This window comes from Arachis hypogaea, chromosome 17, assembly GCF_003086295.3.
Source record: "Arachis hypogaea cultivar Tifrunner chromosome 17, arahy.Tifrunner.gnm2.J5K5, whole genome shotgun sequence".
Classification (NCBI taxonomy): domain Eukaryota; kingdom Viridiplantae; phylum Streptophyta; class Magnoliopsida; order Fabales; family Fabaceae; genus Arachis; species Arachis hypogaea.
Window position 1 is genome coordinate 132,593,119 of NC_092052.1, and position 70,664 is coordinate 132,663,782.

Genomic DNA, 70,664 nt, shown 5'->3' on the forward strand with positions numbered 1-70,664 from the left:
CGCACAAGTGACATTCTGCTCAAGAAATGCTTATCATCTCTTTCAATTTTAAAGTACTTTTGCCTTTAATGAGTGAGGTAAAAAATCAGATAAGACTATGTCACAGTAGTGATTCATAATTCCATTGACCATTCAATAAGTAAATGATGCAAAGGTGCAAAAGCAGACACATACTAGCACTCCAGAAGAGGCTAATTTTTTTTGTTATGGAAGTATAAGTGGTGATATATCTTAACATTATAATTTTTGGTGTTTTTTAAAACTGTGAAAAGTATAGAAATTGGAGGGTCCAATTTCTGTACTTCAAATTTTTAAATTTTTTTTAACACAAATCGGACCGTGCCACTGAAAGACTCTACTGAGACAAAAATGGGCTGTCAAGAACGTAGAGGAGGTAGGATGGGTAGTTGGTCAGATCTAGTAGGGATCGTACATGGACGGTAGTTGGAGTCGGCAGCTCTCCTAGGGTTTCCTCATCTGGAATCCTGGGGAAGAGGATCAAGTTGGCCCTTGCGAACAACTTGATGCACTATCTCCCTTCAACCCTTTGAACAAAATGCGGCAAAAGGAAAGAAAATCCATGGACCGACCCCATCGTCTCCACCCCGTAGGAACTACGAGATCACCCCAAGGACGCCTTCGGCATCCAGGGTCCGATTTGTGTACCTCTAATAAATCGGACGGTCCAATTTCTACTTCTCTAGTTACACGATTCCACATTTGAGTATAACACTCCAACAATCCACATTTTAAAAAAACACCACTACTACTCCAATATTAAAAATAAAAAGTTCTCCAGAAGATAGAGGGGGTTTATAGAAACCAAATTAGTGCATATAGTAACATAGTAATATTTATGGCCCCATCTACACAACCTGTTGTATACACCTTAAATGATGAAGAATCACATCACAAATCAATTTTGGAGAAAAACCCTTTACAGCTTCCATCATTAATAACAATGATTAAACCTTTCACTCTGAGTTTTCTTGTCCTGGATAATTACCTAATTGCTTCATCTCCCAGCTCTCATGAGGGGCAACATGCTCATGTGAAGGAGTATATTGCTGAAAAAGGAAAAAAAAAATAGGAGAGAGTTAGCAATATATATTGAACATTTCTAATGTCCTAATTTTTCTTTTCTTTTTTTTTAAAAAAAAAAACACTGAACTCATTTGGAGATTCTGAAAAACCCAAATGTCCAATAAGCCTATTATTCATGTTTGAAAGTGCCAACACAAGAGCATCAAAGTCCAAATTGACAACAAACACACGGCAAAGTGTTTGGGGAAGAAAAAGAAGCCATGTCCCAATCAACAAATATGGTACAGTCTTTTATTTTTTTTGACAATGCATGAGAATATATGCCAAGAGTCATATGTGAAAGCTTTATTTAGGCATTGAATGACAACACTTAAACAAAACAAAACCAAATTGACTGCAAATTATTATCATGTCCTAATATGATCTACCAAGCAACAAAGATGAGTCAGATTCATTTAAAAAATTTGAATGCAAATTTGCATGTATACATATCTAATGCATCCTTTGAAAATTGGCAAGTTGAAGTTACACCTCCATCTTCATCATAAGTTCTTTGGCTGATGGAGCAGAAACAACTATATTTCGCGCACCCGGCTTAATGAATCCTTCTTTAACACCATTGTCAAATAGTGCAAGCAAACAGTTATAGTAACCATCAACATTCAGTAGACCAACCTGTGAAGATATCAAGTTAAAAATTTGATTAATATACTAAGGATTTTTTATACTATACAATGAAAAACAATAAGCTAGCTGTGTACAAAAAATCAAGATAGCTCACCGGTTTTTTATGAATCCCAAGTTGGGCCCAAGTTATCATTTCCAACAGCTCTTCCATGGTTCCATATCCTCCTAAGTAGTTAGTAAGATAATCCAAAACACCAAAAATAAAGCAAGTTTAAGCATATTTAAGAACACCTCTAGTAGCATTCACAAACAATAATACATATAACCATCAATTATTTTTTAAAAGACTTGTAGAGGTTAAGGTAACTAGCTACCAGGGAGAGCAACAAATGCATCAGCTTCTTGAGACATTGCAGCTTTACGCTCATGCATATCAGAAACAATTCTTACTTCACCCACTGTTTCACCTGATATCTGTCAAATTAACCAACAACAACTTACAAAGAAACTAACAATTATCACAACCCACCAAATTTCACCAGTCCTGCCACAAAGCAAGAAGAGAAATTCCTAAACTAAGTCTTTGGAAAAGGCTTAGCTTTAATAAATGGCAATCAAATAATCACCATAAAAATCCCAATGAAATAAACAAGTATTAAACTTGATTAAGTAAATGTATATGGACAGAAAAAATAAAACAAATACCTCAAGAGGCATTAAAGCTTTTGGAATGATCCTGTGTATGAGACAATGTGAGAACATATCAGTGAAACTACACAGCTAAAGAAGCAATAACAAACACTACAAAAGGAAGTTCTTTTAGGCATACCCTAGAACATGGCATCCTCCATCATACACCCTCTGAGATATTAAGCCCATTAATCCAACACTGCCCCCACCATACACCAAGTCTATATTCCGCTTAACCTGTAATTAATTCACATCAATAAATGCATAAAAGTTTATACATACCACTGTTCCCGTGCAGAGCAATAAATGCATCTATAAAAAGTTGTTAGCTTATATAAAGAAAAACAGACATGTGACTACAAACCTACCCCAAAATAGCATAAAAGAAAAAAAGTGCTCTTTGCTGCATATCAGCATTGAAAGAATACAACGGTTTCTAAACGACAAACACATGGTATGCATTAAACGGAAAAGAATGGAAAACAGAGAACTTGCCACATTGGGGAATAGAATAAGAGAAAATGGTGTACCAGTTCATTGCCTAATTGAATCGCAGCGTCGCTGAAGACTTCACGGTTGCCGGAGTTGCTGCCGCAGAAGACACACACCCTCTTAAACTTGCTTGTGGGGTACCCTTCCTCCATTCAAAATCGATACTTTCTTCGTGGTTTTTTCAAATTCAAAGTTTGAAGCCCAAAACCATTGGAGGAACGAACGAAAAACGAAAATAAGGAGGAATATAAAAAACAGAATAAAAAAGTAGCCTTTATCACAGATTAAGATTATAATGGTTTAGTTTAATAACAAATTTAAGAGCAATCAAAATAAATGCGTTGATCCTATACGAGAAATCGATGATAGTGAGACACTCATCTTCTATTTCCTTCTAATCCTACGTCTTTTCTTTTTGTCGGCTCTATACATGCCCCATACCCATTTATAGCCCTCAAATATTCCAAATTTTTTGAATAAATTACATGAAAGGTACAAATGCTGATAAATGTATCCATATAAAAATAAAATGACAATTGTATCTACGAAAGATAGTTTTCATATGCCAAATTGTGTAACCAATATTTGGATACTCTTGGCACACGAAAGCCATCTTCCGTGATTATAATTGTCGTTTTATTTTTATATGGGTACATTTTGTCAGCATATGTATCTTTTATGGGTACAAATGATAATTTATGTAAATTTTTTTTGTTAAGAATTTATTTTTTTTTCAAAAATGTTATTGCACATAAAAATAATTACTAAATTAATTATTATATATTTATATATAAATATATATTATTTTATATATTTTTATTAAATATTTTATATTTTAATATATATTTTATACAAATAATAACTTTTAGTGCGTATATTATAATAAGAATATTATTTTTTGAGTTAATATTTAACTTAGTCTCTAAAGTATACTCATATTTGAGTCTCATTCATAAGGTTTTGATTTATTTAATTTAGTCTAAAATTTAACATTCTTAATTCACATTAGTCTTTCACCTTATTTTCATTATAAAATGATTAACGACGTGTTAAAATGAGCTGAGAGCCACCATATTAAACTCTTTAATAGCTATCTAATAATGTGTTAATTGAAATTTTTTATTTCAATTTATTTTTTAAGAAATCTTTAAAATTTTAATCCTAATTTCACTTAAGAGTTTTAAAAAGTTTTTAAGAAATAAATTAAATTAAAAAGTTTCAATTATCACAAAGAAAAAGTCCAGTGTAACTGTTATTTGAGACTAACGCGAGTCATACTAATGTCAAGTTAGAAAACCAAATTAAGTAAATTTAAACTTTGAGAATCATATTAAAGTACAAATATAATTTTAAAGACTAATTTAAATATTAGTTTTTATTTTTTAAAATAATATAATATAATTATTTATGTGCACAAACCAAATTAATTTTTTAACAGAACAAACTTTGATTTGCTTCCATGCAGAACAATGTCTTTGTTTCCTTAATGAAAATTTGAATATGTGTTTTCTACGTTTAGCTATTGCCCCATTTGTTTGAATTTATTTGGCTTAATCTATGCGACCCCGCCATTCAATAATCAATACATTAGCTTTATTCAATTACACTAACTTATAATATATTTCTTTATATTTCAAGTGGACGAACCAGACTTGCCCCCTTCTTCTCTGTGCATGAGTGCCTCACGCTCCCACAATGATTATTTACATTAAATTCTATTATTTGGGTTTTCAAAGAGTAAATTATCATTTTTATTTATAAAAGTTCAACAAAATTAATTTTATATTTATAAAAAATAAATATATTATTACTTTTACTTATAAAAATTTAGAATACTAATAAATTTATTTATTAAAAAAATTTAACATTTAAATATGCAAAAATGAAAGAATTAATTTACTCATATCTGAGAATATAAATTTATTGATACTTCTTATTTATTAAATTAACGGCAATGTGTTTCCTGCTGACTTAAAATCTATTGATACTTAACTAAAAGAAGTCAAATAAAAATTTTAATATTAAATTTTGATAATGATAAAAACTCTTACTATAATGCATGTTTCTATAAATTTAATGTTATCTTGTTTCAGCTAGTAGTGACGTTTTGTGGTTGTTGGTTGCATATTGTGAATAGAAAATATGTACGTGCTTTATTGTCTAATAATAAAATAAAGTTTACTTAAGCCAAACAGACAGTTCAAATGACATAATTTTTTTTGAATCTTGTTAAAAAGATAATGAACTATTTATATAATGTGTATAATGGGTTATTGAATTATAAAATGAATATTCTCCATACTATTTAGAATAATTATTTGAGTACTAAGGATAATAAACTTAAACTGATTTTTGGATTCACCACCAATGATCGAATTCTTGATCTTTCGGATCTAAAGCTCTAATACCATGTCATGATACCACTCATTCCAAATGTTTCAACTGATGAAAAAAATAATACTAATGATTATATCTTTAATACTCCTTAAACCTCCATTGTACATATTATATAAATATTTTATTAATTTTTCATATTTTTTTATATTCATTTAAAGATTGCATATTCGAATCTTAATACTAATTTTAAAAAAATAATAATAAATAAAGATTACGTAAAGAAGCAGGCGCCCAACCTGGGCATGGACATTGAAAGGGTATGGATCTTCCACCTATAAAAACTTTTGCGGGACATATGTGTAGTACGTGTCCAATTTAGGGATACGGATGCCGTAACCTGTTGTAGCTCAATAATTATTATTTATTATTAAAATCAATTTTTTTAATTAATAGCTTAATTTATATAGTATATATTTAAAGGTATTTTCTTTATTTAATTTAACTAGGATAAGTATTAAATTATTTGATATTTTATTTGATTATATTAATTATAATTAATTAATTATATTTATTATTTAATTTAATTGAAATAAATAAATAAATTTTAATTTAATTTATATTAATTTTTTGTTTTATATGCTTTTTCTTTTTCTCTCTTCACCTGCCATCAATTAAACATGTACAATCAAAGCCTTGTCAAAATCATAAGATTTGCATCATTTCATAAAAATAAAATAAATCTTGCATAAATCTCATCATAATGCATAAAATTAACAATGTTTGATTGAATCAAGATAATCATAAAATTCTTATTCAAACACTTACTTATTCAAACACTTCCATGTCGGTTCTGATGAACGGATCGCCTTCTAAACCGTTCAAGATGGAAAGAGGCTTGAGACAAGGTGACCCCCTTTCCCCCTTCTTGTTTGTTCTAGTTGTGGATGTACTGCATCGCATGATTGGGGAGGCTATTAGGAACGGACGGATATCGCCACTGCTAGTGGGCAGGGACAGTATAGAATTGTCACACTTCCAATTTGCAGATGATACTATTCTTTTCTGCCCACCAAAAGAGGAGTCTATTAGGAATTACAAGAGGATGCTGAGGTGCTTTGAGTTGATGTCAGGGCTTAGTATCAACTTCGATAAGTCCAGCTTGATTCCAATCAATTGCAATGAGCAGTGGGCCCAACGTATGTGCAACTTGTTGGAATGTAAGCGAGACACTCTTCCTGTCAAATACCTTGGAATCCCGTTAGGTGCAAATCCGAGGTTGGTGAAGACCTGGAAGCCTATCATTGATAAAGTGGAGGAGAAGCTCAGTATGTGGAAAGCTAAAGTGTTAAATAAAGCTGGAAAATTGGTGCTTATCAAATTCGTTTTAAACAGCTTGCCGGTGTATTACTTGAGTCTGTTCAAGATGCCGAAGGGAGTTGCTGAGAAGTTGATATCTTTGCAAAGAAGGTTCTTGTGGTGTAAGGAAGATGGTCGAAATGGTATGGCTCTGGTAAGATGGGAAGTGGTGCAGGCTCCTAAGAAGTTAGGTGGGTTGGGAGTGGGGGACGCTTTGATTCGGAACACTGCTCTGTTGTTTAAATGGTGGTGGCGCTTTGCTAAGGAAGATTGCCCACTATGGAAGAAGGTAGTGTGTTCGTGTCATAATCTGAACTCAAATGAACTCCTCTCAACTCAAGTATTACCTACACGAGGAGGTCCATGGAGGGATATATGCCAAGTAAGTTTCACGAATCAACAGCTTCGGGATAAGATGGTCACAGGTTTGTCAATGGAGGTGGGTGATGGGCAACGGACTCGGTTCTGGGAGGATGTGTGGCTTCTCGGTGGAACTCTAAAAGATCGATTCCCGAGGCTCTTCTCTGTTTCAAACCAGGAGGGATCTGTTATCGGGGTGTGTGGGTTTTGGGATGGATTAGAGTGGATTTGGAATTTCCATTGGAGGCGTGAGCTCTTCCAATGGGAATTGAAACTTCTAGACCAGTTGCATGAGGTTTTGAGACCGGTGAGGCTAGTACAAAACAGAGAGGATAGGGTGGTATGGAAATATGATAGGCAAGGTGTTTTTTCAACTAACTCATTTGTGCAGGTATGGCAGGAGGAAATACTACCACAGGCGATAACTAGTTTCAGCTTTACTAAGAGTATTTGGAAAGGTCTGGTGCCACCGAGAGTTGAGCTTTTTGCTTGGTTTGTGCTGATAGACCGAGTGAATACTAAGGAAAGGCTAAGCCGGTTTGGTATCATCACCCAGGAAGATAATGTCTGTGTATTATGTAATAATGATGTGGAACATGTACATCACTTGTTTCTAGGTTGTACCTTTGCGTGGCAGGTGTGGAATGCTTGGATATCAGCTTTTGGCAGACAATGGTCTTTTCCGGGGACGCTGAAAGAGCACTTTTTGAGCTGGACAGAGGAACCGCGGAGTAAGGAGAACCAAAGGCAGCGGTTGAGGTGCTTCTGTGCAATCCTTTGGAACATCTGGCTGGAAAGAAATAGGAGGATTTTTCAGAATACCAGCAAAGGCGTTGAAGAAGTTATCAACATGACGTTCCTTAGCGCTAATGAGTGGAGTTGTGTGGATCCTTTGTGTTGTTGATGGCTATGCCGGAGATGACTTGGGGATCGGCCTTGTGGAGTTGCTCTAGTTCCCAGCTGTCTAAATTTTAGTTTTATTTTTATTTTATTTGTCTTGTTGGATAACCATGTTTGCTCCACCTTACTGTGTTGAGCTTTGCATTCAAAAAAAAAAAAAAAACACTTACTTATTGCCTAAGAAATACATGAAAACTAAGTAAAAATGACTGAAAAGGCTTGTGAAACTAGCCTAAGATAACTTGTCATCAATGGGGTCTGTACCTCCCTGTTTGATATTTTTGACAAAACCCCGTTGAGCACTACTCAAAAATCTTTGGAGGACCTTCAAGGGAGGATTGTCATGTATCAGGAGGAGGAAAAAAGGCTGCAGGAGGATAATGATAGGCTAAAGGAAGAGTTGGCCTGGACCCGGGAGAGGGAGAAAAAATTGATGGGCCAGTGTGTGATGGTTGAGGGTTTGAAGGAGAAGGCCGAACAGAACTATGTTAGGATCTTTTCGGCCAATCTTGATTACAAAAAGGAGGTTGAGCAGCTTCGGAGGAGCCATCAGGACTTGGAGGACTCCATTTTTGAAGGTACCAAGGAGGTGTTTAGGGTGCTGAAGCAGCAAGTCGGAGTTATTGCTCTCGACTTGGACCTATCTCCTCTCCACCCCGACAAGGTAGTTGTTAATGGAGAAATAGTTTCTCCTCCTCGTCCTGAGACTGATTCCGAGTTGAAGACGGCGGGACAACGCATCATTGAATCTCCTCCTCGTGAGGCTGATATGTCGACTTCTTCCGCTGCTCCTCATGATGCCGAAGAGATCCCTCCGACCCCTCCAGCTTCTGCGGCCGAACCGACCTCTTCTCCTACCGACGACTCCAACCCCCTTTTTGGTCCCCAATGATTTGAAGCTAATTAGGGCCCGGCTTGTGGGTCTTTTTATGAACTCTTTATATTTATTTTTTTGTTATATTTGTGTTGATGGCTGGTGACATTTGATCCTTAATAGGATCATAAACAACAACTTTTGTTTATTTGGTCCTTTTTGGATAGGGCCTTTAACAAAACATGGTTACTTTATTATTTGCGTGGTGATGTTTTGTTTTACCTGAAACTTTAAATGGTTTAAGGCTTTTCGAAAAACCCTTTTCTATACCTTAGTTTCATAAAGCTTTTGAAAAACTTTTCTAAGATAGTTTGACTGTGACTTCTGAAAAACTTTTTGTTAAGTAATCTCGACTTTGATTAGATTCCTATGGAAATGTTGCCGTCCTTGACCTTTAATGGGATTTTATGTCTCTCGTTTTTCATTATTTTATTCGGCTACGTTTCAACTTTGCTGTGCTTATTGAACCGTTTTCGAGATTTAGGTTATTCTTGTGATGCATTTAGTTTTGCTCGGGCTCTCTGACTTATAAGTCATTAGCTATATTGTTTCCAAGTTGTCATGATCAACTTTTATAACCTCTTTACACCAACTTGTACCTCGTCGCTTTATCTTGCCGACCATATGGATTTTTGCGCTTTTTCGAGCTTAAGTCAGTGCGTATCGTAGTAATGAAAAAATGGAAAATTTCAAGAGAAATATTATTACTAAATGTAATATGGCTTTAAAAAGATGCTTTTGCTACTAAGGGGTTGGAATTTCTGCCCCTAGCCCTTGCTGTGATGCCTCGTTAAAACCCCCTCCAGAAAAACCCTTTTTTGGGAAAAAAAAATCATGAAGTTGGAAAAAAGAGTACATCAGGGAGCGAGGTTCGCTTCTAGCTGTAATATCTCTTCATATTGCAAGCGTGCCATAACCTAGGAAGCTCGGATCCACTTAGGTCGGACACCTTATAGTATCATTTTCCTAAGACCTCTACTATCTTGTAGGGTCCCTTCCAATTTGCAGTGAGCTTCCCTTCGCCCGACTTGTTTACACCGATGTCATTTCGGATTAGAACCAAGTCATATGGGCGAAGTTTCTTCGAATGACCTTTTTATTGTATCTATTCATCATCCTTTGTTTTAGCGCTGCTTCCCTTATTTGGGCTTGTTCTCAGACTTCTAGGAGCAACTCGAGTTCTTCTTTGTGAGCTTGAACATTACCGACCTCGTCATAAAATCTCAGCCTAAGACTTTGCTCGTTGACTTCAACAGGGATCATGGCTTCTACGCCATAAGTAAGTCGAAAGGGTGTCTCTCGAGTAGTAGAATGAGGTGTAGTTTGGTAGGCCCACAATACTCGAGGAAGCTCTTCAACCTAAGCTCCCTTTGCTTCTTGAAGTCTTTTCTTAAGCCTTGCCAGTATAACTTTGTTGGCTGCCTCAGCTTGTCCATTCGCCTGGGGATGCTAGACCGAGGTGAATTGATGTTTTATCTTCATACTGGCCACCAGGTTCCTGAATGTAGAGTCGGTAAACTGAGTACCATTATCCGTGGTGATGGAGTGGGGGACTCCAAACCTAGTAATGATATTCTTGTAAAGAAACTCCCGACTTCTCTGTGCTGTAATGGTGGCTAGAGGCTCTACTTCAATCCATTTTGTGAAATAATCTATCCCCATTATAAGGTATTTTACTTGTCCAGGCGCTTGAGGAAAAGGTCCGAGTAGGTTCAGTCTCCATTTTGCGAAAAGCCACGGAAAAGTTATACTAATTAGTTCTTCTGGGAGAGTGACATGGAAGTTTGCATGCATCTAGCATGGTTGATACTTCCTTACGAAGTCGGCAGTGCCTTTTTGTAAGGTCGGCAAGAAGAATCCAGCTCAGATAACCTTTCTGGCTAAAGATCTTGCTCCAAGATGGTTTCCACAGATGCCACTATGCACTTCTTCCAAAACTTCTTCCGTCTTAGAAGTCGGGATGCATTTCAACAATGGTGCAGATATCCTCCTTCTGTAAAGGACATTTTTCACCAAAGTGTAGTTCTGTGCTTCCCTCCGGATATTCTTGGCCTCTTTTTGTTCCTCCGGTAAGATATCGAATTTTAAGTATTCGACCAGGGGAGTCATCCATCCGAGGTCTAATCCGGAAACTTCTAAGACATCTGGCTTGGTTTCTGCCTTCATGACTGAGGGTTCTTGTAGGGTTTCTTGAATCAGGCTTCTATTGTTTTTCCTTTGTTTGGTACTTGCTAACTTGGAGAGGGCATCTGCTCTGCTGTTAAGTTCCCGAGTTGTGTGTCTTACCTCGGTTTCGGGGAATTGCCCAAGATACTCCATAGTTTTTTCTAAGTACCTTCTCATATTTGGGTCTTTAGCCTGATATTCTCCATTAATTTGAGAAATCACCACGTGAGAATCACTGAAGGCTACTATTTTGGTTGCGCCAACTTCTTTGGCTAGCTTTAGACTGGCAATCAGGGTTTCATATTCTGCCTGATTGTTGGAAGCCGAAAACTCAAATTTCAAGGAGACTTCTATTTGAGTTCCTTTCGGATTAACCAATATTATGCCAGCACCGCTTTCGACTTTGTTGGAGGAGCCGTCCACATACAACTCCCAGGTCGTGGAAGTCTTCTCTTGATCTCCTGCGTACTCGACCACGAAGTCGGTGAGGCATTGAGCTTTGATAGCTGTACCTCAAGTCAAACTCGGATAGCTCTATAGCCCATTGAACCATTCTGCCCGCAACATCTGTTTTCTGAAGGATTTGCTTCATGGGCTGATTCGTCCGAACTTTTATGGTGTGAGATTAAAAATAAAGTCGAAGCCTTCTAGATGCTAATATCAAGGCATATGCGAACTTTTCAAGTTTTTGAAATTTTAGTTCAGGGCCTTATAACATCTTGCTTGTAAAGTAGACGGGGTGTTGTCCGACCTCATCTTCCCGTATTAATGTTGACGCCACAACCTTCTCGGCGACAGCTAAGTATAATACCAGCTCTTCCCCTGCTTTTGGCCGGGAAAGGGTAGGATGTTGGCTCAGGTACTTTTTAAACTCTTGGAATGCCTCTTCGCATTTAAGAGTCCATTCGAACTGGCATCATTTTCTTAGTATGGAAAAAAGCGCTAGGAATCTTAATGCTGATCCTGCCAAGAATATGGATAGAGCTACAAGTCGGCCGTTCAACTGCTGAACTTCCTTTAAACAGGTCAAGCTCTTCATTTCTAAGATCGCTTTACACTTATCGGGGTTGGCTTCAATCCCCTTTGTGTTAGCATGAATCCTAGGAATTTTTCAGCCTCCAGTACAAAGGTGCATTTATCGGGATTTAATCTCATCCCATGCTTTCTTATGGTGTTGAAGACTTGCGAGAGATCATTCAGGAGGCAGGCATCATCCTTGGTCTTTACCAGCATGTCATCTACATATACCTCCATTAGTTCTCCTAAATGAGGTGCAAACACTTTATTCATCAGCCTTTGGTATGTGACCCTTGCATTTTTTAATCCAAATGGCATGACCACGTAGCAATAACTAGCTCTGGGCATGATGAATTATGTATTCTCTTGGTCTGGCTTGTACATCGGAATTTGGTTATATCCCGAGTAAGTGTCCATGAATGACAAGTATTGATACCCCGAGCTGGAATCTACTAGGGTATCAATATTTAGTAGAGGATATGGGTCCTTAGGGCATGCCTTGTTTAGGTCGGTGTAGTCGATGCACATCTTCCATTTTCCATTCTGTTTCTTGACCAACACCACGTTTGCCAGCCAGGCTGGGTATTTGACTTCTCTAACGAAGCCTGCTTCAAACAGGGCTTGTACTTGCTCTTCGACCACTTGAGCCCGTTCAGGTCCTAGCTTCCGTCTTCTTTGTTGGATAGGTTGGGATTTTGGATGTCAGCCAATCTATGTGACATGAACTCGGGATCTATCCCTGGCATGTTGGAAGCTTTCCAGCCGAAGAGATCGGAATTTCCTTGTAAGAGCTGTGTCAGCTTCTGCTTCAGATCTCCCGTTAGATTAGCTCCTATGTTGGTATTCTTTCCGACCTCTTGCCCGATCTGTACCTCTTCAGTCTTTCCTCAAGGCTGTGGTCGTAGTTCTTCCTTAACTCGGACTCCTCCGAGCTCAATGGTATTGACTTCCTTGCCTTTACCTCTTAGGTTAAGGCTTTCATTGTAACTTTTTCTCGCTAACTTCTGATCTCCTCTGATGGTGGTAATCCCTTCTGGTGTTGAGAACTTCATACAGAGATGGGGGGTAGAAACCACAACTCCGAGCCAATTTAGGGCTGTTCTGCCTATTAGGGCATTGTAGGCAGAAGCTACATCAACGACAATAAAGTCAATGCTTAATGTCTTGGATTTTATTCCCTTTCCAAAAGTTTTGTGTAGGGGAATGAAACCCATTAGCCTAATGGAAGTGTCTCCTAGTCCGAAGAGAGTGTCTGGGTAAGCTCTTAGCTCCTTTTCGTCCAATCCCAGCTTATTAAATGCTGGTTTGAACAAAATGTTAGCTGAGCTCCCTTGATCCACCAGAGTTCTATGTAGATGAGCGTTGGCGAGAATCATAGTGATTACTACTGGGTCGTCATGCCCAGGAACAATACCCTGTCCGTCCTCCTTGGTGAAAGAGATGGTGGGGAGGTCGGGCACTTTGTTCCCGACTTGATAGACTTCCTTCAAATGCCTTTTGCGAGATGATTTGGTCAACCCTCCTCCCGCAAATCCCCCGATGTCATATGAATATGTCGTTCTGGAGTTTGCGGGGGTGGACTTCTTTGTCCATGACCTTCATCATCTCTTTTTCTTTTTCCATGATTGTCCGACCTTTTCATGAGATATCTATCTAGCCGACCTTCTATGACCAGCTTTTCTATCATATTTTTTAGGTCGTAACAATCACTAGTAGAGTGTCCATACAATTTATGGTATTCACAGTCTTCATTACGACTTCCCCCTTTTTTGTTCTTGATGGGTCGTGGGGGAGGAAGCTTTTCAGTGTGACAAATTTTCCTATATACATCGACTAGGGAAACCCGCAGAGGAGTGTAAGAGTGATATATCCTAGGCCTTTCAGTTCTGACTTCTTCCTTTTTCTTGGGCTCCTTCTCTTTTTCTTTTGATTGGTGGGGGTGCCCTATCCGCCAACTCGGTTCTCGTAACCTGGAGTTTTTCTCCATGTTGATGTACTTCTCAGGTCGTTCTTGTACATCACTTAAAGAAGACGGGTGTCTCTTTGAGATGGAATGAGAGAAGGGTCTTTCTCGGAGTCCATTGACTAGGTCCATTATCACTGCTTCAGTGGGTAAGTCATGGATTTCCAAGCACGCTTTATTGAACATTTCCATGTAGTCTCTCAAGGGTTCTCCGACCTCCTGTTTCACTCCTAATAGGTTGGGTGCATGCTTGACTATGTCCTTCTGGATTGAGAAGCGTGCGAGAAACTTGCGCGAGAGGTCGTCGAAGCTGGTCACCAACCTGGGAGGAGGACATCAAATCACTTCATGGCCGCCTTTGTTAAAGTTGTCGGAAAAGCCTTACAACGAGTGGCGTCCAACGCATCGGCTAAGTACATCTGACTTTTGAAATTACTAAGGTGGTGCTTCGGGTCTGTTGTCCCATCATACAGGTCCATGTCGGGGCTTTTAAAGTTTCTGGGAACTTTAGCTCTCATGATATTCTCAATGAATGGGTCTTCTTCTTCTAATGGGGTGTCTTCTCGATCTCTGCGAGAATCCTTATTTCGGAGATTGGATTCCAGCCTTGAGAGCTTTTCTTCAAGCTCTCTTCGTCGCTCAATCTCTCTCCTTAAGCTTCGTTCTGCTTCACGCTATCGTTCCAACTCTTGTTCTAGTTGCTCGAGTCGACCTTGGTGACCATGTAATCCCATTAGGTCAGTAGAGTGAGGTTGTCCATCTTTTCCGGGCTAATGAACTTTGGAGGAGATCCTTTTTTATCCCTAGGTGTTGGAGGGACCTTCGCCATGATGTCCTTCCGTTCCTTGTAGGGATATTATTGCCCTGTCGTTATTGACCGTGTCTTGGTGTTCTTGCTCAGACTCTGATGCGGTGTGTCCGTCTTCGTATTGGTCATCCGCCATCGTTTGTTGATCTTCCAGGTCCCCGGCAACAGCGCCAATGTTCCGGGACTTACTTAGAACCGGATGATTGGGCTTGTTTGTGAGGCCCAAGTGTTCAAGAAAGGTGGTCTCCGACTTGTCCTGCGTCAGGGAGCCGCCGTCCGAGTTGTGTGTTTGAGAAGATTGGGAGGGGAGGGTGGTACTTGGAAGACACTCTGATGCCTAAGTCAGCAAAGGGTAAAGCAGGTTTAATTGTCTTGGAACTTAGTTTTACCTGAGAGTGCTAGTGTATTTATAGGTGATGAACCAATAACCACCGTTGAAGTAGTTCCACTTCTGATGATGGATAACTGTCCCTTTATCTTAGGGTTGTTAAGATATCTCTTCCCGAAGTGGGTAAGAGATTTAAGGAGGCAGTTACTTATTTGGATAAGTGTCATCTATCAGCTCATGTCGAGTTCAACTTCGTTGGAGAAGTTGGGTGAACGGTGAAAGCCAACTTTTTGGATTGGACCTGACCATTACATTAGGTCAGGGTATGAACATATAATTAAAATAATTAATATAAAATAAATGAAAATAAATAATTTATTTTTATTTAAAAAGCATACACAAAAAATAATATACACGTCATCTATCTTTTTTTTTAAATGCATTCATGTCGTCATTTGTCCAGAAAAAAAGAGATGTTCAGTCATCATGCGAATTTTTTTAACATTGGAGACTGTCTACACATTAAATCCAATGATTAGTAAAAAGATTCTCCAATTTAATATGTTTTTATTTTTATATATTCGATTCTTAGACTTTTGCAATCATTTATTTTAGTATTTATTTTTGGCAGGAAGTGCCTCCGCAATAAGCACTGTGCACACAAGTAAATTCATTTTTCAATATTCAATTGCTGCAAATCTAATTAGCACTTCAAAAATTTGAATTGGATACTTGATGAACAATTGAATTCTGAAATATCTAATTTGGAGGCTTATGATGATGTATAAGAAGGCAGGCAATTTTATGAGCAACTTTATCCGCTTATTTGTTTACATAAAACCAATCATAATACTCAAAAATTTTCTCATTTCTCATTCCTAAATTTGAAGTAAAGATGATACTTTTAATTTTTTTTTTATTATTTTTTTTTTTTGTAAAGTGACTCATTTCTAATTTTTCGAATGGCACATATGAAATTTGGTAACATCGGTAACAGATAGTTTTTTGTTTTCTTTTTCTTTGGGCTGAACCTGTTAATAAGCTCTTCACTGAGTTCAATCTATGACAAAATACTTGAAATATTTTTCTCTGTTGGAGAACAATTTAATTGGGAACCAAACTAACCAGCACTTGTCCATTCACATCTAAATAATTTCATTTTTGTAATAAATTAATTTCATTTTCACAACAAGTAGATATCGGCCTTGCTGAACTGGATTCAAAAATAATCTAAGTGGGCTGGGCTTGACTGGACAATAAAAATGATCAAAAGAAGACAATAACAATTTCTTAAATTACCGAAAACAGTGGACCCAAAAAGGCAATTACCAAAACCTCTTATGATATTTTTAGCATCTACAAGGTTTTCAGAAGATGAACAATAACTTGACCAAAAAAAAAAAAAAAGATGAACAATATTGTTTTTTAAAAAAGGTTAAATTACATAGTGGGTCACACTCTCAGTGAAATTGTAAATTGGTCTCTACATTTTTAAAATTTGTAATTGGATTCCTAAAGAGAATTAAAATTTACAATTTAGTCCCCGCTAATCAAAAAGTATTGATTTAACAGAATATTCTCAGAATATGCTGAGAATATTTTATTAAAATAAAGAATATACTGAGAATATTCTGTTAAATCAAACACTTTTTGAATGACGGGGACTAAATTACAAATTTTAATTATTTTTAGGGACCCAATTATAAATTTTTAAAATATAAGGACCAATTTGCAATTTCACTAAAAATGTAAGGACCAACTGTATAATTTAACCTTTAAAAAATGCTATGTAGATAAAAAACATTATTAAAATTAGCCATTATATATATATATATATATATATATATATATATATATATATATATATTTTGTTTAACCTATTTTTAATATATATTTATATATTTATACTAGTAGCCGATTTAATATACATCTGATATAATTGTTTTTTTTTTTTTCCAAAAAGGGAAAATGGAAAACATTTAATGATGGACGGCTTTCATAAGCTTTGACTATGTCTAAGTTTTCATGCCTTGCATCTCCTAAATCCAAGCATCTATTTGGGGTTAATTAATTCAAAGACACATAATGAAGATGAGAAAAACAGCTGGTACTTTGTTTTCAATTCCCAAGTTCTATTTTCCCATAGGACTTCCCAAAGCAATTAACCTCATAGAAAGAAAAAAAAGTCCATGAAACAAATCGAATTGATTTGATTTGTCATGGGAAGAAATGTCCCTAATGATAACCTCTCATCATTAATACACCATCCTTTTTTGTATTTTTCATTTGTTCTTGCAGGATTAGCAGCCACCATTGCAATAATCACATCTATGTGCAGCCTTGTTAGCTTTAGAAGAAAAAAACCAGACACACTATCTGCCTCTGTTCCCTTAGAAACACTTGATCCAACCTCAACAACCTTAAATCAGGATCTGAATGACCCATCTCAGATAACAGAAACAAAAGATTGTAAGATAGAAGTAGCAGAAGAAGAAGAAGAAATCAAGGAGCTTCCTCTTCCACCAGCATTGCAGCAACCAAATAAGGACCCACCATCATTTCCATCACCCAACAAATTCAAAAGGGCCACCTCAGAACGAAAGACTCACAGTTTGAGCATAAAAGTGAAGAGGACTTTGTCCGTGGCGAAAAATTGGGATCATCATCATCACAAAGAGGAGAAGGAGAAGGAGAAAGAGAAAGAGAAGGACAACATTAAAGGGAAGTTGAAGGCAGAGGATTCAATTTGGATGAAAACAATTATATTGGGTGAGAAGTGTAATACTGATGAAGTAGAGGATCCTATAATCTATGAGGGAAAAGGAAAGAGAATCGCTGCATACCATCCAAGGAATAAATCAACCATGTCTTCTCTTGATCTTGATACTGATGCATTCTGTATACCACAACCCAAAATAATCCAACAAGAAGATACAAAATCTTAATCATTGACCAATCAAACATTATATTCTTTTATTCTTTTCTTTCCTCATCTTATTATTATTATTATTATGGAAAAGTATAGAGTACCAACATATTATCTGTCAATTTATTGTCAACAATAATTAATTATTATATTTTAAACACATATATAAAGAGACACGTCCAGAAAATATATCTATAAAGACACTTCTATTAAACACAGACATAAAAAAGACATTTTTATTAGACACATTTACGAAGACACTTCCATTAAACACAATTATAAATAAGAGTTGGTAGAAGTTAGTAGAAATATTATTGGTAACGTAGCGGGACCGGATTATTATTATTATTATTATTATTATGAGGTAGATAGTCCAAGAATCGATTCTATTATTTTGTTAACGGGAACAAAAGGGATGGTATATCAAAATATACTCTCCAAAGATTTTGACCCTTATAAAAGTGTATTTAGAAAATATATAAACGTGTGTCTCACTTTCAAGCAGAAATTCATTTTTAAATAGTTTTTTAGTTGATGTAATTCACCAAAATTGATAGCTCGAACGATGATGAACAAGGATATTGGCTAATCTCCATGCGAAAAGCCGTAAAATAACTGTGTTATAAAAGAAGACGCATACTGGTTTTCGCATTCATAATTTTAGAAATCGTAAAAAATTTCTAAGCAGAGACACAATTTTTTGTATTTTGTTGGGTTATTGTTGTATATTGTCTATCAAATGCAGCAAAAAAATTTAATGGATACACACAACTGAAAAATGAAAGAAAAAATTTAGATAATTCAAATAAGGTGAAAACTCAGGTGTAGTTATTTTTGTTAAATTATTCAATAATTTTTTACTATCAACTTCACATAAAGTTAATTATGTATCGTTAAATAACAAGAAGTATGACTAACTTTGCTTTTTTAAACAAAGAATTCAACATATTAAAGTAGAACAAACAGAACCAGCCAAACACAATAAACTGAAAATTAAAGAAAGTAACATAATAGCACAAAGAAATATCTCCATGTCATCTCTAGCATAGCCATTAATAACAAAAAGAATCCACACTTCTTTACTCGTTGCAGCTAAGCAAGGTCATGTTGATAATATTTTCTACACCTTTGTTTTTGTTTTGAAATATCTTTCTATCCAAATATTCTAAATGACCACACAGAAGTACATCAACCACCGCTTTCGATCCTCATTTTTACTCAGTTCTTCTGTCCAACTTAAAAAATCGAACTAGAAAAGACCACTATCAACTAAATACACATATCCAAGCACTCCACACCTGTCAAATAAATTCACAGCCAAAAAACAAGTAATGGCTAACCTAATAAAAATATTAAATATTTGGCAACCTTCTCTTTCAGTGACATATTAACAGTACATGGAAACACATATTGTATGGATTTCAAGCTGACCAGACTAATGGGAGAACGAACTTTCTCGTTCCAAACTCATGGGATGGTGTTGACTTAAGAACTACCTTTTGCATCCTTGTCATGTGAGGGAAAATATAAAGTAAGTAAATAACGACAAACTAAGACCAGAAGCAGCAGATGGAAATTGATGGAAGAAAAAACAGATGTCACGATATGCTGAAATAATTTTTCGAAAAAGAAAAAATGTTTATTTGCTATGGTTGTGTAACAATCTTCTTGGAAAGTATATTTTTCTTTGTTGGAATCTTAGGACAAAATGTATGGAGAAGGAGAATAGTATTAACTATTAAGGGCGTGGAGTAGTAAACAGCTGAATTATTTTTTATTTTTTTTTTGAAAAAATAGTTTAAAGAATAAATAATTAAAATAGTTTGTAAATAAGTTATTTTGTATTTGGATTTTTAATTATAAAAGTGCTTATTTTATAAAAATATAATAAAAGGCTTGTTTGGATGAGATTCTAATAAAATATCTTTTTTTGAATTATCTTTTTTTAAAAGATCTTATAGAAAAGTAAAAGTAATTTTATGTTTGCTATCTCATGTAAAAAGATTTTTTTATCTATCAATTATGTTTGGGTATAATAATATAAAAGTATTTTTTTGTTTATTTATTACATAAAAAATATCTTTTTTTTAAGAAAAAAAGATCTTTTAAAAAAATATGTAAATTACAGTTTCTCAAAAAAGATATTTTTTTATTTTTCTAATATTTTACTTTTACTACTAGAAATTTGCCAAATACGCTAAAAAATAAAAAGACCTTTTTTATTGAAAAATGATTTTTTTATTAAAATAATAGTGCCTAAATAAGCACAAAAAGTAGTAGTATTATGATTTATAAGAGAAGTCATTTTTTTTTAATTTCTCTATAAGTTCCTAAATAGCTTCTTAGAAAGCCGCAATTTCGTTTTAAAAATTGTACCAGACATTAATACTACTACTTTTCATAAGTCAAAAATTAAAAAAAAATTACTTTTAAAACTTTCTAAATAGACCCTAAATATTGGAATTCTTACTTTTAATTAAATTCGTGAGTATAATTAAAAGAATGCGGTTCTTTTAGTTTTTGTGAGTTTTTAACTAAAATCTATTAAATTTTTGTGGTAAGCTAAATAGTAATCTTTTGATAGAACAAAAAATATAACTTGCAAAATAATTTTAGTTATTAAATCAGATATCATATATATAAATATATGTGTTTAATTTATTTTTTATTTTTATTTTAATATATATTTTATAATTAATTTTTTGTGTGAACTAACATAATTGAAAAAAAAAATAAAGTGTACCTTTTAATTATATGAATTTACATTTTAGGATTTTGATTTTTGTTAAGAAATATAAATAAAATTTTTTCTGAAATTCAAATTAAATATTAAATTTTAATTTTTTGATATATTTAAATATATTAAAAAATTTGAAACTTTTCTATATTGTCCTCAGTCCTCACACTCTTTATCTAAATCTTTAATTTTTAAATGAAAAAAATCATTGAACAAAATTTCTACATTTTTTCAGCGACAAGCTTAAGTTAAATTAATGAAAATAAATTATTTCAATATTTATAGTTGATAACAAATGATTGCATATTTTATTAATTAAAATTATTTATTTTAAAACTATTTTTAAAATTCTAAACAATAACAACGACAACTACCACCATCACATATACTAGCCAGTACTAATAATAAAAAAAAGTTAAAAATAATAGTAATAAATTATAACTCACTCTATTTTCACTTAAAAATTTTGGATTCAAGTCTTATTTCTAACTTTAATTAAAAAAAATAGTTGAATTAACGAATATAATTTTCCAATTAAAAACAAGCATTTTTGGAAAAAAAAAGTAGTAACTAAGTTAAATCTAAAAAGAATTAAATTATATATGGTGATGGATTTGAATAAAATTGATGTGGATTGCTAGTATTCGTATTCATAAATAATGATATTTAGATTTATTTATTAGGAATTATTTAGATAAAGATGTTTAAAATGTTTTTTTAAAGATATTTTTTAATAATTAAAATTTAATACATATAATTGATTAAATTATGTTATTTTTGTCAAAATTAGATAAGATAAATTGCTTTGACAAAAAATCAGTAAACTATTCCTTAAATTGATCTTAATTAATTTTTTTTTTATAAAAATGACTACAATATCTCTATTATAAAAAATGACTAAAATACTTTTATTATTATTATTATTATTATTATTATTATTATAATATAAATTTTAAAAATTCTAAATCCTATTTTTCTCTTCTCTTTATGTCGTCATAAAATTAGAATTTAAAATTTTTAAAATTTTAAAAAATATATATATAATTAAAGTATTTTAATTATTTTTTATAATATAATTATTATAATTATTTAAAAAAATATTAATTTTAACCAATTTAAAATTTAATTTATTAATTTTTTAATCAAATCTATTTATTTAATCTAATTTTAACAAAAAAATATAATTTAATCACTAAAAAATATCTTTAAAAAAATCACGTTTTAAACTCCCGAGTTGATGTTAACAAGACACGGGAGGTACTCTGAACTGAACATGATACGCCTAACCCGCCTGCCCCGTCAGTATCGCAAAAAAGATACGAATCCGATGCCATTCGCCATGACCATAACCACTTTAAATTTATTTATTTATCTTTAAATTTAAATATATATAACCGCTAACTACTATAAAAAAAGAAAGAAAGCGGAGCATTCGAAACAAACACAAAAATTCAAAGGAGAACAGGTATCTGAATTTCACATACCTGTTCTCTTTCCTTCCTTTCTCTTCTTCTAAACCAAAAATCATAATATCTTCTTTTCGTTTTTATCTGTTGTGATCGGGGGGTCCTGTTCTGTTCCTTCGCTATCCGTTGTTGAAGGGAATTCTACGCTTTTGAATATCCCCAAATCTCAGGTGGGTGACGTAATCACTGCGCCATTGTTGTTGCACACGCAATTATTCTCCTTCTCCAGAAGTAGATGGGATTAGGAGTTTTATGAGCTCCAGAGTGGCATTGATTAACAACAGATTTTGATTCTTTTTCCCTTGTTGTGGTATGGATTCTTCACAATCACAACAAGGGTCTAAGCTGGCTGGTTTGGTGGAGAATGCATCGATTCAGAGGGATGGATCTCGATTGGGTCATGGCGTCCCTATCTATGTTAAGGAGCTCATCGCCGGTGGCTTCGCCGGTGCGATTTCTAAGACCACCGTTGCACCCCTCGAACGGGTCAAGATTCTCTGGCAGGTCCTCATTCTTCTTTTCTCATGTTATTTATGATTGAGGATATGAACATCATAGCCTTTATATGTGTTGTGTTGATCAAGAATTATTGGGGAGTATTTTGTTGAGAAATCATGAAACAGAACTAAGAATAAAATTGAGAATGAACTATGAATTAAACCACTGACGTGAGAAGCTTTGTTGGATAAATGCAATAAGTGATTCTATTAATGGTTTTGAACTATGGTAAGTATGTGTGACTTAGAAGTTAGAATTTACCACTAAGAGCACAATGGAAGGGGAGAGAAGTAGGGGTGGCAATGGGTAGGGTAAGGTAGGGTTTGGAGCCAACCCTAATCCTACCCGCGGGTTGAGATTTTTTATATAAACTCAATTCTATTCTAATCCTACCCGCTCTTAACCCGCGGGTACCCGACTCTACCCGCAGGTTACAAAAAAGAAACAATATTATTATATAACTTGATGATATCTTTTTTAATTGACTAAGGTTTTTTGTATTTAATGAGAGGTCTTTGGTTCAACATCCACTTAAAACATATCCATATATAGAGTGCGGATTGGTCGGGTAGGATTGAGGTTCAACCCGCACCCTACCCGACCCGCACGAGAACCCTACCCGCATCCTACCTTACCCGCTGCGGATCGGGTTGGCAACCCTACCCGACCGGGTGGGGTCGGGTTGGTATCCGCTGGTAGGGTACATGTTGCCACCCTTAGAGAGAAGTAAAGTTTGTAAAGGAAAGATGTTTGTCATGGTGCTATGGCTTAACTATGTAACTGCACTTGTCTAGTGTCTCAGTTTGTTTTTGCCTCTCCATTGGTAATGGTGGCTCTTGCTGGATACTTAAAGTTCTTGATTTTTCATCCCTGTATGTAACTTACATTGCATCAAGTTTCTTTGAGAGGCTAATAGTTCCTTTTAATTTGTCAATGAGAGTTTTCTATTCTTATGCAAGCTCATTGTTTTGTAAATGGGTTTATGTATGTTCCTCTTTAACCATTTTTTTTTAATTATAATTTTGCATCTGTTTTTTTAATCTGCAGACAAGGACAGCAGGATTTCATACTCTGGGTGTGTATCAATCATTGAAAAGGTTATCAAAGCATGAAGGATTTCTAGGACTATATAAGTAAGACTCAGATTGCACAATATGAATTATTTTTGTTTCTTGTTCTCATTGTATGTCTTGTTAACTTACTGTTCTTATGTGGTGATCTTTAGAGGAAATGGAGCTAGCGTTATCCGGATTGTTCCATATGCAGCCTTGCATTTTATGACATATGAGCGATATAAAAGCTGGATCTTGAGCAATTATCCTATGTTAGGATCAGGTCCTATTGTTGATCTCTTAGCTGGTTCCGCAGCAGGAGGAACTTCAGTAATATGTACATATCCCTTAGATCTTGCCCGCACCAAACTCGCTTATCGGGTAGGGATCTTCTTGAACCATTGTTACATCACTCTGTCCAGATTTAATTGAATTCTATACAATGTTGTACAACTAGGTAAAAGCAATAAGAGCTTTATAGGTTCTACAGTTCTATTATTGTTCATTCTGTCTCATCATTGTTCTTCAATCTTATAGGTGGTAGAGAAAAAAGGCAGTTTCAAAGATGGTGTGAAAGGAGGTCATTCTCAAACTGGTCACAACAGCATTAAAAGTGTTCTTACAAGTGTCTACAGGGAAGGGGGAGTTCGTGGACTTTATAGAGGTGCAGGTATGTTTGGTTCCTGGTGAAGAATTTTGATGCATTTCTTGCTTGCCTTCCAAATGCAATTTGTTAAGGTCATTAGTTGAAATCCACAATTTTCCGTTTCCTTAGGACCAACTATTACTGGAATACTTCCATATGCTGGTTTAAAGTTCTACACGTATGAGACATTGAAATTGCATGTTCCTGAAGAACATCAAAAGTCCATTTTGATGCGCCTCTCTTGCGGAGCCTTAGCTGGGTTATTTGGCCAGACCTTAACATACCCTTTAGATGTTGTTAAGAGACAAATGCAGGTAGTTTACTATAACTTAATATCTCATATACCATTGCCATCCGTTTGTTGGAGACTTAAGACCTTGTTTTTTACTCATCTTGTCATTGTTTGTGCAGGTTGGTAACTTGGAAAATGCAGCTCATGAAAATGCCAGATACCGAAATACATTCCATGGACTAAGAACAATTGTTCAAAACCAAGGGTGGAGACAGTTGTTTGCAGGTGTAAGCATCAACTATATAAGGGTATGCGAGCTTTGACTTTGAGTATTACATTGCCTTTTTTCACATAGTATTATCTGGTATATTTGATCTGAAAGGGTCCATGCTGTGTTTCACAGATTGTTCCTTCAGCTGCAATAAGTTTCACCACATACGACATGATGAAGTCTTGGCTCGGCATACCACCCCAACAGAGGTCTCGATCAGTTTCCACTGGATGATTCATTCCATAATGCTCTATCCCTGACAGCAATGTTACGTTGCCATTTTCTGATTTCTTTACAGGAAACCCTTTTGATTAGTGCTCAAGTTTCCTTCACAATGATGATAGTTGATACACATTAATTCTTTGACCCCAAATGTATAGATTGGTCTGTAATTCACGATGCTATTCAATATAGTAGTAGTTATTACCTTGTGATTTTATATTCTTGGTTATTTTATATCACATATTCACATGCTAATGTGCTGCATGGACAATATTTAAAAAAAAAATAAAAACACATGCACACACATACACAAAATAGTGTTTCCCCATTGAACTTTTGGGTTGCAACAATTGCGGTGGAAAGGTTGGGTGGCACAGTCGGTGTTATTGGATGCCAAAGAAAAGAGAAAAAAGACAATTGAAATTTGAAAGTAAGAAATTAATCATTGACAATGTCTTTTGTAGTTTTGAATAGCGATATCTTTTTTATGGAAAGGTTGGGTGGCACAGTCGGTGTTATTTTTTTTTTCTTCTTTTTGTTTTTAACTTTTTATTTTTCAGGCCTTCAAACGTGAGTTTGCGCCAACTACTTTTTATTAAAAAAAATTATCAATATCTTTTTGTGTAGGATAGTTTAAAGGAATTGGATATTGTAATAATGTCATTTTCTATTAATCATATACTTACATAATTACTTAACATATTCATATAAAAGTTTTTGAAAAGTAAGAATGACAATTGACAAGATCTACTCTTCAATTTCAGTTCTGTATGAACGATATGGTGTATATTAGGTAAGCACAATTAATTCCATTTAAGGGTCTGCCGCTAGCTAATGAGTTGCTGCATGAATAAGGTGAGGTTCAAACTCCTGACACTTACTTAAGTAGACGAGTGAGCTGACCACTCAACCAACTCCAAATGAATATATGTATATGATTAAGTGATACTTCTAAAATAATCCATTAGCGGGATTTATGTTATCCATTTGGGCTGGGCCATTTAGTTTAACTATGATAAGCAAACTGCATTTTGTAATTTGTAGGCCTATAATAAGTTTGTGCAAAAACAAAACACATTCAAAATTGAATTAACAGGATGCAAGATGCGATACACAGCTGACTGAAATTGATATTTTCGATTTCATGCCGCCAATCAAATCATAGATACACTAAAAAATAAAGTCAATTTGGCATTTGATTTGAAGTTGTGTGTTTGTCTTTTGCATTATTATTAAAATAGAAAGGAATTGTCTTTGGATTCTTTGCTACTGAACAGTGTCCTGCCACTGCCATGCGGTTGCGGACATGAATGGCTACACTGTTCTCGAAAAGCATAGAGCATGGAAATTATTTACTAACCATTTTGAATTCCAAATCGCTTATAAAGTAGGAGCCAAATTGAACATTTTTCAGGTTTTTCGAAATATTTTATTTTATTTGTTGAAGTTCACGCTTCTCAGTATCAATAGGAATGCTTCTCATATGACCAAAAGAACAAGGACAAGTTTGTGGGTTATTATATACTAATAATAAACAAAAATATATTAATAGAGTGACGTGACCTCGACATTAGGAAGCTGAATGCCTGAATCTGAATCCACTCGCATCCATTAATGCACCCTCAAAAGGCAAAATTCAAACCGGGATCGTGTAGGTGCACCAGAAGCCACTTGAATTGTCTGAAACGAAACCAATTTTATTTTATCTTTGGATAATTATTAATAAAGACTACATAATTAATAAATATTATTATTTTAAAAATTAGCACTTAATTAATAATAATTTATATTTATGTTTATAAAAATTTATACACAAAATATATAATTTATATATATATATATAAATTAATAAAATTTATTTATTTAATAATTATGCTGACTAATTACTAACTAAATTTACTAACTCATATATCATTACTAATTTGTGTGACGAACTTGAATTGGATGGAGGGGGCCAATGGTGTGGGAAACCCGGAAAAGAAAGCTTTGGTAGCAGAGCAGCATATCTTAACTGCACTGACTCAGTGTTTGTGGCAATCACTTGTCCGTTACCATTTTCGCCAGCTTTCCCTCTTTTCTCTCTCTATTTGTTGGTACAATGGTACAACAACACAACAAAGGCCTCCTGCCTTTTTATGCCCTTTTTTATTTTTTCGTGAAACCTATAAGCATGTGAAACTACTAATTAAGAATTATTATATAATTTAATATATTTAATTAAATTATTATTTAATAAATTTTTATTATATATTAATTTCACATAAAAATAAAGGAAAAAAAACAGCAAAAGAAAGATTTGGTGAATATAAAGAAATAGGACCAAGAGATAAGGAGTTCTGGTGGTGAAATACGAGTGTACAAGAAAAGATAAAGATAAAAAGTGAGTGCTTTAAAGAGTGGTCTTTATGCCGCAATACAGATAATTGAAAAAAATATAAGGCGGCTAAGAAAGAGATAAAAGTGGCTGTAAGTGAAGCAAGAACAAGAGTATATGAGGGTCTCTACCAGTATTTGGGCACGAAAGAAGGAGAAAAATGTATATATAGAATCGCAAAGAGCCGTGAAAGAAGAACGAGAGATTTGGATCAGGTTAAGTGCATAAAGGATAAGGATGGAGAAGTGCTGGCTCAAGAGGAGAAGATTAATGAAAGGTGGAAGAGCTACTTCTACGAGTTATTTAATGAAGAACAGAAGACTCTTCCGAGCCTTGGTCGGTTGTGCACAAGGAAAGAAGATAAAAACTTTGACTACTATCGAAGGATTCGAGAATTCGAGATAAACGAGGCTCTAAAGCAGATGAAAAATGGCAGAGTAGTAGGACCTGATAATATCCCAATTGAGGTTTGGAAGGGCCTTGGAGGAAAAGGCATCAACTGGTTAACCAAGCTTTTTAATGAGATTTTAAGGTCAAAGAAGATGTCTGATGAGTGGAGAAAAAGCACCTTGATACCTATCTACAAGAATAAGGGGGATATACAAAGTTGCGAAAACTATAGAGGGATCAAACTAATGAGTCATACCATGGAGTTATGGGAAAGGGTGTTAGAACGGAGGTTGAGAAAAGAGACACAAGTAACAAAGAACCAATTTGGATTTATACCTGTTAAGAAGGATGATGGAGAGGTATCGTAGTAATAAAAGGGATCTACATATGGTGTTTGTTGATTTGGAAAAAGCGTACGATAGGGTGCCAAGGGAGGCCTTATAGAAAGTTTTAGAAAAGAGGAGAGTGAGAATCGCATATATTCGTGCAATTAAAGACATATATGATGGGGTCACAACTAGTGTGAAAACTTAAGGTGGTATGACAGAAGAATTTTCTATTGGTATATGATTACACCAGGGATCATCCTTAAGTCCATATCTTTTCACATTAGTCTTGGAAGTACTCACAGAGCACATCAAAGAGCTTGTGCCATGGTGCATGCTTTTTGCCGATGATATCGTCCTTATGGGAGAGTCAAGAGAAGACCTAAATAAGAAGTTAGACTTATGGAGAGAAGATCTAGAAGTGTATGATCTGCGCATAAGCCGTAGCAAGATGGAATATATGGAATGTAATTTCAGTCTGAGAAGGGAAAACCCTAATATAGAGGTGAAGATTGGAGAAAATATCCTACAAAAAGTTAAAAGTTTTAAGTATCTTAGGTGCATCATACAGGATAATGGAGAGATTCAGGATGTAAATCATAGGATCCAAGCAGGTGGTCAAAATGGCGGAGTGCATCTGGTTTTATATGCGACAAAAAAAGTGCCTTTGAAATATAAAGGTAAATTCTATCGTACTGCTATAAGATCGGCTATGCTTTATGGTACGGAGTGTTGGGTGGCCAAAGGGGAGCACGAACATAAGTTGAGTGTGGTAGAGATGAAGATATTGAGATGGATGAGTGGGTATACGCGATTGGATAAAATAAGGAACGAAGATATAAAGGAGAGAGTTGGAGTAGCACCCATTGTGGAAAAGATGGTTGAATCACGTCTCAGGTGGTTTAGACATGTGAGAAGAAGACCGACAGAACACCCAGTCAGGAGGGTGGATGAGATGGAAGATGGACAAGGGGTGAAAGGCAGAGGAAGACCTAAGAAGACCATTCATGAGGTGGTCAAACGAGATTTATATGTAAATGGTCTCTCTGTAAACATAATACATGACAAAGCACAATGACATCGTTTGATTCATGTAAGACAAAATTTTGTTGTTGTTGTTGTAATTTCACATAAAAATAACTACACATTTTTTCTATCTTTTCATTTTAATTTAACTATTGAATTTGTAGGAACCTAGGAATATGGTTAGATTAGGATATTACTAATTAGGTAAATGAAAATTGTTGAGATGATTTTATGTGAAAAATTGAAAATAATAAGTAAAATTATATTAATAATTTAATATATTTAATTAAACATTTGATATAATATAGAAAGAATTTAAAGAATCAATACTACTTTAGTTAATTAACTTAAAAATAGTCAATAATTAAAAAAATAAATATGAAGAAAATATCAAAAAGTAAAAAAAAAATCTAAAAAATATAAAACTAATTTAAAATATAAAAAAAATTGAGATTTAGAATTTAAAATTTAAAATAACCAATAGTAATAATGATAAATAAAATTATAGTATAAGCAAAAAGAAAAAGAAATAAAAACTTAAAAGACAATTTAAAAAAAATAATAAATGAATGAATTTATTTCAATAATTATTTATTGACTAAAATTAAAGAAAGTAATATTGTCATTCTTAAATTAATAACGTGGTTTTTTTAATTTTAGTTTTTAATTTTTTTTTTAATTATCACCAATTTTTATTTAGGGTAAAAAACGTATATGTGCCAAGGGGTTTAAAATTACCCAAATCAGCCAAACGAAATTCTGATACATCAATCCACCAAAGAACAAATATATGTAATTCGAATTAGTTTTCAACGTAATTCGAATTGATATAACTCGAATTATTTGAAAGAATTGGCAACATGTAATTCGAATCAATATGTAACGAATTATAAAAATTCGAATTAGTAGGGAATCATGCTTTTAAGGTAGTTCGAATTAAGTTGATTTGAATTACTCAATTTTGCAAAGTAGTAGTAATTCGAAACGAGTTCATTCGAATTACGTGGGAGTTGCTTATATAAGGAGTTCGAACCAAGGTCATTCGAATCACTTTTCCATTCTCAAACCCCACCAAATCCCAGAGAAAACGACCCAGAATCGGTCCGAGAAAGAGTGGAGCGGCAAAGTCAGGCAATGGGGGACGATCCGAGAAGGCTATATCGACTGGATGGAGTTGCTCATATCGCCGGGGTGATCAACGACGAGGTTAGTGGTTTTTGATAGTGATTTCTGATATTGGTTTATGTTAGTGGTTTATGATAGCGGTATTGATAGTGGTTTATGTTAGCTGATTTGCATGCAGTTTTATTGGCTGTTTATGTTAGTGGGTTGGGCTAGTGGTATTGCATGCGGTTTCTTCTAGTGGTCTTGTTTGCGGTTTTGATGGTGGTTTATGTAAGCGGTTTATGTTAGCGGTTTAGGGTGATTTATCTTAGCGGTTTATGTTAGCAGTTTAGGGTGGTGGTATTGATGGTGGTTAATTGAGTGGTTTTGCATGTGGTTTTCGTAAGTGGATTTGCGTGTGGATTATGTTAGTGATTTTTTGTACGCGGTTTTAGTATGTGGTTTTGCTAGTGGTTTACCACCATTATTTTGTGCATGTGTTAGCCAGAAAAGGTTTATGTTTGCGGTTTCGTAAGAAATTCTGTTAGTGGTTGACTATATCTGTTATTGCAAGTGGTATATTTTAGTTGTTTACGTTGTGAGTTTTATCTGTTAGTGGTATTGTAAATCGTTTCTAATTATGCGGTCCATGTATTGCGCAGCCCCGGCGTTGCATATCGAGCATGCGGCGACAGCAGGGGATGCGACTGGATGATAGGTACGTTCCGTACTTGCAGATGGCCGGATTATACCATCTTGCGAGACTGAACGACAGATGGTTTAGATTGGACGAGCCCCTTGTGAGTGCCTTTGTGGAGTAGTGGCGTCCGGAGACGCACATGTTCCACATGCCGTTCGGAGAGTGCACGATCACACTTCAGGACGTTGCGTACCAGTTGGGGTTGCCAGTAGATGGACGTTACGTCAATGGTTGCCTGACAGACTTCCATGTATACATAGATGGTGGCAGGCCAGCTTGGCAGTGGTTCCATGAGTTGCTAGGTGTGTTACCTCCCGCGAACCAGATACAGAAGTTTGCAGTGAACTGCACCTGGTTCCAGGAGACTTTTGGAGAGTGCCCCGAAGGGGCGGATGAGGAGACGGTGAGGCGCTTTGCCTGAGCCTATATCATGATGTTGTTGGGCACCCAGCTGTTTGCAGACAAGTCAGGCAATCGTATACACATCAGATGGTTACCGTTTGTGGCTAGGCTTGAGGAGATGGGTGGCTATAGCTGGGGGTCGGCGGCACTAGCATGGTTGTACCGTTTGCATGTGCTGAGTGGCCAACAGACATGTAGTGAAGTTAGCTGGGCCGTTACAGTTACTTCAGTTGTGGATCTTTTGGCGTTTTCCTGGTTTTAGGCCTGCTGGGTATGATGCGTTTAGCTGGCCCCTTGCCTCGAGGTACCACTATCGTATTGAACTATTTATCTTTAGTTTATTTATTGTCAATTTCTCATGCAATTTTATGCCTTTTAGAATCATTAATGACCACAGTACCATGTTTAATTTCCTACGCATGTGGTCAGGTTACAATCCTGGGATTAGCGAGAAGGGACCTCGGGTACAGATGGCTCGACTGAAGATCGACTTGTTACAGGCTCGGGATGTAAGTACGCTAATCTCATATGTATAGTTAATGCTTCTTTCAGTTTATACGGTTTAACGAGTTCGTCAAATGGATTTGATTTGCTTTTTTTAGTTTATATGGATGCCCTATAGCACACCCGACGTCCTCCAGGTTGTCCATCCGGAGGTCTTGGAGCCTCGGCATACGATGTTATGGCGGTGTGTGACCTCCCTGATATATTTTGCGGTGGTTGAGTGGCATCAGGTTGATAGAGTGTTACTGCAGTTCGGCGGGGTACAGCCTCCCCCGCATCCCGCCCTGAACATCGACTTCTTGATGTCGAAGGACGAGAGAGGTGGTGACCGTTGGTTCCCGTCCCATTTACAGCATTGGCACCTTCACTGGGAGACACGTGCGGACCACGTGTTACGGTTCGACGTTGTTGCTGACCCGGGACCCTCACATGAGTTCTTGGCCTGGTGGCATCAGCATGGAAAGAGGTTCTTGTTATCTGAGATGTACTTGGGAGATCCGAGAGGTATTCCTATTCCTGTTGAGGCGACACAGAGGGGTGCCGGCCGAGTTCCAGATATGGACCGAGTTGACGACGTTCCTGACAGGCGTCGAGTTGAGAGGAGAGCTCGAGTCGGGACACGTCGTAGCCAGCGTGAGTGGAGATGGCTGGACCAGGCTATGGAGGAGGGTGATGAGGCCGGTAGGGGCGGTGGTCGACGACGAGGGCATGGAGGCAGGAGGAGGGGGGCTGCTCCTAGACATGATATGCCTGGTCGTGGTGATCATGCCGATGGAGGAGGGGCTGCAGTGGGGGGTTTTAGGCCCGCTCATGGCGGACTTGGTGGAGAGTGGTATGGATCTGATATGGGAGATCCATCGAGCCATGCTGACACCGGGCTTGGAGAGGGGCCTCTCGGAGATTACTTCATTGGTGTTCCGACTGATGACCAGACACCTCAGGAGAATACTCCATGGGTGATTCCGGGATCCATGTTTTCAGAGTTTCTTGCCGGTGATGGGATTGACGTGGATTTTGGTGGATCGCATTTCCTAGATGAGATCACCACCATCATGTAGGAGGATGAGGCAGCCCGTCGACGGGGACAGACGTCGGGGACGCAGGCAGCGTTAGATGTCAATCTGAATGAGCCTCCCTCCGTGGGCCCTGTTCAGCATTTCGCCTTAGGTGGGACCCCACCATCCGCACATATTGCTGCGTCACATTTAGTCGCCGGACCATCATCGACCAGACCCACACATGTCCAGTCTAGGGCGCCTGCACAGCCACCCCCGGATGACGAGGAGGACGAGATCGAGGATGAGGAGCCCCTTATCCGGAGAGGTCATAGGGCACGAGTTCCACCCCGTTGTGGCATGGGATCGCACCTCTTTAGATGATTTGTGTATGGTCGTATATGCTATTTCGTGAACTATTTGTTGTATGTTATATCTTTTCGTTATCAGTGTTGTATTTTACTTTGTTAGTTCATCAGATCATGCAGCAGTGAGTTTAACATTGCGTTATTATGTATTAGTCACGGTGCAAACATTTGTATTTTCCAAATGTAATTTATTTCCATAATAGTTAACACATTTAACATACATGTCTTCTACGAGACGGATTTTTCTGCACTGAAAACCTACTAGTTAGCAAACCTAGTACATCTTTTTCTAAAAAAAAAGTACAGATGATAAAACTAATTCCAAGTGGAACACAAAACAAGACATTACTATTTATTTCACCCTGCATGGCTGGGTCCTCCGGTCTGTGGACAACTTCGACGAGTGTGTCCAGGTTGCCTACAGAGGCCACATCTCTTGGGCCGGTTCGGATCTGCCTCATCCATATTGGTTCTTATCCGAGTGGACCGCGAACGACCCTCCCTCGCACGCCTCATATTCGGGTCCGGTATAACGGTCGGCCCGTCATAAGGTGGCCAGAAACCCTCCGGGATTGGAGGTGTGAATCTCATCCGATATACACTGAAAACCGAACTTAGTCGATACACCTGGTGGAGGTATGGTTGCCAAGTAACACGTGAGTAGGCACAGCATGCCAATGCGTGCGGACATGGAAAATGAAGTGCCTGGAAGTAGCCACAATCACATGTCTGCGAAGCTAGTGAGACCCTGTAGCTACCCAGTGAGAACGAACCAGTCGGAGTCGTCTCTACCACTATGTACTCCGAGTTATCCCTGTCATATACAGTCACCGTGAAGCACCTAGCCGTCTTCAGATTGGCCTCGATACACTTTACCAAGTATTGACTGAATTGTTGTTCGGTTCCCAACTGGGCCTTGGCCTCCCTCCCCTTGCGGACAAATAGCTTAGCCAACCTGCCGTATGTGGCCTTCACCAGCGAGCACACAGGGAGGTTCCTAACACTCTTAAGGATTGAGTTCACACACTCAGAGATATTGGTCATCATGTGCCCGAATCTGCGACCCTCATCACAATACTGTGTCCACAATGAATACTCAATCCTGTTCGCCCAGTCGCACATGGCCGGATTCTCAAACCGCAGAATGTCAAACCAGTAATCGAACTCCACTTCGGTCTTTGCATCTGCGGCATTCACAAGAAGCCTCCGAGCGTCTTTGCCCTTGAAGGTGAGGGCGAAATTTGCTGCTACGTGTCGAATGCAGAATGCCCGGTATGCAGCCGGAGGTAGCCATCCCCCATCAGGAGCGTCAAGGGCGGCCTTGATGCCGTTATGCCTGTCCGAAATAACTAGAAGACCTGGCTGCGGTGTGATGTGCTGACGGAGGTGGGAGAGAAAGAAGAACCACGAATCAGCATTCTCACCCTCAACTAGTACAAATGCCACATGGAGTATGTTGGAGTTCCCGTCCTATGCAATTGCGACAAGCAACGTTCCCCCATACTTACCATATAGATGGGTGCCGTCGATACTCACCAACGGCTTGCAATGACAGAATGCCTCGATACAAGGTGTGAACATCCAGAACATCCTATGAAAATAAGCATGAGACTCGTCCAACTGTCCCCCAACTCGAACAGGGCATGTCCGAAGGACTGCTACTGAACCAGGCATGGTCAACTGGACTCCTAACACCCACATAGGGATCTCATTGTACGACTCATCCCAGTCACCCTAGATGACGACAATAGCCTTCTGCTTCGCCATCCAGACCCTCCTGTACGTCGGCTTGAATCCAAAGTGTGCGGCCGTGGCATTTAGGAGCACCTTGATGTTGACGGATGCATCAGCCCTCACCATTGGCATAATGAATGTCGCTATCACATGATAATCCAAACTCCTATGGTTGCTGGAGATAGAGGTGGCGAGACACGTATGCAGTCCGTTGTACTGTTTCACTTCCCAGACTCCCTTGCGCTGCCGGAGACTCAACCGAATCAACCACGTGCACCCATTCCCAAACTCAGAACACTTTTCCACATACCGGCGATAGTCAGACTCAACTACCTTGTACTGTACCCCTCGGTGGATGCTGTAAGTCTTCACACTCAACAAGGCCTCATCTTTATCCTGAAACTGCTGACCAACCTGGAACTCTGTCATACCAGCAGACCCGTCCACATCTCTAACGCCAAATCCAGCAGCCTGCCCAGAAAGCCCATCATGCCTCATGGCATCCAGGTCCAATGATGAAAAATGGGGTGGGTACTGCTGTGTCCCAGAACTAGATCCACCTGCAGCCCCTCTCGGGTCACTCGCTCCAAGATCATCGCCACTGTCGTCAGTAATCAGATCCGGCTCAACATCATCGTCATCTGGATCTTCAAACAATCCGTCTCCAACACCAGCTGGTGTAGAACAATGTACTGAGGTCGGAAGATGTTCCCCTGTACCAACCTCGTCGCCGACATTGCCGCTGAGGTCAACAGCGAACGAAGGGAAGGCGACAGGCTGGGTCGGTGGCTCATATGCAGGGACGGAGGAAGAAGCAACGGCAGGTCTCGAGCTAGAACCGGCCACCACGGCTAAAGTGTGCGTATTCCGGTTCGAACCCCCCGAGCTGGATACCACATCAACCAACTTTGCCAACAGCTCTGGTGTCCTCACCTCGGAAAACTGCCGGCGACAATGATACATGACCTGCAAGTCCTCATCACTCCCGATCGTGAAACGGTCATACTTCACGGTATCTTGGAGCACCGTCGTTGGAATGCGATAGAAAAACTTCTTAACCCTTTTCAGACCATCAAGACCAAGTTTCAGAAGTACAGAGCTAACAAGGTCATCATAGCTCGTCGTAGGCCTCACGATAATACAGAGAGGATCCTTATCGGTGAACTTCACACCGGATCGAGTTTTTCTCTTAATCGATCCTCTGTGGTGAACCAACACTAGAAAACTATCCTCACTAGCCATCTAACCCCTCTATTGAGAGCAACTCACGTACACATCATATATATAGATCTCTGCTTCATAGTAATTCGAATCAAGTGGAAGTAAAGAAATGGAGCCAACGTTAGTGACACTTAACATTATCACTAACGTTGGACCAAGATCATGAGTGGCCACGTTAGAGTCCACGTTAACTTAGTTAACGTGGCCTCTAATGTTAAGAAGAAAGGGGGGAAGCCAACGTTAGTGACACTCAACATTGTCACTAACGTTGGCCAAAGCACATTAAGCCACGTTAACTCCCACGTTAACCTAGTTAACGTGGAAGCTAACGTGAAGAAATAAAGTGGTCGACAACGTTAGTGACACCCAACATTGTCACTAACGTTGGAAGCACACAAGCCCCCAATAAGCCACGTTGACTCCCACGTTAACCTAGTTAACGTGGAAGCTAACGTGAAGAAGGAAGGTGATTGCCAACGTTAGTGACACCCAACATTGTCACTAACGTTGGAAGGAGCCACACATGCCACCATGAGCCACGTTAACTCCCACGTTAACTAAGTTAACGTGGAAGCTAACGTGGATAAGGGAATGATGAGCCAACGTTAGTGACACTCAACTTTGTCACTAACGTTGGAGATGGCTAGCAAGGCCACGTTAGAAGCCACGTTAACCTAGTTAACGTGGACTCTAACGTGGAAAATAGGGGCAATTTGAAACGTTAGTGATAATGGTAAGTGTCACTAACGTTCTCGAAGGATGGCAAGCCTACGTTAAAAGAGCCACGTTAACGAAGTTAACGTGGACTCTAACGTAGGGAAGGGGGAGGCTTCTCAACGTTATTGGGAAAGTTGAGTCCCAATAACGTGTGCGAAGGACATAGTAGAAACGTTAGTGGCAACGTTTGTGCCACTAACGTTGAGGTTAACGTGGCTTTTAACTTTGGTGAGGAACGTTAGTGAAAAAGGTGATTGTCACTAACGTTCTCGAACCCATATTTTCACTGAACGTTAACACCACTAACTTCCTGAGACAAAGTCCATACCCATTTCATACTTTCTCTCTGCAAGTAAAAGTTAAGCCCAATGAAGAAGAGAACTGCTTCAAACTCAAGATCCAAAGGCCCAAGACTCGAAGAATCAACTAGAAGGACAGAAGAGTAGTATATATAGGAGTAGCTTTGAATTATTTGGGAGTTGGAAAATATAGGGAGCCTCTTGGCATAGAACTACTCTCTGTATTTTACTTTCTCTGCACTTCTAGTTTTCATCATGTATTCTCCATCTTTGTTTTCATTTTCCAGAGCTATGAACAACTAAACCCCTTTCATTGGGTTAGGGAGTTCTGTTGTAATTTGATGGATCAATACTAGTTTTCATTATTCTTCTTCTATCTTTTCTCTTGATTTTACTTGAAAGCTTTCGATCTTCATCCAATTGGGTAGTTATCTTGGAAAAGAAGCTATTCATACTTGGATCTCTTCTGAACCTTGAAAGAGGAATGAAGAGATCAAGCTAGAAATGCTTTCTCATGCTGGACTGAATTGGGTTTGGATGGATATGTGACTATAATCCTCTCAACACTTGATTTGGGAAATGCATGTGGTATAATCAGTGACCATACTTCATCTCTTCTCATGAGCAATTGACCAAGGAATTAGCTATTGATCAAGATTTGAGAGATTGAATTACAAGAAATTGTCATTCAATCACTTAAGATTGCCAAGGAGATCAATGAGTGCATTGATTGAGGAAGAGATGAAAATGAGATTGATCCGAAGAATGCAACATCTCCTAAGCCCAATGAACTCCCCATTTCTGATCTTACCCATTCTCTTTAATTTCTGTCATTTACATTTATGAGCAATTTCCCCATTCCCATTTAAGATTCTGCAATTTACTTTTTGCTATTTACATTTCCACCATTTAATTTTCTGCAATTCTCAACTCAATTTCTGATTCGCTCAACTAGAACATTCCTCTAATTAAAGTTGCTTGATCAATCAATCCTTGTGGGATTCGACCTTACTCTATTGTGAGTTTTTACTTGACGACAAATTCGGTACACTTGCCGAAGAAAATTTGTTATGAGACAAGTTTTCCGTGCATCAAGTTTATGGTGCCGTTGCCGGAGATTGATTGTGCATCAACAATGATTAGATTGGAGGATAACTAGATTGAGCATTTTATTTTTGTTTGATTTAAATTTCTGTTTGAGTTATTTACTTCCTGTTTTAGTTAATTTCTTCCCTTCCCCCTACTTTTTCTTTGTTATTTACCATTCATCGCACTAACCCACTAACTGTTTGATATATTGCATCACTCACACTAAGTAATTCTGATAGATATACTTTCTGCACCTATTCTCTTTGCTTGTACTTGTTGGTTGTATGACAGGGAGAAGAAGCGGGGCTTCAACTTCCTTTGATTCTGAACCTGAGAGAACCTTCGTTAGACTAAGGAGGGAGGCAAAAGACAAACGTGTAGTTGGTGCTAAAGAAGAGGAGGAACACTTTGAGGAATACTTTGAACCAAACATGAAAGAAAACATGGGAAACCATCATGAAGAAGAGGCTCACAACCATGGCAGAGGAGGTCGAGCAAATCATGCTGGGGAGGATAGAAGAGTTTTAGGCTCTTACATCAATCCAAACCCAGGAAACTGTGAAAGTAGCATTCAAAAGCCGACCATCCATGCCAACAATTTTGAACTGAAGCCACAGCTCATCACCCTTGTATAGAACAACTGTTCGTTTGGTGGATTGATGTATCAGAATTTCGTTTGGCTGAATTGGGTAATTTTAAGCCCCCTTGGCACATTTACGTTTTTTACCCCTTTATTTATCATATTAACATTTTTAATATTTTTTGTTATATTTATAAAAATTATAAATACTTTAAAAAAATAAAAAATAACACTAAAAAAATAATGTTATCAACACAAGGGTGACATTATCATCTCCAAAATTAGCTACTTCTATTAAGAGAAAGTCTAAAGAATCAACTCTATATGTAGTCAAACAATGAATGTTTTAAAAATATTAATTTTTAAATTTCAAAAACTAATTTTATGTTGAAAAAAACGCGCGATACAGTTTTGGATCGCAATGTGTAGATTTAGTTTTTTCTCCGCTTTATTAGATTTCTTTTACAGTCTATATACTATATTATTTTAAAATTAATAAAATATTATTTATATATCCATTAAATGAATATTGTAACTTTATTATATAATGTTAAATTAAAATAAAATCAATCATTAAAATAACGAATTTTGCATTAAATTTTAAATTAAGTATGATATATAAGCTGATAAATACTTAAAACCATGCATTGCAAATTTGCAATTGCTTTTTTCTTTTTGGATAATTAGCAAAGTTGTTTTATTAACTCTCATGCGCTAAGAAAGATTATTATTACCAATAGTCACCATCTACGGTCTAAAAGACTTTGGGGGTGGGACCTAAATGGTGAAATTGGCAAAAGGCAAAAAGCGCCAAAGGTGATGGGGAAACGTGATGGTTCCAATGCAAAGGCAAAGGAAGGAATCATCCATTGATAGAGCAATAGCGGGGCCAACAGAGGTAACAACCTCAGTGGCTCCAACATCTAACACCCTTTGTCCGTTGCACGTTTTTTGAATTTCAAAATCTAGTAACCTCCCACTCCCACTACACCACACCACACCACACCACACTCCACTCTCCCCTTTCTCTCTCCAACATTATAGCATTTCAAGTGAAGTAACTTACTTGCTGTAACTCAACTGAACCCAATGGGTGCTTCAGGTAAATGGGTCAAAGCCTTTATCGGCCTCAAGAAGCCCTCCGACAAAGACGAACTACTTCCTGTATGTCCCTTCCCCTTCCTTCCTTCTCTGTTAACTACTTCGTTGATGGTGAAAACTCAGGTGCACTCGACTTCAAGTGAAGTTGATATACGAGAGTCGTCAGATAAATTTTCATCTAAGGACTAACTTCACATGAAGTCGACCACATTGAGTTTTCAACTTCGTTCATTCATCACCTTTCATGTTTCCTTTTCTTTCTTTCTTTCAGGGGAATAATAATAAGACCAAGAAGTGGAGACTATGGAGGACTTCCTCCGGGGACAAAGGCAGCACCCACAAACCAGCCTCCGAATGCTCCGATTCACCACCAGCATCTTCAAAAGCCTTCACGGCTGCCATGGCCGCCGTGGTTCGAGCTCCTCCGAAGGATTTCCGACTGGTCAGGGAAGAATGGGCCGCCATCAGAATCCAAACCGCTTTCCGCGGTTTCTTGGTAATAACATAACTGCATTCTCCAATCCAGATCTGTATGAAAGAAAGCTAAATGGTGTGAATTGAATGCAGGCAAGAAGAGCGTTGAGGGCGTTGAAGGGAGTGGTGAGGCTTCAGGCTCTTGTGAGGGGCAGGCAGGTGAGGAAGCAGGCCGCCGTAACACTGAGGTGCATGCAGGCGTTGGTGCGCGTGCAGGCCAGAGTCCGTGCCCGGCGCGTGAGAATGTCCGTTGAAGGACAAGCTGTTCAGGAAATGCTTAACCAGAGACGCAGCAAAGCTGATATTCTGAAGCAAGCAGAGGAAGGGTGGTGTGATAGCAGAGGAACATTGCAAGATGTTAAAGCCAAAATTCAAATGCGCCAACAAGGTGCATTCAAGAGGGAGAGAGCCATTGCATACTCTCTTGCTCAAAAGGTATCACCTTCTTCATTTTTTCTTCTATGAATAAATTACCATTTCTAGCCATGAAAGATATAGACGCTGACAAGTATATCTGTATAAGAATAAAACGACAATATGGCTTATGTGTGTCAAAAGTATCCTAACAGACTAATTGCTAACCAACGTCTGGGTACTTTTAGCACACGAAGGCCATCTTCCGTGGTTATAATTGTCGTTTTATTCTTATATGGGCACATTTGTCAGCGTCTAATTTATTCTTTCTTCTATTTACATCTTTTTGTTTGGTTAAGATTTAATGTCTCAAAGTTGGTTGTTGTTGGTGTTTTTAGCAATGGAGATCAACACCGAGTTCTAGTTCAAGAACAAACGCTTCCCTTAAGAATCTAGACATTGACAAATCTAACTGGGGTTGGAGTTGGTTGGAACGTTGGATGGCTGCTAAGCCATGGGAGAGTAGATTAATGGAGGAGTCTCAGGCTGAAATCTCGGATAAAACAACACAGCCTGCTAAGAAATTTGTGGACTCGTTTGGTGCAAATTCGAAACCATCAGAACCAAACATGGTGAAAGTCAAGAAGAACAATGTCACAACAAGGGTTTCTGCTAGGCCTCCCCAAATTATTGGACAAGCCACTCGTTCATCTTCAAGTCCAAGTTCTGAATTTCGGTATGACGAGAGTTCTGCATCATCTTCTATGTGCACATCCACAACACCAGTATCTGGTAACACTTGTGATAGAACAGAAGATAGCAGCAGCAGCAATAGGCCAAATTACATGAACTTGACAAAGTCAACAAAGGCAAAGCAAAGAAGTAGTAGCAATCAAGTGTATAATAGAGCTCAGAGGCAACAATCCATGGATGATTTTCAGTTCCTCAAAAGGGTAGGGATTTTGTCTAATTTGGATGCAAAGAGCACTGCTGGTTCTGACCATTCAATCAACTTTTCAAGGCCACTTAACTTGGACAAGAGCTCAGTGAAACCACGGTGAGAGGGAACAATGGAACATATAGCTAGCGTCTTTGTTTTGTACTTGATGGATGCAAACTCAACATCTCTCTGTATTTATCTTTTTTCATTTCTTTTCCAAGAAGTTCAACATCATGTTGTTCGATGCACTTTTAATTGAGTTAGCTAGGGGTAGAACTTGGAAGTAGCTTTTGTGCTTTCGCTACTACAGTTTATGTTAATTCAAGATTCTCTCCATTTGTCCTTGTATCATTGTTTAGTACTTTAGTTGTGTGTGGGTATTGATATCAGAAGCACTTCTTGTCCATCTTTCTGCATATAAAAAGTCTTAAAAATTGTAGTGAGCATCCATTTTCCAAGCCTTAGCAGAATAATGAGGGGAAAGTATTTTATAACAAAGTACTTGTGACCAATTATTTCACAGGTGGTTGGTTTACATAGTTGGTCTATAATATAAAATTGTATTGCATTTTGGTTCAGTTCATCCTCAATTCTCCTGTTTGGTCTCTAATCTTGAGAATTATTATGTATTATCAGATAACTAATCAATGTTTCGTTTTACAACTCGGACCTTGACACCATTCTTGAAATTGAGAACAAGACCATAGTCGAGTTCTAAGGGGATTTCCATGTCAGGTGAGTGGCGAAACACGTATCTGCGGTATAAATGAATCAATGTAAGCTTGACCTCTTGTTGAGCATATTGCTTGCCAATGCAAATCCGGGGACCAATTCCAAATGGAATAAAAGCATAGGGATGCCTTCTTTTCATTTCTTCACAATTTGGGTCAAACCTCTCTGGTTTGAACTTCTCTGGCTCCGGAAAGCTTTTTGGGTCTTTTGATAGAGCTCCGAGGGCTAACCACACCCAGGTCCCCTGCATAACCAGAAAAAAGTATGATTATATTCTATTAAGAACATGTCAAAACATGAAAGTATGATCAAGCAATGATATCTTGTGTTGTTACCTTGGGAAGAAGGTAACCTCCAATCTCTACATCAGTTGATGCTTCCCTTGCAATTAATGGGGATGCCATGTAATACCTCATTGACTCATTAATCACCTGCACAAAACATCCAAAAGGGTATATGATTTATTGAATATCATATCTTATTTGGTTGTCCCTTGCAACTTGAAGTTACATTTGTAGTTAAAGTGAGTTTGACCTGGTCAAGATAAGGAAACTTTTCCTTAAGATCCTGAGGAGTGGGAATCTTGTCCTTTGGACCGAAAGCATCAATCTCTTGAAGAAGCTTTTTCTCAACGTGAGGATGCCCAGCAACCAAGTATACAATGGAAGACATGGTAAAGGATGTGGTAGTTGACCCTGCAAGAAGCTGTTCATATGTAAGAGCGCTTATGTAGTCTGGTGTGAGGTAGTTCTGTTTTCTTTCTCTTCCACTCAGCACAATTGACAAGAAATCCTTTGAACTTCTTCCCTTCTCTTCCATTCTCTTCTCTATAATCCTATCTATACGGCCGCTTAGACTACGATTACCACGCTCAATTTTCCAGTCCATGGTGCCAGGTATCCTCTTGAGAATCTGCCTGCAGGGTTCCTGAAGAATTGGGAGAATCAGACCAATTATGATGGATAAGGAACCGGACAAGTCCATCTTGAGGTGTGTGGTGTTGAAGATATGTTGGTTGATGAATTGTGACACTTCATCTTCGCCATCTTCGGCATCATTCTTGGTGGAATGAGGCTTGGAGAGGCCGAAGTTGACACCAAAGGATGCTTGGCCAACAACATCGGTTGCTAATCTGAGAGAGAAGTTAGAGAAGTTGATGTCTTCTTGTGCTTCTGCATGGGAATCAAGAATCTGGGTTGCTGGTTCTATGAATGACTGCATTGTTGGCACCATACTTGATATGAATGACGTGTGGAAGAAGGAAGTTACAGTGCTTCTCATAGTAGACCATTGTTCACCCCTGAAAATAAATGAAGTGAAGTGAAGAAACAAATTAGAAAAGAATAGAAAGAGTCAAAGAGCAAGGAAGGTCATTAGAATATGCAAACAAACTTGGTGAAGAAGAGACCCCTTTGGTGAATAGGGGCAGCAGAAACAGGGGAGGGCATGCTTCTGTTTGGAATTTCTTTAGCCTTTCTTGTTCCAACCTCTCTACACAGCTCTGGATCTGCGATTATTATTAGTGGTTGTCTTCCCATATGAAATCTGCATCATAATAAAGACTCAGTTTCATTACTTATCTAGTTATATTGCAGTATATCTTTAGTTAATTCTTCTTTTTTTTGTTCCCCCTCTCTTCTAGTTTATGTTTTTTATGTTTATTTTATATTTATTATTCTTAAAAATTATACTCTCATATTTTTATATCTTTGGTTATAAAAATAATATTTCTTTACGGCACTAATATAAATATGATTATAAATAGAAATTTAGTATCTAGTATATTAAATTACTACTATATCAACACCCACTAATGAAAGCTGTGATTTGATGTTAAAAGTTGATGATCTCTTTTTAAGAAGAAAAAGATTGGCAAGTAGTAGCAAGTAGGGGTGAGCACGGATAGCGGGTATCCGATTATCCGTCTGAATTCGAACCGAACTAATTAAATTGGTTCTGAAATTAACGGTTAATCGGATCCAATCCGAATCAAACTGATGACTTTTGTTAATGATTGGTTCGGGTATCGATTTTGGGGGTGCGAAACCCGAACCTCATCATATATTAATTAAATAAAAAAATAAAAAAATATATATAACTTTTTTATTAGACAATGATTATTCATTATTAATATGTTTGGATTTTAATGAGTTTAGTTTTTAATGTATTTGGTGTTTAGCATGTTTGGATTATTTCTATTGATGTTACATGTTTATTGTACTTGTTGAATTTTTAAGATAAAAATTTGGGTTTTTTTTTTTTTTATGAATTTCAAAATCATCAAATACCCAATTACCCGAACCGAACCAATCCGTTTTTAATCAGTTTGGTTTGGTTCAGATACATGTACAAAAAAATGCAAATTCGAACCAAACCGAACTAATTATATTTTGATCGGTTCGATTTTAATTTTCCTATAAATCCGAATCAAATCGACCGTGCCCACCCTAATAGCAAGAGTAGAGAGGTACTGAAACCCTCGTTGACTAATATGATAATAGAGGTAATAAGAACATGAAAGACACCTAAAGTCCTATGTCTATCTTTGTTGACTTAGGCATAAATCATTTTAGCTGAAAGGACCGCTACATCACGCGCTGGGCCCTCTCTTCACTTGTGCTAAAGCTAATTGTGCTTTTGTGATTTGCATTCTACAATGATCAATTAATCACGTTTCTTAATTCATTCTAGCTAGTTCCTTCACACCCACCTATCAGATCCCAAGGTCAAACCTTAATTTGGATAACCCATATTATCATCATCATTGTTATTACAAGATTGATGATATCTCATCTTCTTCCTTCTTCAATCAAACACAAGATCATAAAAAGGGATATTACAATTTATTGAGTACGAGAGTAATTAAATTAAAGAAACCTGTAGATTGGGCCATATTGCTTGGCAAGGAGAGTGAACAAATCAGGACCATACTTAGCCATGAGATGAAGATGTCCTACCAGAGGCCATGTTGGTGGGCCTGGAACCTGCCTTACCTTCCAATATGGCCCATACAAATAGGCCAGCAACCCTCCCATGATCGCCACCACAGTGAATAATATTGCTGTTAATGAAGAAGAATTACTGTCTATTGGGAACAACCATTCCAAATCCATGGTTTCGTTAAGAGGGGTATGGTACTACTACTCTTTGTCTTAGCTTCGTTGGTAGTATGGTACTCTCCTCGTAGATTCAGTCTTGCTTATATAATAATAAGGGTCTTGGGAATATTGTGATTTGTGAATAGTGTACTTAATATATGCTCATGGGCCATGGTGTTTTTGTCCATACATAGAGAACGAATATATGGGATCGGATACCCCCACCTCTGTACCCAATTATCCATTTTGTTGTTTTTTCTTTTCCTTAAGTAAGATTTTGGTCAAAAGATATAAGTTGAAAATTTTTTTATTTCTATTTTTTTTTATATAAAATCATTCCTAAATATAACTTAGTTTTAAAATCTTTATTTTAGGAATCAAAATAGTACGGAGGTGGCAATGAAAGCAGAGACAAAGGTAGATCATAGACAATTATTTCTTCTGTCTTTTCTCTTTTTTCTTCTTTCCTTCTCCTTTTGGAAGAGAAGAAACACTCTCTTTTTTTTATTTTTATTTTTATTTTTTATTTTATAATTTTTTTGTTATGGGTATTTTGGTCCAAAATTTTAATATTTAAGTAAAAAGGACGATTTTAAAACTTGGATTTAGATTTTAGGGGCAATTTTATATGTAAAAAAAAGGTTGGAAATAAAAAAATTTTTGACATATGCCTTAAGAACCAAAATCGTACTTAACACTTTTTTTTTATTGTGAATCAAGTCAATTTATACGTATTAAAAAAAAGTTAAATTGAACCAAGTTAGGTTGGTCTAGCGGTTAGTGTAAGATTCTGAATTTTTTAAAATCAAATAATAAATTATTTGTAATTTATTATATTTATTTATTATTTTATTTTCCGAAAGTTATTTTTACCAAAAATAATTAATTCAAAGTTACGATACTTTGAGTTTAAAATTAATTAGGATTTATATACTTTCCATAATAATTGGGTATTTTTTTTATTTAAAATTTAAAATTTAAATAATAAAAAAATAATGAGAATTTTATATGGTTTAGTTTGAATATTGAGATTTTAAATTTTATTTTATGAATAAAAAATTAATTAGTTTATCTCTAATTTTAAATTAGAGTATTTATTTGAAAATAATTTGTAAGTTGATAAATAAATAGTATTCTCAAAAGTAATTATATTGAACTATATATTTGATTTTCAATTATTATTTTACATAACTCTTTGTGTCTAGTCAACGAACTATAACTCAAATGGCATAGTCTCCAAAAAAAATGGCATAGTCTCCCCATACTCACTTAGAGGTTGCGGGTTCGAGTCTCTCTATCTTTGATAAAAAAAATAAAAAAACTCTTTTTATCTAATTCTAAAAACCCTAACCCTAACCCTACCGTCAAAGGCAGTCATTGTCAGTTGAGAACGCCGCCTAAGAGCTCAAAAAGAGAGAGACAGAACGCGGCATAGGAGAGAAGAAGGGGGTGCTTTGTCGCCATTGGGTCCGCCGTGGAGGGAAATGAGATAGAAGAGGAGCCATTTGCAACTGTCGCTACTGTAGGTCACGTCGTCTTTATTTTGGTCACCGGGTATGGCGCTGTCGTCGTTGGAACCATTGCTGGAGCTACTGCTATTCTGTTCCATAATTCCTCCTTAGTTACAGTAAGTATTCTTATTTCGAAATCCTTGCCGTTAGTGTTCTATTATAAATTATTGAGTATTTTGTGATGGTAATATCTTAGGGTTGAGTTACCGTAGTTGCATGTTGCATTTGTGGTTGTCGTTGTTGCGGGGAGTCCTTGGAACTGCTAGAACTGCAACTATAAGCTGTGTTCGATGATGTTGCTGTCACAGAAACGGTCGAAATTGCTGCCGCTGCTACGAAATGAGAATAAAAGGGAGCTTGTCACGTAGTTGAGTCATGATTGAGGTAGGGGCTTTTCTTAAACCTATTTTTATTTTCAGGAATTGTTATAAATCAATATCGATATGAAAAATATATTTTTGTGATTATGTGAGTCTTATGGATTAAATGAAACTGTTTTGGATAAATGAAACTGGCTAAGTGATTTCAGATTTTTAAGCAATACAATTAAATGAGAAGTTGGATTGTTTATGGTTATGAACTGTGATTGGTTTTCTGATTGTTGGAAAATGATTTGTTGCTGGAATTCTTAATCATGTTTGATTGGTACATGTTGAGAAACTGTTTGATTTGGATGGAATTCTTGAAGGGTGAAAAAACCTGAGTTGTAGGGGAGATTTTACTAAAATTTCTATAGGAGTTTGAGTGAAACTGAATAATAAGAATAAAAACCGGTGTTATTTTCAAAAAAAAAAAAAAATAGAGACATTGTTTTAAAGTTTTATTTAGTTAATTTTGATTAAAGAATTGTGTTTTAAGAAGTTTTAGTGAATTTAAAGTATTTGAATCTCATTGGTGAAATAGAATGATTTTCGAGTCTTTTTGAAAAAAGTCTTAAACTTAAAAATAAAGTTAAAATTAGTTTTGTAAACTTGTTTTGAAATATAAATATTGTGGGAATGGTAGTTCGCCTCACCCATGGTAAAAATGATAATTTTATCTCACTCATGGTTCGAGGATAAAATCGAAGATAATTATTCTTAGGAAAAGTCTAGGAGGTCAGCAACTTTTGTGTTTTCTGGCCAACACTTAACCATCAAAACAAAAGTGAGTGATTTCTCATTATTAGATGTAATCTCACATCATTAAAAACACTATTGATGACTAATTAATGGTCACCAAACACTAAAATTACTGATGCCTAACATTCCTCTTAAAGGAATCTCTATTATTGGTTAAAAGAATACCATTCTGACATTTTTCCATTCCATTCTCCCTAGATAGTCCCAATGCAATGCATTGGGATCACTCTTCGTCTATATATAAGTATATAACAACTGAAAAATCAGAAGGTTTTTCTTAAGCTATTCCACAACAAAATAACAAATGGTTAATTATACTGTTAAATTATTTCTCAAATATAACGTGAGCCATTTATGCATATAGCACTATTCCCTGTTTTATCCCCTTGGACATTTGGTTTCTGAAGTCTATCCATAATGTAATTTACTTGGAAAATGACATCAAAATAGGATCGTGTTTCTTCTCCTTTCCAGACTCCAATATAATGATTCGCGACTTTTGTGATTTGATGTTGGTGGAAATAATATATACCTTTTCCAGTATAATTCCATTCAAGTTCCTTGTAGTAATTAGCTGTGGTTAAATTCTAGAAGTTATCATTAAGACATGAATCTTAAGTGAAATTTCTATTTTCGTTCTTCATGAATATAGCTGTTGATTTATATGTTTTGCCATGTATAATCATATTACCTGGAATTTTTTAAATAAACATTTTAATTTTTTTTTATATTTGAACACAATTTATATTTTTTATTCTATTATTTATTTCATTTACCATTATATTCTATCTATACTGAAAATAAGATGAGACACAAATTTTAAACAAATAAAATAGATACATCCGTAATACATGAGAGTTAGAACATCTTCAATGCATAGTTTTAATTTCATTTTATTTTGGTCCTACAAGATGTTACGTAAATATTTGTAAGACCATATATCATAAAATCTGATTTGAAACTCAATATGATATTTGTCTTCCAATGTTTAATCTCATTTCAATAACAACATTACAATAATATTACGATGTTTATTTAATAGATTATACAAGTGATAGCATTTTATTGATATTTCTTTAAAATAATACAGTATCTCCTTTTTAATATAATATCATTTTAAAGATGATATCTAATGCAAATTTTAATTTTAAATAATTTTAATTACTGTAAAAATCAAAACCAATACCTAAAATTAATCACACTGAAGTTGCTCTTAAGATACTCAAATATCTCGTTTACATAATTAATTCGTTTACACTGTAAACGAGATTTAATTGGCATAATTTGTTACAATTTAAATAGTATTTATTTAATTTTTATTTATCAATTTAATTAAATTTTATCCAAAAATATAATTTGTTATGATTTAGATCTATTTAATAAATAAAAAATTGATATTTATTACTGTTTAAATTAAATTATAATACTATAAATAAAAAATATTTATAATTAATTTATTTATATTATAAATGAGATAAATAATAAGACACGAAAATATAAATTATCTAAATTTTATTTATACTAAAAAATAAAATATTTATTTAAAAAATCCTCATATTACCTTTATGGGAATGGCAAGAATTAAAGGGTTATTTTAACACATGTGACACTAATATTATATAACTAATAAAATTTATTATTTTTAACTAACACTCGATTAATACTTTAAAAGTGATGTCTCTGGTGATAGTAAAAGTTGGATGGCTAAAGTGGCCAAACTAAAAAAAGTAGAGAACCAATAAGAGTTTGATAAGTTGCAGAAATTGACCAGGAAAAAGTATTATTTGACCCACTATTCAAGATAAGTCAGATAACAATAAAAGATAAATTTGTTAGAACATTAAACAAAAAGTATTAATTACTTAAGAGTAAAATATCATTTTTGTCCCAACGTTTGGGGTAAGTTCTATTTGTGTTCCTAACGTTTAAATTGTTCTATTTGTATCCCTAACGTTTATAAAAGTGATTCAATGTTATCCTACTATCAATTATACTAACAAATCAGATTATATTTTCAATTATTCTCATTTGAATGTATTCATTCTCAATTAGGTCTCACTTGGATGTGTTCGATTTTAATATTATACCCACTATTTGTATTTAGATTTAATTATGTCCCTAGAAAAGTGAATTATGTAAATGTTGTAGGAATTAGTTTCAACTTTTAATGAGCTATTTTTCGGAGTAGATTATCGATTCTATCCCAGATATTTGTATTCTAATTTCAAGAAGAAATTTTTAAAACTCAAACTAAAGTGTTCATGATGTGTAATTGACGGCAGGATAACATTGAATCACTTTTACAAACGTTAGGGATACAAATAGAACGATTTAAACGTTAGAGACACAAATAAAATTTACCCCAAACATTAAGGACAAAAACGATAGTTTACTCATTACTTAATTAAAATGGGATCATAGAGAAGAAATTGTAAAATCACAACCTTCTAACTCAATAAGATTGGACAAGTAGAAAGCATGCAAGTAATAGAAGAAGAAATGCAATATTGCAATACTTCAGAGAGAGAGACCCAAATAATAATGCAACAATCATTTTGGTGCAATTTTGAATATGGCCTTTTTTATGGTACCTAAATTTTATTTTAAAAATAAAAGAATAAGCTCTATTATTTCCTATTTTTATATTTAGATAATTTAGACAAAAAATTGTAGGCATTAAAGAATCTCTCTCTAATCAACTACCGCACTTTAATCACCCTCAGCTTTTTTTTTATAAGGAATCACCCTCAACTTTAACTTGGACACTGCCAGATTTAATTTTCTTGCACGTGTCAATGTTTTACTCTTAGCTCAAACTCATGCTATCTTTAGCCATAAAAATTAGGAGCACTCTACTATACAGATTGAAGTGGTATAGAAAAAGAATATAAATTCTTTTTATAGTTATTTTTTATTATTTTATTGTTATTCAAAATATAGATCATACCTTTATTAATCTCTCTTTCATCCTATTAAAGAAAAAATCTATAAACTTACATTTTTACCATATAATTCACCTAAAAATTAATGTCACTATAGAATTGGCCTAATCTAAACTCTAAATACTATTTAAATTTTAAAATTTATATTCTACTAATATAAAAATAAAGTATTGAGTAAGTATTAATTAATAAAATAAATAACCATTTATACCCATGAAAGATGAAAATGCTGACATATGTATTCACATTAAATCGAAACTAAACTTGTACTCACACAAGATGCCCTCCGTGTGACAAAAGTACCCTGTCTTTGGAGGGTTAGAGTGCCACGTAGGGTACTTTTGTCACACGGAAGGCATCTTGCATGGGTACAAGTTTAGTTTCAAACTAGTATGGATACATATATCAGTATTTTCATCTTTTATAGATACAAATGGTCATTTATTCTTAATTAATATCCATATAAATGGTTAATTTCTTAATATTTTTTTAGAGATATATATGGTCATTCATATACTTTGTTAGAAAGATAAGAGAGAGCATTAGTGAAAAGGTTCGTGCATATGCAAGTTGTATATTTAAATTGTGTAGAATAATTATAATATACAAGAATATTTATAGGTGTTAAGAGAATCAAAATAATAAAAATCTAATATCCCATAATAAATATCTAAATATACCAAATAATTCTAATAAATGTTAGTTGATTCTAATATATTTTAACATCTCCCTCAAACAAAATAAGAAAAAACTGCAAAAACTGATAGAACGGGAACAGACGGAACTGTTGAAAAGAAGCAAAGACAAAACTGTCGAAAGAAAATATAGATGGAATTGTCGGAAGAAAGTGCAGACAGAACTACAACAAAAATACAGACAGAATTGCAAGAAGAGTGACAAACTGTTGAAAAAAATGCCGAATAGGATGACGAATTATCGGAGCGAACTGTCTAAAGGATGATGAACTATTAGAAAGCTGGTGAACTGCCAAAAAGCACGGTGTAAACAGAAGAGAGCGGGCATGGAACTTCCAAATGAGACGGAGAGGAACAAGTGATCTTTGTGATGAGGTAGCATCAAAACAGTGACAACAAAAAAGGAAAAAGACATGGAGAAAAAGTGTGAAAAAGAAACAAACACGATGCTTTCTCACCGAAGGAAAATAACTTATCATCTTCAAAAAGGATATAATGACTCTGATACCATGTTAGAAATGTGAGAGAGAGCAGTAGAAAAAAGATTTGTATGTATGCAAGTTGCATATTTAAATTGTGTAGAATGATAAAATATACAAGGATATTTATAGGTGCTAAAAAAATTAAAATAATAAAAATTTAGTATCCTATAATAAATATTTGGGATAAGTACTATTTTGGTACCTAAAAATCGTTTCTAACCTTATTTTAAATTTAAAATCGTCCCCAATGTTTCATTTAGTATTAAAATCGTCCTATTGAATAAAATAAATTTTTAAAAGACAACAATACTCCTAACTGCACTACCGTTTGTTTTGTATTTCCCACCACCACCGTTCATTCTGCATTCTCCACTACCGCCACCCCCTTATTTTCACTATCAGTCATTTCTTTCCACAACAACAATAACAACAGAACATATATTCAAATTCAAGAATCTACTATCAACAATAACATAACATTCAAATCAACAATAACACAGCATTTAATATTCAAAAAATATTCAAATGACATAATGGTGGTGCTGCTGCCACCACTGTCAAAAGAAGAGAAAATGCAGAGGGGGAGAGAGAGAGTTCGAAATCGTCAATCAGAGAGAGAGAGAAAGAGAAAAAGAGACTTAGAGAGAAGGAAGCCTCGTCGCGCCTGGCCTTCGCTGTTGCGACTCATCGTCGCTCTTGCAGCGCTGCGATTTACTGTCGCCCTCGTAGCGCCGCGCCTGACCCTCACCCTCCTCATGTTCCTCGTCGTTGTCAGGGAGGTGATGGTGGTGGTGGTGGTCGTATTCCTCGCGTTTTCCAATTTCGGATCTCCCTTTTCTTGGTTTCAGATCTCCCTTTCGTCCCTTCTCTGGCAACCATTTCGAAAACCAACGACAGCAGTTACGACGCGAGCTCTCTCTCTTCTTTCAATGGTGGTGACAGTGGGATCGAGTGCCGCTGTCGCCGTTGAAGAATAGCAGTTTAAGAAGAAGAAGAAGAAAAAGAAGAAGAAGGTGTATTTGAGTAAAAGAGATGAAGATAAGTAAGAGAGATGATAGAATAGGATTAATGGGATGGAATAAGGGTAAAATGGTCAAAAAGATAATTTTAAAAATAATTTTATTTTTGGAGATGATTTTAAATCCAAAATAAAATTAAGAGCGATTTTAATTTTGACCCTAAATTTTAGGGACTAAAACAATACTTACTCCTAAATATTTAAATATACTAAATAAATCTAATTAATACTAATTAATTCTACCGTACCTTTTAAGACAAACTTTCGGTAATCCAAGTTCATCATAAATTTCATATTGAAGTAATTTCAGTTTTAGTTTATTTTGTGTCATATGAAAAATATGAACCATATTATATATATATATTAAAATAAGTTATTAAAATGAATTATTAATATAAAATACATATTAAAATATAAATACATATTAAAAATAAATTAAACTATATATATTTATATATAAATATATTACTGCTATTTTAATATATAAATAAAATTTTTAAAAAAATAATTAATTAACCTATCTCTCTTTTGAATAACTATTTTTTTGAGGGGAAAATAATTCTGTCATTTTTCTATTGACCTCTTTTTCTCATCAAAATAAGAAAAAAATACAACCGACGTTATCTTATACTATCACCTTAATTATTTGTTTATTTATATTTTATACAGGATCTGTAAAATTATATTTTTAATTTAAATACATAAAAAAAGAGAAAGTATAACAAAAGTTAACTTTTAGTTAATCAATGTTAACTAATTTTAATTTTCTAAATTACTCTATATAAAAAGAGTTATTCAAGATTATAATAAATAAATAATTGTGAAAGACTTACATCGATGATATAATTCAATCGACTGAATCAAATTAATTCATTCTCAGTTTCTTACTTAATCTAGTCAAATTTAATAAAGATTTTATATAAATATATGTAGATATAACAAATAATAAATAGCTGAAATTAAAAATTCATCGTCAATGAAAAAAAATTAACATTATATACACATATAGATTAACGAACTCCTTGCAATAGGAGTGAACATGATTCGATCCGACTTAAAGATTCGATTCAGATTCGAACACTCTAAAAATTAATTTGGTACAATTTTATTGAATTTAAGGTTGGATAAAAATTTAAAAAATAGACAAATTTGACTTCACCTTATTCCATGTACATTTTAAGAGAATTAGAAAAGTTATATATATATTTTAAATGAATTCCAATATTATGTTATATTAATTATAAGTTTATTGTTTTATTTTTAATTATATTTGTTGAACTAGAAAATAGATAAAAAAATATAAAATTAAAATTTATGGACATTCAAATTCAAATATAAATATCAATTTTTCAGTAATAAGTATGTTTTTTTTAATATATAAATAAATGTATAATAATTTTATGACATAAAATTGATCAAAATTCAGACTTTATCGGTCTAAATCCGATTTTAGCGTGATCCGAAAATAGAGTAATTTCACCGAACCTAAAATTAGATAAAAATCTTAAAAATAGACTCAATTATTATTTAAGATCGGATCTAAACTAAGACCAACTTGACTTCCCCCTCACTCTGTATACACCCCTACCTCGTAATGTAATATAATCAATGGTGAGTTCTATAGTTTAGAAAGAAAAAAATTTCTACACCTATAGATATGTGTTGGCTGATTGGAGAGCTTGACAAGTGTTTAGAGAAAAAGACAAAGTCTGTACTCCTTGCAAAAATGATATAAAAAACTCTTTTTTTGGCATAGAGTTTAGGTGAGTAATTATTTTCATTATGACTAATTATGTTGACATAATAATAGACTTCATCATAAATTGGATTTCTTTTTTATTATTGTTCGAAAAATAACGACTTAGTAGTTGTGATTTATTATACTAAAAAAAATCACAAATTGCTAAACCAATAAAAGAAACACATGTATCAAGTATTAACCATTTAATCCAATTTTATTTTTATTTACAAAATATATAGTAAATTAGTTTATATGGCAATATTGTTTAAAAATAAACGGTTGCATCATATATCTAATAAAAAAATATTTGTGTCTTAAGTTTTATATTATTAAATTGTCTTAGAAGTATGTTTACCGTCACAAAATTTATTGTATACAACGTACAATATAATAAGTGATATTTTTTATTGTTAACTATTAATTTAATTAAACGTATTTAGTGAATTTAAATGCTAGCAAAAATTAGTATAATTTATTTTATTTTAATAATAAAAAGATCATTCAGTATGCATTGCTCATAATATATAAAAAAAAAATTAATTACAAATGGATATTGTTAGTATGACAAATTATGTAATATGTGAGTCGTATTTGTGGAATACATTACAATTGTATTTTGGCTTACAATATAATATAATGAATATGTCTTTTATTTGAAGCTTATTTATTCTATTGGTTTCTATAGTTTTACGAAATTTTTAATTAAGTCTTTATATTTTTTTTAATTGAGTCTTTACTCCAAAATTTTTTTTAATTGAGTTCCTAACTTCCTATACTTTATTTTTCCTTTTATTGGATTCTTACACCAAATTTTTTTTTTAGTTGGGTCCCTATACAATTAAACCAATTACTGTTAAGAATGACCTAATTAAAAAAAAATTTAGTGTAGAGACCAAATTAAAATATATATATATAAAGACCTAATTAAAAATTTTGTAAAACTATAAAAACCAACAAAATAGTTAAACTTTTATTTGGATTTAACAAAATTTACTATAATAGTAATAACAATAATAAATATGGATTAAAAATAAAAATAATAAGTTAGTTTATTAAAAGATTAGGATGATTCAAAGTTCAAACAAAATAAAATATATAAACTGAAGCCTTTTTTTTGTAGTTGTTAAAGATCGATAAAAAAAATAATTTTGTGGTGAGGTTTATCATCATCTTACTAAATTTAATTTTAATTAGTATAATTAGTCAATCAAAATTTTGAACTAACCACTTTCAGAAAAAATAAGATCCTTGTACTTCTTCTGCAAAGAGTTCAGATTTTGTCTCCCTCTAAATACTTGTCAAACTCTCCAATAAACTAACTGATGTGCGGAAAACGATTCGACACAAAACTCACCGGCAAGTGCACCGAGTCGCATCAAGTAATAATAACTCACGGGAGTGAGGTCGATCCCACAGGGATTGAAGGATTGAGCAATTTTAGTTTAGTGGTTGATTTAGTCAAGCGAATCAAGATTTGGTTGAGAGATTTGTGATTTGCATAATTTAAATTGCATGAAATTAAAGAGAACTGAAATTTAAAGTGCTGAATCTTAAAGAGCAAGAAATTAAAGAGCAGAAGCTTAGAACGCAAGAAATGTAAATTGCAGAATCTTAGAGTGCAAGAAATGTAAATGGCTTGAATTGTAAAGGGAATTGGGAATTGGATTTGCAGAAATTAAACGAGGAAAAGTAAAATTCAACAAACAGAAGAGTAGAAGATAACTTGAATTGAATCGGATCTAAAACGAAATTGTAAATGGACTTGAAAAGCATTAAACAGAGAATCGAAAATGAGAAATCCAGATCTCAGGACTCAAGAGACTAGATAACCAAGTCTAGATCTCAATGCCTTCCTAGATCCCACAAGAGCAATTGCAAAGGAAATGTAAATTGCAGAGAAAGTAGAAGAAGAAGCAATTAACAGAAACTGAAATTCAATTGTGCAGTAAGTAAATAGAGAGATCTCAGGATGAGATTGAAACAGAATTCCTTCAATTCTCCAACCCAAGATCCAAGCAAGAAAAGTAAAGAGTATTCAAGCAAGAACAAGGAAGAAGAGAGATTAATTCTCCTCCCCAAATTCTCTTGAATTAAAACAACAATGCCAAAATGTAAAAGTGAGCTCTCTACAAACTACCAAATCCAAACCGAAAAGAAAAGCTCCCTTAGAAACTTAAATCCTAATCTATTTATACACTTTCTTCAAATGGTCTTCAAGCTTTGAATTAGGCCTTTGCTCTTGATGGAATTGGGTTGATAGAGGCCTTGGTTGATTGCTCTTGGAGTTGGAAAGAGAACCGAAGTGAACCGGGTTGGGAATTATGAAAGCTTGAGTAAAAGTTTGAGTAAAAGTTTGAGGCAAACTTTTACTCAAACTTTTTACATCAGCAACCCCATTCTTGCTGCTACCAACGTTTGAGCTAAAGTTTGGGGTCAAACTTTTGCTCAAACGTTGGCCCCCTTATGCACACTCATGGCGCCAACGTTTGCCAAAAAGTTTGAGGCAAACGTTGGCGCAAACTTTTTGTCTCCAGGGTGTGTTGTTGATGGCGCCAACGTTTGCCAAAAAGTTTGAGGCAAACGTTGGCGCAAAATTTTTCTCTCCAGGGTGTTGATTTGTGATGCCAACGTTTGCCAAAAAGTTTGAGGCAAACGTTGGCTCAAGCTTTTTGTTCCCTGGTGTGTTTTCACTTATCCGAAAGTTTGAGCTAAAGTTTGAGGCAAACTTTTACTCAAACTTTTTGTTTTCTTTTGCTCCTAGCCATTCCTTCTTGCTTCAACCTTTCTCCAAACTTTCTTCACCTATCATTAATCAACCAAACACATCAAAGCTATGCTCAAAATCATGAGTTTGTCATTCTTTCATAATATGTGGCAATTATAGCATAAATCCTCATGAAATTGCATTAATTCATCTATGGTTGATTGAATCAAAGGAAACATGGAAATCTACCCAATTGGCTTGCTTATGTCTCAAGAAAGTGCATAAATCAATTGAAAACAAAAGAAAAAGGCTAGTGAAACTAGGCTAAGATGACTTGTCATCACTAACACATATCTATAGGTGAAAGAAATTCTTTCTACACCATAGAACTCACCATAATCAATAGTAGAAGATAACTTAATTCTTTTGTTCTGTTATGATCGAATAATAGAATGTCTACTTGTACATGGTTATAGCAAGGAAGAAAAAATATCACACTACGTTACAACATATTCTTTGGGGAGAACAAATATCACACTATGTTACAACATTTGTTTGTGTAGATTTAAGAATTAAAGAGAATTAAATTTATCTTTACTTTTACCAAATTAAATATTGTATTCATTTTTGGCATATAATTTATTCTTTAAATTTAAATCTAATCATTTTTCTGAATTTATAAATATTGTTTGACAATTTTTATAAATAAAATCTTTTTTCTTTTGTTTAGAAGAAAACAAAAAAACTAAGTCTAACAATACCAATCATATCTGCAGATATCTAAATCTTTTAAATAGAGTTGATAACACGACTTGCTGCAAAATAGAAAGTAGAATAGGTTGAGTTGCGAATATAATAAAATTTTGGTTTATGACCAATTCTTTCTCATCTATTTGCACCCTTGATTTATTAGTGTATCTTGTTAAAAAATTATTATACATTTATTGACGGTAAAGGAGATGGAACACACATTCTCTCTTTGTCTCAACTCTTCAAGCTAATGAGAGAACCACTTTAATTCGTATTATATTATTATAACACTCTCTTATTGTTTTTAAATGCTACTTGATATAAACTAATATATAACAAATTACACTTTGACAAATTGATAATTATGTTTGTAATTTTAATATGGACTAGATTATGATTTTATTATTTTTAATTTTAATATAAAATTAATTTTTTTTATATTACTAATATATATATATATATATATATATATATATATATATATATATATATATATATTACCCAATCATTTTGGTAATCATATTCAACTAAATCAATAATAGTTTAAAAATTAAAAATTTAAATTTTAGTTAAAAAATAAAAATAAAATAATTTAATTATAAAATAACTTATTTGGAGGTTTGAAACTCTAAATCATAATGGATTAAATTTTAAGGAGATCTTAAATTTGTATATAGTATTAAAATAATATCTAAAGTCTATCGTACTCATTATTAATTGAATAATATTACACATCCAAATCTTTTTATGATTAAAATTTAACCAAATTAAATAATAAGACTTAAAATAATACTAAATATAACTAATTTTTGTTATGTTAGACCAACTTAGTTAGACTTAACTACAAAAAAATACTTCAATATGTAGCGTCATTCTTATCAATTATTCAATCCTAAGGGAAACTACTCTTTATTTATTTATTTTATTTTTTGTTTGACTTTTTTATTTTTTTTATATCAACAAGGGAAATGAACTCTTGTTTTCGGTCAAGGGAAAGGAACTTGCATCAGCTTAAGCGACAAAAGCCAATGGGCTATGGTTTAACAAATTTTTGTTTTTTTGGTCAGACAAACTTTTGGTCTTTGTTATGCTCAACCCGAAGCCAGAGTATATATCACCTGAAAGAATCATGGGCCTTCTTTTATTTTAGGGTCTCTAGGAAAACAGATGGAAGAAATGCTCAACGTAATAAATGGTCTAACCTCACTCTTACATACTGTTTCAAGCTCTATGTTGGGCCCCAATACAATAGAAAAAAAACACATCACAAACAAGATTGGATTTACAGGATTGAAATCGGTCGTCTAATGACTAATGGCTTATTTATTACAGGATTGGATTTACATTACACCATGTCATAGGCAAAGAAATGTTAACTAATGTTGAACTGTACAATAATCAAGAATAATTGAGGATAATAATCCAGCAGACTAAATATTACTTTTCATTTTCGTCTCCCAATCTCCATCACAATTCACTTGAAATTATCTTCTTCTCACGTCGCCTGCAAAAAGCACAATCTAGTTACAGTCTCAAACACGGAAATTGAAATTGAATTTAAGAACAATTAGCTAGATGAACGAAATATTTGAGATATTCACAGACACTTAGCAAGTTTGAATTAATAGAAGGATACAGAACAAAGAGCACAATATTATGTGTTGGCCTCTTTCAACAACTACCAAGCCTTCCCCTTGCTGCACACAAAAACGACATCATGCATCTCTTCATCAATCAATCAATTAATGAATGAAACCATTATCAATAACTATCTACAGAAAAATAATTGAAGGCATACCACCACCACCAACATGTTAATTTTGCAATGGGAAACTAGTTGCATGCAGAGGCCAATCTAGACAACAAATAATACCACTACAAATAATTCTACAACCACTTATTTTTATGGATTAGAGGCAAGAAAACCCATATGATCCACAAGTTTCTGCAAGTCTTCAGACCAATCACCAGTGTTTGTTGCAGCCAAATCTTCAAGATTTTGGTGCGGGTAATCACCAATCACAACTTCATCCTCCGGATTCCCACCAACTAAATCCTCACTAAGCAAATCTTCCCATATATTCTCACTGGTAGCAGCAGCAGCAGTAGTAGTAGTCTCCTTCATTTCACTGCTTGATTCATTATCGCAAGCACTTGACAAAAGTGTCTCCAATTCCTCTTGCTCTTCTCCAACAGCAACAGGATCCAATTGCAGATTCTCCACACTTGCGGTAGCAGTTATTCTCCTCTTCCTGCTCATCTCAAAACCCTGTAATTCTCTGTTCTGAAGAGAAAGGTTATGAATGAAAGATTGGTTGTGGAGTGCTTTGGCCAGGAAAGTCATCATCTGAGTTTGTTTCTTCTCTGTGACTTGCAACCTTGACTCCATTGAACAAATCCGCTCCCTCGAGTTGTGCTGTTGCTGCCTCAGCTTCACGATCTCCGCCATTAACACCGTCCTATCCCTTCTCAGCCTCTCTATTTCACCTTCCAAACCAAACTCACCTAACTCAACACAACTTCCTCCTCCTCCTCCTTCTCCGTGCTGGATCATGTTCGTTGACGACTGCGTCACATTCCTCCTCCTCTTTATCGTCCTCAACAAATGCTTCTGCCCTGCCAAGAAACCCTCGTTCGCAAATTCCCATCGATCAGGATCCACTTTCCTAAACCCCTGCATCCATTAGAGTCAGACACACAAAACAAAAGAAAGAATCAAAGAATCGCTGAATCGAAGAGAATAGAAATGGCGAAAGGGACTTACGTAAGTGTTGAGTTGGCGAACGAAGCTGGAGAAGTTGTTGTGCTTGAAGTAACGAGGCAAGATTGTGGTGGAGAATCTGTGCGAGTCCCACACAACGAAGCTGTTGCGAGCTCTGCTCCAAGAAACAATGGAGTCGGTGGAAGGATCCTCCACCACTTCGAAGGTCTTCGTCAGAAACGGTGGTGGTCCCACATCGTGCAACCCTTCCATGGGTTGCGGTGACACGCTTGATGAAGAAGATGAACCACCTGGTCCGCTCCCACACAAAACCACAGTCTCCTCTTCCTCCTTCACTCTCATTCTTCCCGCCATTTAATTTACCTGCTTCTGTAACCGTTTCTTGATTTATTTAAAGGTTGTTAGTGGGATTCAGTTCAGTTAGTGAATTCGTTGGGGTTTCTAGTTTGGCAAATAAGCTACTTAAGGCGGTGGAGGAGGTAGGAAGATTCTAGAAAGGAAAGGGAACTAGGGAAGTTGGTAGTAGTGTTTAGTTTCTTCGGAAGATTGTAAGAACTTTCTGCCAGGTGTCACTCTCCAGTGAGCAACAGATATTTAGCCAAAAGTTCTGGAAAGTTCTCAAGTAATTCGCACCACCTGACCACCATCTACTCCAAAATTAAGAGTGACGCGTGTAGGCGCTTTTTTTTATATGAAAGTAAAAGTGGTAATATATCTTAATATTGTAATTTTTGGTATTTTTTAATAGTGTGAAAGATACATAAATTGTTCGATTTTTATATTTTAAATTTTTTAATTTTTTTAATAGAAATTTTTCGGTCTGATTTTTGTTCTTTCACAAATTTCTCCGTCTGATTTTTGTACTTTTCACAAATTAAACGATCTGATTTTTATTTATCTAATTAAACGATTTCACAACTGAGAATAACACTCTGTCAAATACAAAATCTGGACGCGTGTGACCAAAAATGAATGTGGGTTACTTACGTGCTTTTGTGCTGATTTTGACTAGTTAGCGTTTTCGCTTTCTTGAATTTGGTTTTGGAATTTGTGACTTGTCAAGAATTTAGTCCACACAAGAAGAAAAATATCTTGGGATGGCTTTAAACCTTTTTCGAGGTTCATGTACGACTCAAATATTTTAAGATACAGCATATATACGACTTTAACAAATCTAATCCGCTTCACAACATTTGTCCTTATAAAAGTGGAACACACGTCTCGCATAATTTGGTGTTCAAAAAGGCAAAACACATGCCCATGTCTGTCTCAGATTGCTGAACACTAGATCAATAGGAATTTTATTTTGTGCAAGTAATTATATATAGGGAAGAAAATTCACTTGTGGCTTGTGAATGACTTGGTCCAACTTCCAACCGAGTGATAGGGTACGTAGCTAGACCAACCACTAATTTGAGAAGGGCTTACTTTGTAGTAAATACCCATTCTTTTTTTTTTTAAGAAATAAGATAAAAGAGTTGGATTTCATTACACAAAAGTCCAAGTACAAGAAGCTAATAACTTGGCAAGACAGCAGTGCGCAAGAATCCAACAAATTAAGGTGGATGTTGCTTGGGGCTCTGCCGAAAAAGATCCTCGTGATCCTGATATGCTGTCTCATTTTCAAAAAAAAAAAAAAAAAAACACGTGTACTGATGTAATGATGTTTGACTTGTTAAAGGGATGTTTGGTTTTATGAATAATGGTTTAGAGGGTTAATAGTTAAATTAGTCTCTTAGAGATGAAATATTTTTAAAATTTGTTTTTAAAATATTTTTTTTAATTAAATTGGTCTTTTAAAGATTATAAATTAATAATATTTATCTTTTCATAATTCTATTAACAATTTTTGTTAATAATTGATGTGGTAGAATATTAACTAATAACATACATAATATTTAATATGTCAAATTGAACGTTGGCCAAATATGCTTACAAAAATATATCAATTTAGTCATTAGGTTATTGTTGGTCGAATATTTTTTGGACCGACTAAATCGATTAAATGATTGAATCAAGGATAGGAGAATCGATGACAAGGGTTTTGATTCATTCGAAGTTGTCGAAGGATGAAGTCAACAGATTGAAAGATCGATATCGAGGGCAAACTATGTGAAAGTGGCAGTTACTTAGGTTTGCATTTGACGGGAACAATTACCTTGTGATTGTTTAGAAATGACATTTGGCAGCGTAGAAATGGTCAAACTAACCTATAAATAGACAAGACTTGGAAGGAATAAGGGTTGGAATTCTTCTTCAAAAAACACTCTTGCATTCTCATATCTCCAGCAATTTTCTGAGTTTGCTTAGAGCTTCATTTTCTTTAGGGTTCCTTCTATGTTTTTACATTTCTTTTACCTTTTTCCTGCAAATTTACTTTCATTTTGCAAAGTTTTCTTTCTTTTACTCTTTTAATATTTCTGCATTGTATTTGAATTCAAATTCTTTTGATCATGTCGAAGGCGTTTTATTGCTTGTTTTAAATTTAAAGTCATTTACCTTGTTTTCTGTATTCTTTACATTCTAGAACCTTTTTAATTTTACTTTTCATTTTAAGTTCTTTCTTTCCTTGTTTGTCCAAAAACCGAAATCTTTGGTACACAATTGAAAACTAGTACTCATAAAGAGGAGTAGGTTTCGCTCCCAGATAGTAGATATCGAACCAACTACGATTTACTAAAAATTGGCATAACAAAATGCCACGCCCGATGGGACAGTTTTAAAAAAAATTGTGCCAAAAGATTTTTTTTGTTAATGATTTAGTTTATAAAACTTCGGAGTGGAAGGGTTATAAATATGGCCGATGAGATTTTGAATACTAATGTTGAGTCTTCTACAAATGATAACGTTCCTATAGTAGTTGCACAAACTTCTGCAGAATTGATGTCACATACAAAGGGTAATATTTAGAACTCAGGTAATGGGTTTGGGGATAATGCGACGGTTAATAATCCTCCCGTTGGGAATAATGGCCGTACCCACGCCCACAAATTTCTTCAACGCAATTGCAACTGCCAGTAACTGCAGGTTGGCCTCTTTTTGGCCTTCCTCCTGGTTATACCCCACCTATGAGTGGTTTTGTGCCTCTAATTAGGTTTGGTAGTGCATCAGGAGCGGTTAATAATCAACCACCCCTATACCATCCTGAGATTGTTCATGATTGTCAGGTGAGATCAACATCGAATAATCTTAGTTCGATGGCTGCGTTTCGACAGCATATTGATGAGAGTCATCATGATCTAATCAATTTGTTGACCCAACAGATGACGACAATTTATGATGGATGATTGTGAGACAAAATTCGAGCGTTTGGCTAGGCAAGTTGAACGAATTGCTCGGATTGTCGATTATGATTAAGGTGATAATCAAAATATAGAGGTAAACCCTGAAGATGTAAGGAATAATCCTAGAGATATGAATGATAATGTGAATCTCGATGAGAATATCCCTCATATAGTTCGACGCGATCAGAATGTTGATGATGTGTTGGCTATGATCCGTGTTAATCAACGAGGTGAACGTTATCAAGTAACTAGGATCATTGAAGACGTTCTTAATAGGATCGGTATCAATGTGGGTTTTATGAATTTGACCATATTTTTTTTCTACATTCCCTGTTGTTGTGCAAATGGCAGAGGTGCCAAAGAGTGTGAAAACCCCAAGATAATAACAAAATTTGTAGAAAAAGTTGGAGAATCCATTACTGAGAATATTGCTCGATACATGATCGAGTTAAATAATTTAGCAAATGATGAAAATTTAAAAATAAAATTTTTTCCTTCTTCTTTAACGAAGAATGCTTTTACTTGGTTTTCAAATTTAAGACCTAATTCAATTGTTACTTGGGAATAGTTGGAAGGTGCTTTTCATGCTCAGTTGTATAGGGGTGAATTGAATGTAACAATTACTGATCTTGTGGCTTTGAAGCATGATGATGGTGAGTCAATTAATGACTTCATGATTCGATTTAACAATGTTCGAAGTCGATGTTATGTTTTCTCTTCTTGAAAGTGAGGTAGTAAAATTAGCAACTATATGGGTTTAGAATTTTATATGCGTCAAAAGTTACTAAATGTACACATACTTGATCTAGCCATTTAGCTGAAAAAGTTCGACAAGTAGAAATTCTTCAGAAAAAAAAAGAAGTGTTTAAAAGTGAAAGAAAGTATAAAAATAAACCTTTTGTTCGAAAAGAAAAGGTTTCATACATTGAAATGGGGCCTTCAAGTGAAGAATTCGATTTCAAATTTCCTGAAGTTGATTTGGCTGAATTAAAGAAATGATCACCTTATGTTTGTTCTTTGCTTAAGAAAATTGTAAATGTTGATATATCTAGTGATTCAAAATATAAGAGTGAAAAAAAAGTATAGTTTTAATATTTCAAAATTGGAACAGATATTTAATGTGTTACTTAAAGATAAACAATTGGTTTTACCAGAAAGCAAGACATTGCTTTCGATTAAAGATTTGAAAGGAAAACCTTATTGCAAATTTCATCAAGCAACTAGCCATCCGATTAATAATTGTGTCCGTTTTGGGGATTTGAACCAAGACGCCATTATGGAAGGAAGGCTAAAGTTCGATGATAGCAAAAAGAAGATGTAGTTCGATGATGGCAAAAAGGAGATGAAGGTCGATACTGATCCCTTCGATGCTGGAGCAAATTTTGCTAAACCTTATTTTTTAGGCATAAACATGGCTGGCGTTATATCGTATGAGTTTGATTCAGCTTAAGGGGATTTTAAAGGAAATGTTCGACTAGTGTACCTTGGGTTAGGCGAAGGATTGTTGGAATTTCTGATGCATCATAAATTAAAAGATTGAGATGTATCCTTATGTCCTCGATGCAATGTTGTATTTGATGTTGAAGCTGCAACTATTTTCGAAAAGGAAAGAATGAAAAAGGAATTGGCACACAAAGAGGAGCAGGTTTATCAGAGGCATTCGTCTCGACGACAGGAGGGGCAAAGTTCTTGAAATCCTCAAGAGAATTTTTTCACCTTCCCTTGCTCGGTCGCAAGCATTAGGAGTCCAATGAATTAGGAATTTCCATGAGTTTCGTGATCGAGAAGTACAACAGTATTGACAGTGCCAATCACAAAGAGGTTATCAAGGATTTAATCGGGGTCATTACCCGTATCCTCAAGGAAAGGCAAGAGAAAATCAAGGAGGAAGATATTTTCGCCGAATGTCATATGAGAAACCATCGATTTCTATGGATAAGGGGCCAACACCTTCTATCCACACAAGAGTGGTTTTTCCATCTGATGGAGAAACTTGTCCTAAGGGAATACCTCCTCCAGCAAAGGTTGATAAAGGAAAATCTGTTGAAGTTGCTCCTGTCAAATCTTATAAGAAGGATGTTGACCTCGATGAAGAGTATTTTGACGAGGGTAATGAGGAAATGGTTAGCACGATCTCCATTATTCTTACAGAGTATTTGGGAGAATATGAAGAAAATCCAAATGAGGATTATGACTTAGAAGATGAGGAAGCTTTTGCTTTCATCTGTGAAGACGAAGAGTTGGGTTGCTTTAAAAGGCCCATGGAAAAGCAAAAGTCACACCTTTAACCCCTACATATTAGCACCCTTATGAGTGGCATATGTGTCAGTAAGGTGTTGGTCGACGGGGGTGCATCGATTAGTTTGTTGCTAGAAAAGATCCTGACCACGGTGGGGAAGCATTACGATGATTTGATTTCCACTAATATCTCGGTAACAGACTATAGTGGTGTGTTGACACCTGCAAAAGGTTGGTGACTCTCCAAGTTCATGTTGGTTCTTCATCTCGAATAATTGTTTTTGTGGTAATTTCTTCAAAGACTAGTTATAATGCCTTATTTGGCCGTGATTGGATCCATGGTGTTGGGAATGTACCTTCAACTATGCAACAAAGCATTCGTCTTTGGACTGATGAAGGAAAATCTGAAGTGATAAAGACAGATGCAAGTCTTTATGTTGAGCAAATACACGTCGATTTCAAAGTTTATAATGATAATCTGAAACTTCTTAATGTTGACAAGATGCTTAATTACTACAACTGTGAAGGCTGCTTTTTAACTTCAGAGGGACTTAATATGAAGTTTCAACACCCAAAGCTCGACTATACTCCTACATGGTGGGCGTAATTGTTTTCATGCTAGGTAGTTCGATCATGTTTTGACATGGCTAATGATCAGGATGTGTTGAACTATTTAATTTCTTTAAAGATTATCTAAGTAGTTTTGATTCTGCAGCATGTTTTTCTTTTTCTAGTAATGATTCTTCTGATAAAGTTGAGTCAAATAGGGATTTTAATTCTACAAGTTTATTCCTAGTGTAGTTTCGATTCCCAAAGTTGAATCTGGTAGTAGTTTATATTCTGTAGCATGTATTTCCATTCATAGGACTAGTGTTATTAGCCAGTCTTGCGTCAATGTATTCTAAGATTCTTGATTTGTAAGTAACTTCATTGCTAATTTGGCTGATGATATTAATAAAGTTTATTTTTCTTCATCTGAATCAGTTGATCTTTTCTTTTTTTTTTTTGTCGTATTTATGATCTCGAACTTTTGGATTTTGAAAAAACTTCAAAATGATGATCAAGTCAAAAAGGGATTCGAATCCCAAGATCCACTAGAAATTAACTTGGGACTGGATGTTGATTTCAAACCTACTTATATTTGTAAAAATATTAATGAGCAATTTTGAGCAAGTCTAATTAGTCTTTGTTTGGGATTATGTCTGAGTACAAAGATTGTTTTGTTTGGAATTATGATGAAATGCCTGATCTCGATCCTTCTTTGGTGGAACACTAATTGTCACTAAAACCGTTTTCTCGATTAGTAAAACAGGCACCTCGACGTTTTACTCTTGAAATCAATCTCAAAATTAAAGAAGAGATTAAATGATTAATTAAATCAAAGTTTATTCGAACAGTCCTTTATATTGATTGGGTGTCGAATATTGTGCCAGTAATGAAAAGAATGGGAAATTGCATGTTTACATTAACTTTCGAGATTTGAATAATATTATTCCTAAAGATGAATATTTCATGCCTGTAGTAGACATATTAATCGATTCTGCAGCTGGTAACGAGCTTCTAAGTTTCATTATTCTGGTTATAATAAGATTTTTATAGCTAAGGACAATGTATCGAAAACAGCTTTTCTATCTCTAGGTGCCTTAGGAACTTACGAGTGGGTAATGATACCTTTTGGTTTAAAGAATGATGGGGCAACATACCAACGTGCTATGAATACTATTTTTCATGAACATATTGAAAAATTTATGGAAGTATATATCGATGATGTGATGGTGAAATCAAGTTCGATGGATCAACATCTTGATTACTTATGCCAGGCTTTTAAGACAATGCGCGTAAAAGGTTTAAAGATGAATCATTTAAAATGTACATTTGGAGTTTCTGCAAGAAACTTTTTAGAAATTGTTGTTTAAAAGAAAGGAATTTCTATCGATCAAAATAAAGCGAAAGCAATTCTGGAACTACCACCTTCGACATAAAAGAAAGAAGTTTAATTTTTTCTGGGAAAAGTTAATTTCTTACGACAGTTTATTTCGAATTTGTCTGGTCGAACTCGTGTCTTTTCTCCTTTGGTCAAACTTAAAGATGAGTCCCAATGTGTGTGGACAAGTGAACATCAAGTAGCATTTGATTCCATCAAAGAATATTTGTCGAAGGCGCCAGTAATGGCTATAGTCCGTCCTTGTGAACCTCTGAAATTATACGTTGTAGCCTCGATAAACACAATTGGATATATGTTGGCTCAAGATGATGAAGAAGAACATGAAAGATCAATTTATTCTCTAAGTCGGGTGTTGTCTGATATCGAGACAAGATATTCTCTGATTGGAAAATTGTGTCTTTCTCTTTATTATGCTTGTACAAAGTTAAAGTGCTATATGATTGCAAACACTATAAAAGTAATTACACAAACTCAATTGGTAAAATACATGTTATCTTATCTAATATTAAGGGGTCAATTAGGAAAATAGATGCTTGCCTTCACAGAGTTCGATTTACAGTATGTCCCAATCAAGGCTGTAAAAGGACAAGTCATTGCAGATTTTTTAGTTGATCGACCAAATAATCTTAATGATTAGGGAGCATATATTGTCGATATCGATGTTGAACCTTGGAAATTATATTTTGATGGGTCGAAACATAAAGATGGTGATGATGTTAGCATTTTGATCATATCCCCAAAAGGGATTCCATCAAAATTTTTGTTCGATTTAAAATATCCATATTTGAATAATGTAGCCGAATATGAGGTTTTAATATTGGCATTGAAAATTTTAATTAACTAGGGGGCATTGAATGTCTAGATCTTAGGGGATTTTCAAATGGTTTTAAAACAGTTGTCGAAAGAGTTCAAGTGTACACAAACGAAAGACTGCAAAACTATTTGTCGATAGCATGGGAGCTATTGGTATAATTTCAAAAAGTATCATTAGTTCATATTTGGTGCGCAAAATTGAACTCGCACAACTTCATCGGCAAGTGCACCGGGTCGTCCAAGTAATACCTCAAGTGAGTGAGGGTCGATCCTACGAGGATTGTTGGATTGAGCAAGCAATGGTTATCCTGCAGATCTTAGTCAGGCAAATAGAAAGATAGTGGTTGTTGTTGTAGGCACATAAAACAAAATAGTAAAGAAAACAATAAAGAATTGATGTAGAAACAATAATGAGAAATCAGTTAAGGCTTTGGAGATGCTTTATCTTTTCGGATTAATACTTCTTACTGACTACTTTAGCAATGAATGATTCATTCTATGGCAAAGCTGTAAATGATTAACGCCATTGATCGTGGTTAATTAATCTCCTCTAATCCACATCAAACACCGTTGTCAATGGTCATTTAATATGAACGAGGATGAAGCTCACGCAATTCACTCTCCCTTGATCCTACTTAAAGTGCCATAAACAAGGTCACATCTTTTGGATCGGAGAATGAAGCTCAATATTCTAGCCTTAGCGCCACAGAAACCTCAATTACCCATAATTAACGAGATTATATGTCACATATCCCAATTAGTCCAGATAACTTGTTGGTTTAGGAGATGTATTCTCAAGCTATAGCTCAATACTATCCGGGTTAGGACTCGCAAGAACTCATGTAGAATAAGGAGTCATACTCTCGTTCCACCTCAGACTTGTTTAGATGAATTGATGAACGATAATACATCATAGAATGGAATCAAACATATATTAAAATAGATAATTAATAATATTAATCCATAGGACAAGCAGAGCTCCTAACCTTAACCTAGGAGGTTTAGTTGCTCATAATTTACAGAGAAAATAGAGAAGATCCGTCTGTTAGTGTCTGATCCTCCCCTCCCGGAGGCGTGATCCTCAGGAGGAAGGAAGTCCCTTATTTATAGTAAAACTTCTAAGACTAAACCTAAAAGATATTATTTTTAATTTAAAAA

General features: G+C 35.2%; 7 protein-coding genes and 1 long non-coding RNA gene across 10 annotated transcripts; 2 read left to right on the plus strand and 6 right to left on the minus strand.

Annotated features, from left to right (window-relative positions):
- Positions 1-812: 812 nt before the first annotated feature.
- LOC112766683 (cytokinin riboside 5'-monophosphate phosphoribohydrolase LOG8) lies at positions 813-3,347 on the minus strand. The gene is made up of 7 exons (XM_025812582.3): positions 2,892-3,347; positions 2,501-2,598; positions 2,377-2,407; positions 2,046-2,145; positions 1,826-1,896; positions 1,576-1,719; positions 813-1,067 (listed from the first exon to the last, which is right to left on the minus strand). Exons 1-7 carry the CDS (start codon positions 3,003-3,005, stop codon positions 975-977), a joined length of 651 nt encoding a protein of 216 aa, XP_025668367.1. The 5' UTR covers positions 3,006-3,347; the 3' UTR covers positions 813-974.
- A 9,403-nt stretch (positions 3,348-12,750) lies between these two features.
- On the minus strand, positions 12,751-13,239 carry LOC140180784 (uncharacterized). The gene has a single exon (XM_072222080.1). The coding sequence runs from the start codon at positions 13,237-13,239 to the stop codon at positions 12,751-12,753; it is 489 nt and encodes a 162-aa protein (XP_072078181.1).
- An 8,664-nt stretch (positions 13,240-21,903) lies between these two features.
- On the plus strand, positions 21,904-25,229 carry LOC112766401 (mitochondrial carrier protein CoAc1). Its single transcript, XM_025812293.3, has 7 exons — positions 21,904-22,595; positions 23,637-23,722; positions 23,815-24,022; positions 24,179-24,311; positions 24,417-24,601; positions 24,699-24,827; positions 24,923-25,229. The coding sequence occupies exons 1-7, from the start codon at positions 22,404-22,406 to the stop codon at positions 25,022-25,024; spliced, it is 1,035 nt and encodes a 344-aa protein (XP_025668078.1). The 5' UTR covers positions 21,904-22,403; the 3' UTR covers positions 25,025-25,229.
- A 1,182-nt stretch (positions 25,230-26,411) lies between these two features.
- On the minus strand, positions 26,412-27,103 carry LOC140180889 (uncharacterized). Its single transcript, XR_011874981.1, has 2 exons — positions 26,948-27,103; positions 26,412-26,692 (listed from the first exon to the last, which is right to left on the minus strand). It is a non-coding gene; the product is annotated as an uncharacterized lncRNA (long non-coding RNA).
- Positions 27,104-33,558: 6,455 nt separating this feature from the next.
- On the minus strand, positions 33,559-39,588 carry LOC112763998 (uncharacterized). Its single transcript, XM_025809521.1, has 4 exons — positions 39,576-39,588; positions 35,350-35,786; positions 34,738-34,935; positions 33,559-34,671 (listed from the first exon to the last, which is right to left on the minus strand). The coding sequence occupies exons 1-4, from the start codon at positions 39,586-39,588 to the stop codon at positions 33,559-33,561; spliced, it is 1,761 nt and encodes a 586-aa protein (XP_025665306.1).
- A 210-nt stretch (positions 39,589-39,798) lies between these two features.
- Positions 39,799-42,168, plus strand: LOC112765002 (protein IQ-DOMAIN 6). The gene is made up of 4 exons (XM_025810857.2): positions 39,799-40,005; positions 40,214-40,438; positions 40,510-40,851; positions 41,169-42,168. The coding sequence occupies exons 1-4, from the start codon at positions 39,931-39,933 to the stop codon at positions 41,829-41,831; spliced, it is 1,305 nt and encodes a 434-aa protein (XP_025666642.1). The 5' UTR covers positions 39,799-39,930; the 3' UTR covers positions 41,832-42,168.
- Positions 42,169-42,171: 3 nt separating this feature from the next.
- Positions 42,172-45,663, minus strand: LOC112765001 (cytochrome P450 711A1). The gene is made up of 5 exons (XM_025810856.3): positions 45,320-45,663; positions 43,835-43,987; positions 42,977-43,742; positions 42,778-42,873; positions 42,172-42,686 (listed from the first exon to the last, which is right to left on the minus strand). Exons 1-5 carry the CDS (start codon positions 45,553-45,555, stop codon positions 42,351-42,353), a joined length of 1,587 nt encoding a protein of 528 aa, XP_025666641.1. The 5' UTR covers positions 45,556-45,663; the 3' UTR covers positions 42,172-42,350.
- Positions 45,664-59,785: 14,122 nt separating this feature from the next.
- LOC112764687 (heat stress transcription factor A-2) lies at positions 59,786-61,792 on the minus strand. 3 transcript variants are annotated; one of them, XR_003183282.3, is made up of 3 exons: positions 61,269-61,792; positions 60,303-61,178; positions 59,786-60,201 (listed from the first exon to the last, which is right to left on the minus strand). XR_003183282.3 is itself a non-coding variant. In XM_025810419.3 (3 exons), the coding sequence occupies exons 1-3, from the start codon at positions 61,578-61,580 to the stop codon at positions 59,989-59,991; spliced, it is 1,038 nt and encodes a 345-aa protein (XP_025666204.1). In that variant the 5' UTR covers positions 61,581-61,792; the 3' UTR covers positions 59,786-59,988. The 3 variants fall into 3 exon arrangements, 2 of the variants coding, with proteins under 2 accessions (XP_025666204.1, XP_025666203.1); XM_025810419.3 differs by having other exon boundaries at positions 59,786-60,008; positions 60,473-61,178; XM_025810418.3 differs by having other exon boundaries at positions 60,473-61,178.
- Positions 61,793-70,664: the final 8,872 nt, after the last annotated feature.

What these genes read in the sequence shown, in the direction of transcription:
- LOC112766683 (XM_025812582.3), bottom strand. Translation starts at nt 3,005, where the DNA reads ATGGAGGAAGGGTACCCCACAAGCAAGTTTAAGAGGGTGTGTGTCTTC. An exon ending in GGAGGATGCCATGTTCTAGG is followed by an intron (nt 2,408 to 2,500) that starts GTATGCCTAAAA and finishes TCTCATACACAG; the next exon opens with GATCATTCCAAAAGCTTTAA. An exon ending in TGCATTTGTTGCTCTCCCTG is followed by an intron (nt 1,897 to 2,045) that starts GTAGCTAGTTAC and finishes CTAACTACTTAG; the next exon opens with GAGGATATGGAACCATGGAA.
- LOC140180784 (XM_072222080.1), bottom strand. Translation starts at nt 13,239, where the DNA reads ATGATTCTCGCCAACGCTCATCTACATAGAACTCTGGTGGATCAAGGG.
- LOC112766401 (XM_025812293.3), top strand. Translation starts at nt 22,404, where the DNA reads ATGGATTCTTCACAATCACAACAAGGGTCTAAGCTGGCTGGTTTGGTG. An exon ending in GCACCAAACTCGCTTATCGG is followed by an intron (nt 24,023 to 24,178) that starts GTAGGGATCTTC and finishes TCAATCTTATAG; the next exon opens with GTGGTAGAGAAAAAAGGCAG. An exon ending in TTGTTAAGAGACAAATGCAG is followed by an intron (nt 24,602 to 24,698) that starts GTAGTTTACTAT and finishes TTGTTTGTGCAG; the next exon opens with GTTGGTAACTTGGAAAATGC.
- LOC112763998 (XM_025809521.1), bottom strand. An exon ending in CTGGTATGACAGAGTTCCAG is followed by an intron (nt 34,936 to 35,349) that starts GTTGGTCAGCAG and finishes GTCGTCATCTAG; the next exon opens with GGTGACTGGGATGAGTCGTA. An exon ending in TCTGTCATTGCAAGCCGTTG is followed by an intron (nt 34,672 to 34,737) that starts GTGAGTATCGAC and finishes GCAATTGCATAG; the next exon opens with GACGGGAACTCCAACATACT.
- LOC112765002 (XM_025810857.2), top strand. Translation starts at nt 39,931, where the DNA reads ATGGGTGCTTCAGGTAAATGGGTCAAAGCCTTTATCGGCCTCAAGAAG. An exon ending in ACAAAGACGAACTACTTCCT is followed by an intron (nt 40,006 to 40,213) that starts GTATGTCCCTTC and finishes TCTTTCTTTCAG; the next exon opens with GGGAATAATAATAAGACCAA. An exon ending in CCGCTTTCCGCGGTTTCTTG is followed by an intron (nt 40,439 to 40,509) that starts GTAATAACATAA and finishes AATTGAATGCAG; the next exon opens with GCAAGAAGAGCGTTGAGGGC.
- LOC112765001 (XM_025810856.3), bottom strand. Translation starts at nt 45,555, where the DNA reads ATGGATTTGGAATGGTTGTTCCCAATAGACAGTAATTCTTCTTCATTA. An exon ending in AGGGGTCTCTTCTTCACCAA is followed by an intron (nt 43,743 to 43,834) that starts GTTTGTTTGCAT and finishes ATTTATTTTCAG; the next exon opens with GGGTGAACAATGGTCTACTA. An exon ending in GAGGTTACCTTCTTCCCAAG is followed by an intron (nt 42,687 to 42,777) that starts GTAACAACACAA and finishes CTGGTTATGCAG; the next exon opens with GGGACCTGGGTGTGGTTAGC.
- LOC112764687 (XM_025810418.3), bottom strand. Translation starts at nt 61,580, where the DNA reads ATGGCGGGAAGAATGAGAGTGAAGGAGGAAGAGGAGACTGTGGTTTTG. An exon ending in TTCGCCAACTCAACACTTAC is followed by an intron (nt 61,179 to 61,268) that starts GTAAGTCCCTTT and finishes TAATGGATGCAG; the next exon opens with GGGTTTAGGAAAGTGGATCC. An exon ending in TTTGGCTGCAACAAACACTG is followed by an intron (nt 60,202 to 60,472) that starts GTGATTGGTCTG and finishes TTTTGTGTGCAG; the next exon opens with CAAGGGGAAGGCTTGGTAGT.